Source organism: Vigna radiata, chromosome 1 (assembly GCF_000741045.1).
Source record: "Vigna radiata var. radiata cultivar VC1973A chromosome 1, Vradiata_ver6, whole genome shotgun sequence".
NCBI lineage: Eukaryota > Viridiplantae > Streptophyta > Magnoliopsida > Fabales > Fabaceae > Vigna > Vigna radiata.
The window spans coordinates 32,959,525-33,031,613 of NC_028351.1; the positions used below are offsets into that span (position 1 = coordinate 32,959,525).

Sequence of the window (72,089 nt, forward strand, 5' to 3'; positions counted from 1 at the left end):
CATGATGACCTTTGTGATATATATAAAAGTATTGATAATATTTTTAATTCAAAATCTCGAAATATTAAGTTTATAAAGCCTTTTTTCTTATACTATGTTTAATTTTGTCATTTTTATCAAACTTAGATTCAAACTTGGATTATTTTCAACATTTTTAGAATCATTGAGTGGATTTGTCAGAATCATTGATATTGCAAAAAAATTGTGAAAAAGTGCTGAGGATGCGGTGATAATTGTAGTTGTGATCAAACCCCATAATCCTTGATGTTGCGGCTATCTTTACATTTTTATATAATGATATTGTTATTATTGTGGTTGCTTTTGCCTGTAATATATTTAATTGTGAGTGGCTGTGTCTAGTATGTTGTTGTAGATATGGAAATACATGTTGGTGGAATTAATTCATCATCATGGTGCTCAATTTATTTAATGTTTGTCGTTTTCTGCGATTTTTGACGCAAGAGACTTGTTATCATTGTGTGATACATGTTATTTCAGGGGCAACTAGTGGTATTGGAGCTGAAACTGCACGTGTGCTTGCATTACGCGGTGTTCATGTTGTTATGGGGATCAGAAATATGGCAGCTGGTGGGGAGATCAAGGAAACAATACAAAGAGATAACCCATCTGCAAAAATTGACATGATGGAGCTGGACCTTAGCTCACTGGAATCAGTTAGGAAATTTGCAGCACAATTTAAATCTTGTGGTCTTCCTCTGAATATACTTGTGTATGTTACTACTTTCATATGTACTCTTTGAATGGAAGTTTTGGTGTTTTCTCTGACTTTAACCGTTCATCAAAATGCTATTTGCTTGAAGAAAGCTAGTTGGTAAATTTCAACATAAGCTGTTGTATACACTGAAAGTTATTTGTTTCTGTTCAAAGTAATAATGCAGGAATCATGGCAACACCATTCAGGCTCTCCAAAGACAATATAGAACTACAATTTGCAACAAACCATGTTGGTTAGAATTTCATCTTAAACCTTACGAGGACAATACACACACAAATATGGAATTTGATTGATTGTTATACTCGTTGGTCTTGAAACAATAATTGTTTCAAATTGTCATATAAAAAGATGCCGAGTATACTTCCGTATCTCAATTTCATAATTTAGAATTTATGACTTTGTAAATTTTATCAATTCCAATTCCTTTTTTTTCACCTGAAATTATTATTTATATAGTATTGAGTTGTATACAGGAGTATTATTACCTTGTCCCTTTTCTAGGGGAATTTGAGATATGAGGTTCCTTTTGCAGGTCATTTTCTTTTGACAAACTTATTGCTTGAAACAATGAAACAGACGGCTATTGAACAAAGGAAGGAGGGAAGGATCGTGAATGTCTCATCAAGACGTCATAAATTATCATATCCTGAAGGGATTAGATTTGATAAAATTAATGATGAATCAGGGTAACATACGTCTAATTGCATAAAGTTTAGTACTGTTGACACTTTTTAGCTTTACGTGTTCCTCTCAGCTCACCCCCTTTTCATTGGTAATTACTAACCAATATTTTTCATTTTCTTGTCAATGTACAGGTATAATAGTTTCTCTGCATATGGGCAGTCAAAGCTTGCCAATGTTTTGCATGCCAATGAGCTTGCCAGACGGCTTAAGGTGACCAACTTAATTGATGTTATTGATTGTGTTATGTTATACCTGCAGGGAGGATGCAGCCTTGGTGGCTTGAAATTTATTTATTTACGTTATACGTTTCTGATTTCTATTTGACATGTAAAATGAGCTCATGTGATGTGATATAACATAAGGCTCAATTTGGCTTTACCTTTAGTTGATGATGCATGATCTGACTGCCAGTGTGCCCCTTGAATTGTTTGTTTCACGCACTAAATGATCTATCCAGAAGAATATTATATGAGTGCACCTTTGTGACAAACAACTCAAAAACTCAAATACATATTGATGATTTTGTGGGGAATCTAATATGGTGTAACTGGTAAATGAGAAGTTGGTGCCTTATGTCAAATCCCTGAATAAGAATTAGTCATGTACATGTTAAGATGTCCTATGCTAAATAAGATGTGCTGCATGATCGTTTACTCAGATATCAAATAATTCATGTATATCCGTGAGCATATTTGTTTAGATTCGTATTGAATCATATTCACCTATTGCTACCATTTAGCTCATCTATGAGGTTTTTCCAATCACAAGTTGCACCTATTTCTGTTATTTTGAAAAAGCATTTTCCTATTTCTGGAAATATGATCATTATCAAAAGGTTAGAGCAACATATAACAGAACAGTCACCATGGTACTTGATGTTTACTTCTAGCAGGAAGAGGGCACAGAAATAACTGCAAACTCAGTTAGCCCAGGACCAATTGCCACCAGTCTATTTCGTCATCACAGTTTAATAGATGGTAATTTCTTTCTAGTTTGGTGTTTTATTTTAATTTTGTATGTGAAAAACTACATCTGTCATTGATTATGCATGTTATATCACATTCTGGTCCATATATTTTTACTTTCCATCATTACTCTTTCTCAACCATCCATTAACCCAGTTCTTAGGTGACAAACTGTGTGGCGATATGTCAGCTGTTTATATGAATCTAGCATGACAGTATGGAACAAATAAAGAGAAGAAATGTTTATTATATTCTACCCTCTTCTTGAAACAGCGGGTTCCTAAGGATGTAAGTGAATTGCAGTTGTTTAGCTTGTTATATTGACAGTTTGCTCCTACTTTTATGCAGTGTTTGTTGGTCTACTTGGTAAATATGTGATGAAAAATATCCAGCAGGTAAACTTATCGCGTATTTGAAACACAACAACAATAAAACCTTATCACACTGTGAGATAAACTATCATTACTTACATGAAATAATAAATAAAGGTGGTGGAAATTTGAATGTTTTATATCTTATCAATAGGAAAAATCTTTGTTGAGACAGGTTTGTCAAGTTCTTCCTTATTAGATTACAATTTCATCTAGCACAATTTCCTTGTAGACAAGTACAAGGAAATTTGGCTAGAGCTTATAGACTATTTGTGAAAATGGTTACAAAGCTTTTTTTAATTAATTATTTTGCTCCACTTGAACCATGTAAGAAAATAAAGAATTAGTTTACTGATTACAACAACACCAATTACATTTTCATCATATCTGTGTATTTGTAATGATCAAACTCATCAAGTTGGTAAATGAATTATGACAATCTCGTATACGACTTAGTTATCATAGTAAATTGCTTAAGGATGTTTTCCTTTATCATAAAGTTATCTAGTATGATTTTCATCCTTTATCACCTAATATATACATATTTGCTTTGAACATAGGGAGCAGCAACTACATGTTACGTTGCATTGCATCCACAGATAAAAGGGTTGAGTGGTCGTTACTTTGTGGATAGTAACTTAGCTGAAGCAAGTTCACAAGCAGTTGATCCAGAGCTGGCAAGGAAACTGTGGGAACATACCTCAAATTTGGTCAAATCCTGATATAATGTTACCAATTAAAAATTGAACATGTTTGATAAATAAGTGAGTTCATATCTTATCATAGCTAGACTCTGACCATAAATTCCAATTAATGTGAGATGTATCTGATTATGCTCCAATTTCATTTAGCTAATGGTTTGTGTCACGCTCAAGATGAAGTAGCTGGTGGTATCAGATGGCTTAAAAGTAACGCAACTTTATCTCTGGTGCGCTCGTTTGAGGATTAATCATGTAACTGCTGAACATATTCTTCTGCACTTATAAGGTTCCTATCATCCCTTTTGGCAACTCTTATATCTTGGAATCTATATTCTTTTTTCAAATTTTATACCAATTAATTTTAGTTAATTAATTTTAGGATTAATTATGTTTTCGATCTTTAAAACATAACATATTTTATAGTTTGATGTTAGGTTTCATATTTAAGAAATATATGAATGTTGTCCTTTTTGTCTAACGATTTTATTCTTCATATATAACATATTCTATTCTTCATATTGAAATATATATATATATATATATATATATATATATATATATATATATATATATATATATTTAATCTCTAATAAAAACTAAACACATAAATTTTATTAATTCGAGGAATTAAACAAATTAAAATTCCCTTTTCGCCATTAGCTTAGTGGCTCAAACAACATAGAAATTATGGAGGTCAGACCGCAAAAAGTAAATTTTGGAATGTAGAATTCAAAATATAAATTTTATATTCTAAATTGTGTATTTTGAAATACAAATTTAATATTTCAAATTGTCTATTATATAATATCTCTATGTTCCGAAACTCAAAACTCAAAATAAGAATATTAAACTAGATAGTAAATTTGAAATTTTCAAATGAGTGTAGGATGAAATTATAGAGATGAAGAAAGAAGATGCCCAAAAGTACCTAAATCAAAAGTTGCCATAGGCCTGTGTTTTGAAGGACAATTCTTGAATAAGCATGACTCCGTACATCAGTATAAATACAATATAATTGTTTTTAATTGAATCCCTGTGATCTTTAAAATTCACATCATTTTAGTGGTTCACCAGTGAACTTACTTTTCTGATTTAGGAATCCGATTAAAAGTTTTAATAATTTATTTGAAAATTTTCAAAGACCAACTTGGTAATTTAAACATTATTTTAATATATGATTCACTACAGGAAAATGATACTAGAAAGAATATAACCACATCAGATATAAACTGCATAAACCAGTTGAGAGAATCTCAAATCATATATATCTTCAGTTTTAAAAAGAAAATAATGTACCGAATAAATCCAGTAGAAGGATTCAGTGACAGTAATACTTATGCGCATGCAATCAAGAGATATATCAGTTTCACAAATCCTTGGCTTCTCATCAATAAATGCAGAATCACAATACAGTCTCCCATATTCTGTACAGCAATGTCACCTCTCAAAAAATAGTCTGGATGCTAAATTTTGCACCAATTTCACTTTTTTTGCATCTATATGATGTTCAAAAAGATACAGTTGTCATTGCATGAATTCTTTAACTGAAGGAACTGCATAAATATGATTAGAAAAACTCATTCCTTGAGTTAATATTAACATTAAATCTATCATTTCTCATATTTCAGACACCAGAGAGAAATCCACGCACTGATGCTGTATCTTGAAAATTCTACATACAAACATAAGCTTCTCTTTTTGCAACAAGTGAGCATTTGCTTCAGTTGATATAGACAAATCAAATGTCAGGAATTTTCATCGTATGGCTTAGTTTGTCACCTCACCCCAAGGGTTCTGAACTCCATAAGCCTGAGAGGGAAACCATGCAAAATGGAATAGTCTGACTCAGCTCCCTCTATTCTCCGATCAAAATTTATTACATTGATTCTCGTATGCTTTGGCTCCTTATTTTACAATTACTTCCTCAGCAAATAGAACAATGAATGGATCATTCTGACAAACTTCAAAGATTTGCTCACAAAGGTGGACCAAGGAACATGCCCCATGTCATAAACCATTAGCCCGGCTGAGCAAAGAATTGGGATTTAGATCAAGGGATGGGTTGACTTTCCCATTATCCCCCAGCAGCTGCCGACAAACACGATCAGCCAAGACTGATTGAACATCGTATGCCTCGTTCCTAGGAGACCGTGCAAACTGCTTCCCCAGAACATCACTTTCACCTGGAACCAGTTCTGATGAAATGTGAGGCGTCTGTTGCATTCCTCGAAAAATGTCAACATTCAAGTCATGATGAGTAGGGCCACTAATGTAGACACCATTTGAGGACTTAGGCAAGTTTCCAAGACCCTCTTGAATGTAAACTAAGTGATTACTAAATGGAATGGCACCACTACCACCGTTGAGAGGTGTGGATGCACCAGAAGCAGTCCGAGGACTGGATATAGGAGAGGGAGACATTCTCCCATTCATATGTTGTGGCGATCTTGGCCTCAAAAGTGGGCTTCCAATGGGTGAGACAGGGCAGGATATATTCCTCGGAATATGGATTTCACTGTAGATTGTAAAGCAATTTCAGATCACAATAGGAAGTGTCAGCAACCTTGCATTGCAGTGTTTGTGTGTGTGAGGGTGGGAGACAGGTGTGTGTGTGTGTGTTTGTGTAGAGAGAGAGAGAGAGAGAGAGACCTTGCATGAGGATTACTTTTCAAAAACCTGGAAGAGTGACGGGAAAGTCTATCTAAATCCAATGTAGAAGGACTCCTTCCTTGTCCAATACCCTGAAAATGTATCACAACCACAATATTTACAAGGATAGACAAGAAACTATAAAAGAAAACAACTTCAAAGATCATTCCATTTTGACAGCAAAAAACTTTCCAGTATTACACAATTGAGATATAGTTCAAATGAACACCAAGATAAGAAAATTTATTTTGCTTAATCATCACCACAATTCTCCTGACGGCAACAGTCTTCATCAGCAGTTTTCTCCTCCAACCTTCATGTGTATACTTTCCTCCGTGTTAATGGAGCGATTCTATCTCATAATTTGTAGAAAGCAAATGGTTTCCTAAACTTTCTCTAGTTTTCTATGCCTAACCCTGTCATTTTTATTCTCTACTTCCAAGGGAATCAGTGACAGGATGAAGCATTGATGGGAATCACACATTTAAACAAGAATACGAATCCTTTTCTCCAAACAATAACACCAAAAAGTTTAAGTTATTACTATGTCACGATTCCAAAATAGAAAAATACCAGCTGAATATTCAAAGGAAGGGGAATTATAGTTAAGTTTGATTTTGAATATTTCAGCAATTTTTCAAGGATTTGTATTTTCAATTTTATGAGAACCTATTTAAATAATTTAAAGGTGATACTGATTGTAAACTATGACACAAATTTATCAGGAAGCCCTAGAAGAGCAGAACAAGTATAGTATGTCAATGGAACTGTTTAAATAAATGTTTCAGCAAACAGTTACATGGAAAAAATAAGAAAAAAAATGAAATAAATCTCTTGCTAAGCTAAAATTAACTTTTACATAAATTGGTTTTGGGGATGCTATGCAAAAACAAAAGCTGGTAGAGAGGTTTATTCCATTTTTCCTAATACTTTTCTACCAGAAGTTAAGGAAAAATTTATCCAAGCAAATCCAAATAAAGGCTTGTTAAGGGTTTGGAAACTATATTTTTCATTCATAATATTTCGATTTTGTACGTAACCCCCCCTCCAAAATATTATTAAAGTCTGATAGATTCAATTATTCAAATTTATGTTTCCAAGAGAACAAAGTGTCTATACAACATAATACCAAGAAAAATGATTCATAAACCGAGGAATTTGAATGGATGAAGCACACAAAAATGTCTACACAAAAATAGGATGGCTTCCTATTTTATTCCTATCATGTGCATGGGGAATAAGGGGCCACAAATATTTAACACATGGAATGCAAGATAAACAGGCAATCCCCCACTTCACACTAATATGAAAATAGACAATTTTTTTTATGTGATTAATGTTGCCAGTAGCTTCCTTACCAGAGCTGTAGCTCCCTGTGTGATCCCAGATACGGCTGGGTCTGAAGAAGCATCAGGACCCAGAATAGGTCTCTCTAAAGGTGCAGCGTATTTTACAAAAGGGTGGTCCAATAATTCACTTGCCGAAGGGCGATTGTGTGGATTCCGTTGTAGGCATTTCCTAACAAAATCCTTTCCTTCACTAGATAGGTGATCCGGGATTGTTGGGAGTTCCTTGCTATTACCAATCTTGAACATTGCAGCAACCTTTTTTGTTAACATGCAAAGCCAATAATACATCAAGTCAACACATAAATTAAAACAAGAAATATCATCAGTGCTTTATAAATGAAAATAACAAACTACATAAAATAATAGTGGGGAAATAGAATATAAAAAAGCTAGCTAAAACTTCCAATATATTGACATAAATTACTGACCCCTTCATACTGACTCCAAGGAGGTTTAGTTGTAGCCATTTCCAAAACTGTGCATCCTAGGCTCCATATATCAACGGCAAGGTTGCAACCATTGGAGTTTTTTATAACCTAAAATATCAGAACGACAAGCTATCATGTCATCAAAAGCAAGATGTAATTGAAACTATAAATAACTGAAACTAACAGAAAAGATTACTACCTCAGGAGCCATCCAATAGGGGCTTCCCTTGAATGATAATGGACATGATTGCCCTGTTATCTGCAAAAATATGCAGGTTAATAGTTGAGGGAACAGGATAGATCATGCAACCTTGCGATTATTTATACCAGATGTGATATCAAATGGCAATTATGAAGGAAAACAATGTCTTTTGGATTCATAGAGATCTTTTTCCAAGTTGAAGTCAAGCATGATAAACTGGTTGGAGGTGGGACAGGAAAGATATCTTCCAAAAAAAGGTAAAAAAATACAAGAAAGAAACCTGAAAAGAAACCCACTGAATTAGCAACTTTCTTGAATTGGTGGATTAGGAAGTTTTAAACCTTGATTCATAATTTCACAAGCAACAGAAACCAAATTTCATATCCTACCAATTGGCTTAGATGCAAATAAAAAGGATAATTTTTATCCCCAAGCTTACATGTTTTGCCATGCCAAAGTCTGCCAACTTAACCCGACCATTAGTATCTACCAGTATATTAGCTCCTTTGATGTCCCTTTACAAGAAATGCAATTTAAGAGATAGATATCAGAACTCATAAGCATAGAAAAGCAGTCACATTATAAGGAATTAGTAAAATTTTAAGTTTGAAAAATAAATGTGACTTAGTTCACCTGTGGACAGTATTTTTAGCATGTAAATAAGCAAGTCCTGACAAAATTTGTTGAGTAAAACTACGAATAGCTAGTTCACCAAATTGTCCATACTCTTGAAGAAGTTTATATATGGAGCCTCCAGCAACATACTCCAGATATATGTAAAGCTTGTCACCGACCTGTTTAAGGGATGATTCATTAGCATGTATAAGTAGACTAAAATGACAAACTGTGGACAAGTTTATAATATTATGGTGTCAGGTAAATATATAAACCAACTAATAATCTTGTAACCAGAAGATAATACAAACATTACAAATTGGGATAAAATGCCCAAAATAAATATGATCACTTAAAAGTAGACTAATAAGAAAATGGGCAACTTACTGTTTCAGAACCAAGGTACTGCACAATATTTGAATGCCGCAATCGACTTAATAAGGCAATTTCCTGCCACAATATGGGAGTTAGCTTTTCAAAGCTACACTAAATTTGAAACAGAAATAGAAACAAATGTATTTCCAATTTGAAACAGAAATAACGGTTGCACATCAACAAAAAATTTCCAGGGTTAAAAAAGGAAATATATTTACCTGCATTAATTGCTTAGCACTTTCTTTAGATTTGGCATCATCTGAAAACAGAGTCACCTCTTTCATAGCACACATTTCACCACTTTCCCTAAACATGAAATTATTTTAGCCAAACAATTTATAAGATGCATAAGATAGCGGATTTAAAAGTAGAAAAAAAAAATCTTTGTAATAGAATAAAAGAAAAAATTGGTCTAGAACTCGTACTTATTAAAGCCAACAAAGACATGTCCAAATGTGCCTCTGCCAAGCAGTTTTCCTTTTTTCCAACGTGATCCAGGGCTTATTGGATTATCTGCCCTTCCCGGACTTCTTGGCATGGATGGAGAAGTTGCTGCCGAATTTGAATGAGAGAAAGGTAAAATATTGGTAACTGCTAAAGGAGGAAGGGGCAAACGATGACTCTGTTGTTTTCCATCATCAACCCGTCCTGTCTGTGATTCATTGGGTGTTCCCCCAGCTCTAGGATGAATAGGTGTAACTGCACCACTCTGAATTCTAGAGCTAGGTCCAGGGCTAGTCATTCGGGGACTAGGTACAGGAGAATATTCAGGGCTACCCCTGCTAGGTTGCCAAAATAACTGTCCAGACATGTCCCCTCCCATTGAATTATGTCCTGAATTGTGACCAGAACCTGGACTTGAGCAGTGCCCAGATCCACCTAAATTGACCTCCGAATATGGCTTTCCAGCCCAAAAGGCAGAGTTCAACACCTGTTCAGTGCCAAATACTCTCAATGGACTTCTAGAAGGACTTGATTTGGAACTATCAGGTGCACTGCAGAAGGCACCATGAGGAGGAATCTGCAAATTTGAAACATGGTTGCTTAAAGGCCTCCGTTTTGGTGAAGTAGAAGACATGTGATTACCCAGAATGTTTGCCGGTTTTTTGGTTTCTCTTGAATTTATTTGGGAAACAGTAGATGATAGATCCTTGGGCATCGAGCTTCATAAAAAGGCCAACATCCAAAATGAGTAAAATAAAAAATTATTTGCTAGTAATCATAAATTTCATGAACTAGCCATCCCAAAAGCTTAAGCTTAAGATGATGACTCAAGAATGGTTTTAGGTTATATCTCCAACACACCCATATACCATTGATTTTCATGCATGGATAATTCCTTGGTCCCTGCCTTGTGCCGATATTAAACTTTTTTATAGAATGGGGCAGCAAGGATTGAACTGAGGCTTTGATAACATGCCATGAACCAACTATCCCTAAAGCTTAAGCTTTTAAGTGAAGACACATCTCTGTTCCCTATGTCTAAAAATACACAACCTAGGCATTCTTATGCAACAAAATATGCAAGCTTGAAGCATATTATAGTGAATGCTTATAGAGTATACCTGGAAGGACAGCCTGCAGCAGTTCTAGCCCCGTTTTCACAGTCAGTTGCCAAAGGACTAAGATTGCGAGAGTCCACTGGCTCATCACTGTCAGCAGAGCTCTCACTAGAGACTGAAGCAGTGACCAAGTCTCCATCCAAATCTGCAGGGTTCAGCCTACCACGCATGCATGCTGGTTTTGGTAGTGGAAACAATGATGGTTTGGAGCCTTTTTCAAGTCTTGATTTAGCTGATATGCTAATTTCAGAGTCTGCCCGGCTTATATTTGATGGGTGCAGGACAGGAAGTGGTAGCGGCTGAGCATGAGGCCTTTCAGCAAAACTTTGACACCTTGCCACTTTGGAAGGTGACGGAGATCTTGATTCAGGAGGAGACTGAGCCCCTTTCTCAGAAATTGAATCATTGCAATGTCTACGAGATCCTCCAGATCTACTGCTTGATTTACTTTCAGATGGGATTTTAAATCTGCGGTGAAATGTATTGATAAAACTTTCCTTATTTGCTTTCTTCTTGGTTTCTTTTGACGATGATTTCCCCCACCATGTAGGCATATTTGTAATTTGTATAGGCAGTAAACAAGTTTCTTAAATTAGTACCATTGATAGTTTGGAATATCTATCACTTCAAATCACTATCTGGAGTTACACGCAATCCGGCCAAAACCCTCACCAAATGAAGAATCCAATAATTCCAAAAGCACTATTAGAGTTAGAGACAGAAATTAGGGACTGAATGGTTACTAAAACCCTGCAACAAAGAATAACACATATACTCAATCACTATAAAATCAATATTTTCACAACTTTGTGTACATAATGTATCCAAACTCTTCTACATATGTAAAATTATGATAATACTGTCCTAAATGATATATTTCCAAACGGTGATAGCATAAACTAACAATCAAACGAATCTCTAGTTTATGCTCTGTAACTAATTATCTACTTTTTCCAATAAGCTGGTCAAACAGTGTACGGAAAGAGAAACCTCTTAAACTGGATCCAACACAACAACAAATTAACTATAAAATAGTCAACTCTAAAAACCTCTAACCCTTGGGCCCTAGAATCCCAAGCCCAAAACCCAATACTGTATTAATCAAATATAGTCAACTCTAAACACCTCTAACCTTGCTAATCCTAATCAGCACAGACTAATGCAACGCCACATCATTTGCAGTACAAATCTTGTATACAGATTCTACAACTCCCCGAAACTTTAAAGCCTTATTTAGACAACAACATTCATTACTTCACATCAGCTCAAACTCCTTATTTAGCAACTTAAAAATACACAGTTTAACATGCCCCAACTGCAAAGTTATAACCTAGAAATACAAAATAAGTAAATAATGCATATGAAAATATCAACACCATAAAAATTTGTATACAGATAGTCGAAACAGAAGAAATTCATCTCCAAATCAAACTAGTATTCAAATATAGATAACCATTTTAGTGTTCTCCAATACCCAGCTCCCTAAACCCTGCCCCCAAAAAAAAAAACTCAACCTTTCAACTTCACACAGTTCAACTAAACCAAATTACTCATAACCCCAAGTGAAACCATACCCCCATTACTAAAAGAAATCACATCAAACCCCAGATCCACTCATCACCCAGACATAACACTGGACACAGAAAACAGTTAAATCAACCAACTCGATCATGGTTCACTGAAATTAGAACAAGCCCAAAATGCAACAAAGCTGGAAACTTACTTCGAATTGCTCCACGCCAGTGAATCTGAACTCAACCCCACTCTGTGATGCTCAACTCAAATCTGAGTATGCATAAAGGGAAGAAAAAGAAAACATTTTTTTTCTGAACCACTGAGAACCCTAAAAGGAAAACGGACCCAGAAACCAAAAATGCAAGAAAATGAAGGAGGATTGCAGTGGCGTATGTTGAAGAAATTGGGAATTGGAAGATAGTGAAAGAGATCGTGTACGGATGAAGGAAAAGAAGAGAGAGAAAGAGAAAGAGAGGGAGAGAGAGAAGAGAGAGAGTGTGTTTTCTCCTGCTTAAGACATCGATGAAGAGGGACTTTCAGCGTTGATTCTTAATAGTTAATATTAATTAATTAATTACAAATTGCAATAAAATAATTAAAAAAATATGGAACCTAATTATTACATTGTTTTTATTATTACATCTTTTGCTGTTGGAAATTATTACAACCCACAACTACATATTATTTATATATTTTTTTGTATAATGTATTCGAGATTGTTTGGGTAGAGATTCTTAGGTTACACTTTTTTATTATTATTATTATTATTACTATTATGAACATTGATACATAGTTATTTGTAATCTGAGTCACTAAGGCATATCAACATTCAATGATGAAACCTTACCTTAAAGGTTATTGGGACAAGTTTAATGGTAAAATAATAAAGATGGTATTTTAATTAAATTATTTGAATTAATCAGATGTTGAAAATAAAATGAGAAAAAGAAATAAAATAATCCTCAGAACTGCATAGTGTAATATTACAATCCAATTGGTTCTTTTTGTGATATTTTCACTTAGTTGAAACCATGAGATATTAAATTTGAACACAGATCTTAACTATTTTTCAAATAAATATTAAATATATTATCTTCTAAAAAGAGTATAAATATTAAAATAAATAAAATACAATAGTGTGATTAGATTTGAAATATATGTATAAAGAAAGAGCTAAGAGTACAATTACTTTTTACCCTATCAATAAGTTAATACTTTCTAATGTCAGAATTTGAGAAAAATGAACTATAATAAAACAATATAAGTATATTCATGTTTTTGTATTTTATAGAAATATGTCATGTTAATTTTAATGCATATGAATACAATATTAAATAATTTAAAATTAATATAAAATTTGTAGACATAATTAATGTGAAATGAATTTCCAATTCAATTATAGATTTGAAGATAAATTATCCAATTAAGAATTATTGAATATTTTTAGTAGATAGATTTTTTATAATTTAATTTATTTATACACTTTCTTTATAGAAAATTATTCAAAAGACTTTGTGAATTTTTTTATTTTCATTTTCTTAATGTAAAAAAAATGAATATGAAGTACACTTTATATTTTATGAAAAACAAAAGTAATACAGTGCTTACATAAATTATTAAAATATCAATAACTTATATATTACACGTTTTCATCAATATGATTATTTATAATTATATATTATTGAAATGAAATCTTAAAATTAAGTTTGAGTTTGGGTTGGATTAGATTCGTGGTTAACTTAGCATAACTTAAATTTAATATTTTAAAATTCATATCATATAAATTATTTGGGTTGTGGATTAATCTGAAGTTATTCTAGCATAGTTTTATGTTATACCGAGTCAATTTTTTTTTTAAATAAGTACTTTTATTTTAGTTTTAAATAAATGAAATAAATATTATTCTTTCAACTTTATTTATTAAATACTATTCAATTACTAAGTTTGACCGATAATAGTCCTAACATTCTTTCAAATATCTTTTGAATAGGTTGGATGATTTTTATTTTGTTAAAGATACTTGAAACAAATATAGAGTATGAAGATTTTATGGAATTGTATATGTAGATTATAATTTATATATTAAAAATGTGGTAGATGATAAGAACTTAGAAAGTAGAATATTAGAGTTGATAGGTATTTCAAAACTCATTATTTAAAATCGTTGTTACTTCTTTAAAATTCATTTTCTGAGTTTTTCTCTTTTTTCTCTAATATTTCTAACTCTTGAGACATATATTTGATGATTATGAAGTGCCTAAGAGATCACAATTATGAGTTCTCTATTCTCTATCAATCAATTTTTTTTCTATAAAGTAAGTTAGTTTCTGCTCGTTTGCTTTAATCCTTAATTTAAAATATATGCATATAAAATTCTTCGCATGTGTCACTTAATATTTTCATCTAGTTCCTTATCGATCAGTTGTCCTAAGGGCCTATCCCGATCATAATTTTATGGTTTGTAGGCATTTCTAAAGTTTTCTGAGGTGAGTCAGGGGTAATGTGCTTCATAGAGATGTTTCCAAACAGGTAAGAGAAGCTAATTAGTTGTTTCTAAAGTTATATTGAATTTGAGTTTGTTTGGTATGTTTAAATTTAAATGAAATTGATATTTTGTGTGTTGAATGAATAACATGGTGAATTTAAGTATGTGATAGCATAAATGAGTTTATTGTGAGTTGAATTATATACATTGATGATTGGTTATATGTGTTGCCAAAGATGTTGATGTGTGGTTGGTTTTATAGTTAGTTGATATTGAGTTTTGAAGTTATATTGAGTAGAAAATTAAGGTAACATTGTGAAGTGCAAAATATGTTGACTTGTAGGTTGGTTTTGGTCTAAAAAGGGGGTTTTAATAGGAGAAAAGTTGAGATAATGGTTAATTTAAGGAAATTGTGTTTTAAGGTTAGTCTTATAGTCATTTGAAACTTGTCTAGGCTTTGAGTTAAGAGAAATTTGATGTAGAACTGAGTAGTAGTTGATAAGTTGAGTTTTATATTTATTTATTTATTGTTCATTTTAGGGGTTTTAATAAGTGAAATTCTAAAATAGGGGGTATGTGTTGAACTAGAGGGTTTGGGGTATGTGGTTGGGTCAAATCTGACTTGTTTAAACCCCCTAGATTGTCAAGTTTTATGTTAGAAATTGTGGAAGTGAATTGAGGCATTTTTTTAGTGGTTAAGTTGGTTTTGTGCACCTAGTTTCTAGTCTTATGAGCAAATTTGTTGTTAGGTGTTTATTAGGAGGCAATTTAGGACTTAGTTGGCTACTTAGAGTATTAAGAACCTAGTTTAATGCAAGAGAAATGAAATACATGAGTTTTAGTTGTAGGTTGATTGGTTGAACCTTGATTCTTGACCAAATCATCAAATTGGTATCTAATTTAAGTCATAAACTTGTTTTTTTTTTAAATCATTCCCATTGTATAGGATGTTATTTAGATCATTTGGATAGGTAAGAGGGCAGCCAAGGCTACTTTAAAGGTTTTTACACAATCGGTGTGGCGCTCGACGACAGTCAATGGTGTCTCGTGCCAGAAATCTAAAAGCTTTGGCTCTCAACTGTAGTAGGGTAATGCTCAGGTACCAGTTTTGCGCGAAGAATGACGCTTAACGACAAGGATGTATGGTTGTTGCAAAACCAATGGCAAGTGCACCAGTTGCAGCGTAGCAAGTGATAAATATCGTTCTCACCCAAGGGACTTGTGCAACACATAACAATTCTTCCTTCTAAAACTTAATTAGACATCAAAGTGCATAAAACAACACAAGAAACTCTTTTTGGTATTTTATCAAACAATTGGTGTGCAAGAAATTTAACATAGTGTATTTACAATTTGTTAAGACTAGAATTCATCCATTTCATTCTCATGCATTCACAAGCATCTCAATTTCATGCAATAGGTATTCAATTTCAATTCTAGGTTCAATCATATTTCTCAATACATCAAGAACCAAAATTCATGCATGGGTGATCAATCCAAAGCAAGCATTAAGCATAGAAATTGAATACTAACATAAATTGGAAAAGCATATAAAATTAACATCACAAAATACATAAGAATTCCATGTTTTATAACTAATCTCAACAAATAGTAAAAGTCCTCCATGGTGGAGAACTTAAGGTTATACAAAATTGAAGAGATAGGGAAGAAATTTGAACCAAAGAAAAGATGCACAGCCTTTTCCAAGGTTCTTGGCAGCTGCTCCATGCTCCATTTGTGCCTCCCCTTCGCAATTCCATCTCTAATTTGTGACCCATCTTCTTCCTCAACCTAAAAGGGGCAAAATCGCCATTGATGAAGCTTGAAGACCCAAGGAGGAGTGGGAGAGCTTCCCAACACCCCAAAAAGCCTCCAAGGGCCTCTCTCAATCTCTCTAGGTGAAGAATGAAGTGTAGGAGGACAAGAATGCTCAAAAAATCGTGAGACTCATGTTTAAATAACTCATTTTGACACATCAGCGCCGTCTGCGCTCAAGCCCCTCTGGGGTGCCCAGCCCCCTTCTTCTGGGTGAAACAGCGAATTGAAGGGCGCCCAGCCCCCTTCTGGGGCACCTAGCCCCCCTGGGGGGTCCGGGCCTAATTTTTCTGCATTACATCTTTTTCTCTTTTTCTACAGATCTACTTGCTCCAAAGGCGTCCAACATGGATATTTGCTTCAAATTGATCTTTTATTGTCCCAAAACATGTTCTCTTGAGTCCTTGCTTGTTTTCCTCCACTTGAATTGCTTCCTAATCATTTATTTCACACACTTAAATAAAGATATTGGAGGTAAAAACAAGCATATACTAAATAAAACACAAGAAAACTAGAAAACACACTAAACTTGAGGATAGAACAAAGTAAAAGCTATGGAGAAGTTGATTTATTCACCAAAATATATACATTAAAACACGTGAAATCAATTGTTACCAATGTACCACTCAGTGCCAGGGTCTTTTTCACACTCTCTTTATTATGGCATCCTTTTGATTATGTGATTTTTCTTAAGGTTGGTTGGTACGTAAATCTTACTATAAATGATCTTATTATATAGTTATGTATGAAAATTTTGTGTTAATATGATGTCTGTTGTGAAAGGGAGATTACATGGGAAATTCTTTATGATGGTTTCAAGTATTTGTGTGTATGAATATAGGAAGCTTGGTCTTGGGAGTTATCCTAACACTCTAATGATCACTCATTCTCAAATAGAGAATGGTGATGCATGTGGTGAGAATAGTAGAAGATCTTATTCTAAGTGTTAACACTTTATTGATCACTAATTCTCAAATAGAGAATGATGATGCGGGTCCTAGTCTAAGTGTTCCATGATGGCCTAAGACGCGAAACGGACTAACCTTGTGTGTGGTAGGGTAAAACCCATTGGCAATGACTATGCAGAGGAATAGAGGTCACCACAAGTGCATGACCTGTCATAGCTCGACATTCATACTTTACTCAGATGGTCTGATCTAGGTTCATGGTATGCTTAGGATGTTTGTTTAATTTTGTATGAAATGTGATGTATGATGAATCTTGATATCTTGTGTTTATTTCTTTCAACATTACCTTAACCTTTGTGTGTTCTTTGTTTGGTTGTTTTTGTATGTTTGGTTTCTTTTGTAATTATCACCTAGTTGGTGTGAGTAGATGGTGATGACATCTTAGTTGAACAAACTTTGGAGGTGATGACACAAAGGTATAATGGAGTAGAGTAGTTAGTTGTATTAGTTTTATTTTGAAAGACCTTGTGTAAATAATTCTTTTAATTCTTTTGGATAACTGTATGAATATCTATTATATATTCCTTAAGTTAAATTGTTCTATTTTATTGATTTTGTGATAATCCTTAACAATGTTTATATTATTTTAATGGAATGTTACATAATGTTTATTTAACATAGGTAAAGAAAACAATTTATTTGAAATTTTTTTAGGTTTGTTTGAAATCTTTATTTTTATTTTAATAGATTAAAATATATTTAATATAGTAAAGTGTTATTTTAAGTTTTTTGGATTTGAAATGAAAAGTACTTTAATAATTTATATTTATTATTTTAATTAAACATTTAAGCATTTGAATTTCATATTGCTTTATTGGATTAAGTCACTTAAATTTCACTAGATGATTTTAATGAACTGAAAATATGTTTAAATAGATTAAAAATATTTAGACAAGACATTCCATTAAACTTCCAACTACATACGTAAGTTATTTCAAAAGTAATCTTTATATAAGCAATTGAAAAGGTTAGAAGTGGGATTTATCTCTAGTCGATGTGGGACTTCCAACACACCCCCCTCACGTTGAGGTATATACATCTCGAGCGTGAGACTAGATATTAATGGGTGGTCCAATAACGGCCCAATAGCGGGTGGAACAATATGCCCAACAAATATCATTAGGATAGGCTCAAACCATAGCTCTGATACCATGTTAGAAGTGGGTTTTAGGCCTAACTCACCCCCAACAAAACCGGCTTGTAAGGTGAGGTCTGCATCCCACTTATATATTATAAATTGGTCTTATCTCTAGTCGATGTGGGACTTCCAATAAAAAAATATGTAAGTTATTTCAAAAGTAATCTTTATATAAACAATTTGAAAAAGTTTTATAATTTTTTCAAAACATTGAGATAAGTTTTGTAAGTAAAAACTCAATTGTTGTAACATTCCAAACAAGAACAACATAATATTATTATATTGATTTTCCTTAACATTTTGGACTATTGAATCTAACTTCTCTAAAGAATTCTTGAAGGATTCAAGGATCAACCACTGATTATAAATAAAATGAATAAGATATTCTTGACAACACTAATATTAAGAATGATAATGAGTCGAGTCAGACACGAATAATATCTACTCGTTACTTGACCCACAACAAAAAATTCAACCCGTTATCATTACCTATTAGATACCTACTTAAAAAATAAACGCGAGTTTAAGAAATCTATGAATATTCGTACATACTCATGAACATCTAAACAAATATATTTGATAAAAAAACTAAATATAATTATAAAAAAATAAAATATAAATTAAATTAAATTTTAATTTTAATCCAATTTAACCTAATAAAATATAAATTGAATTTTAATTCTAATTAAATTTAACTTAATAAAATATAGCTTAAATTTTAATTTTAATCTTTTGGAAATAATGGATCTTGCAGGTACGGGTAGCACGATACCCATACCCGATCCATTTATACATGAGTATATTAAAATACCTGCTATCCGTAAATAAAATATACTATTGAGTACCAACTATTTGCAACAGTTTTATTCATATATATATGAGGGCATAAATATTTTTGTCATCCTTAACAAGTATATAGGTCATTACTATATTCCTTTTCGATATTCTCATGAGTAGGGATGACAACGGATCAGGTCGGATACGGATAATGTCTATCTACTACCCGACGTGCAAAAAAACAAATCGTACACGCAATCCATCCTGCTACCCGTTGGATACCCTCATAATAAAAACCCATAAATTTTTTCAACCCATAAGTATTTATTGGATACCCGTCTATCGCAAATATGTTAAAAAAAATGAGTTTTTAACTAAAATTCAAAATAAATTGTAAAAATAACACTAAATAATATTTAAAACATACATCCAATAGAAGTTAATAACAAGTAAATAAAAATTAAAATATAAATTGAAATTAATAGTAGAAATGTTAGTTCTCTTGAATTTTTGTCTATCTATACCTGTTTGATTCTAATTTTGGATAGCTTTGGAAATTTTTTACATAATGCACCATAAAATGGTACCTTTGTAGAGGTTTGGATTTGGAGAACAAACCTAATTTCTTTAAAAACTAAAAACTTCTGCTTTTTGAAAGTTGATATAACTTAATACAAACATGCACTACTTATCTCAAACTACAATTAAGATCTATTTCATGGTATAAGGAATTAAAACACTAGAGAATAGCAATTTCAATACGAACCTTCGAATCTTAAAAACTCAACATGGTTCAAACACCCTAAAACATTCATAACCTTATTCAAAGGCTTGGAAGGTAAAACATAATAAACATGAAATTGTAATATAAACAAATTTTAAAGTAAGAAAGAACATAAACCCATTTGGCCCACCATTGAATACCTAACATATTACAATAATAGAACACTTAAAATTATACATTACAAAAAAAAAAGAGGAATTGAAAGGGTAACAAAAATCACACCCCTTGAATCCTTTTGCTAATGATGGGGCACTTGTGTTCTTTAGCCTTTTTCTTGGTGCTCTACAAACAAACTTCCCACCTACATCGAGTTGAAGTTAGAAATAAAAAGCTTTTAAATAATTTTTGTCACTTCATTAAAGATTAGCTAACCCATAATGAATTTTAATGTAGTTTGTAACTTCATTACTTACCTGTTGGTGGCTTACCTAGGGTTTTCTATTGAATCTTCAAAGAGAACCTGACGACAAACAGATACATAAAAGCCAAAAAAAGAAGTGTAGAGTAACACAACAACTTAAAATAAGATAATTTAATAGGGTAAAAGTGTAATTTCATTTTTTAAATAGGTAGCGGATACGCGCAGGAACGGGTAGTACGATACCCAAACCTGACCTATTAATGAGCAGGTATTAAATTACTTACTATCCACGGATACCAACTATCCACAATGGACTTTACCCGTAGATACCCGTGGGCGTGAGTTTTTTTTCCTTCCCTACCCATAAGACTAAGAACTTTATATATTTTGTAGAAAGAATTTACAACATGGCTTTCTTATAAGGGTGTTACTTCATAAGAAGAAAGATACAATAAGTTACATTTGCTCTCGATGTTTCTTTTACTATGGTGCTTTCATCCTTTATAGCTCTTTTCTCTCACTAACAAAAACTTAAGATTAAAACACATTACTTGTATATAACATATTACATCATCGACAACATAAATTTCATCCATACATGACTATTTATGGTGTCATTATATCGTTAGTAAAGCAAATTATGTCACCGATTTTAGAAGAAAATGAAAAGAATGTTATCTCATAAGTTTATCATTATTATTTTTCTTCGTATGTTATTTCAAGCATAACCTCAGATTCATCTGATTGAGTAACATAAGTATGTTCAAATACAAAAGAGAATAAGAAAATAATAAAACTAAAGCTAAACTAAGTTATAAACTAAGTTGAATAAGGATGCATAACTACTTGTATGTGTCAAATAAAAAGAAAAAAATTTTGTGGAAAAGGAAAAAAAATTGCAAATATATATCGATGTATAATGAGAAAAATTTGAAAGAAAAACTAGATTTTAAAAAAGGTTTAATTACCTTTTTAGTCCCTAAGTTGAGGGCTGAATTTTCGTTTGATACCCGCTTTTAAAAGTGATTTAATTAGGTTCCCAGGTTATTGATTTTGCTTTCAATAAGTCCCTTCCGTTAAGTAGCTTGTAACGACGTTAAATGTTAAGTGATCTGTCAACTGATATATGAGTTGTGGCAATGAGGTGGGCCATTTTATTGAACGTGGCAGCCAATGAATAAGCCAATTAATGACGTGTTTTTAAACAATTAAGCCACAAAACATTTTCTACACATTTCTTTGATCGTCCATCATCTTTCACCTGCAAAATTGAACCAAAAAGAAAGAGTTCTAGAAAAGACCAACTCAATTTCAATTTCACCTTTCAGAGACCATTCATCATCACTAGTAACCTGGATTGGGTTCACCCTAACCATTTTTCTGGAATTTTAATCACCTAGAAAACCCCAAATTAAGAATCCTAATTAGAACCAAAAACCTAAATTGGGAAAAATCCCCAATTTCAAACCCTGATCACGAACCACCATAATCCCAATTTGTGTTTTGCATTTTTGCCTCCACCTCTAGCTTTCTTCTTCTGGTTCGCTGCTTCTCCTCTTTACCTTTGTTTTCAGCTTGCAATAGCACAACGTCTGGTAGCAAGGAGGTACGCCTTCTCGTGGTGGGGTTTCGCGAACAGTAGCTGTGGTTTCCTAAGTTCCAGGTGTGTCTTGATGCAACAATGGCAACCTTGTTTTTCTACAGGTGGAGGAGGCTTCACGATGGCGATTCTGGTTTCGGCTATCGCGCTTGTCACTAACAAAGGAGCACGGTCGTTTTCTCTAAAGCCGGATGCGAGAATCAGTTCTGCGACGCTATTTCGAGATTCACAGGTGTGCCCATGATTCTATGTCGCGATTATGAGCAAATCTGAAGAAAATATGTCGCAGTGGATCTATGGGTTGGCATGATCGCGAGAAGAGAAAAAAACATCAATAATTGGCTTATTCATCGGCTGCCACGTTCAATAAAATGGCCCACCTCATTGCCATGACACATATATCAGTTCATAGATCACTTAACATTTAACTCCGTTACAAGCTACTTAACGGAAGGGACTTATTGAAAGCAAAATCAATAACCTGAGAACCTAATTAAATCACTTTTAAAAACGGGTATCAAACGGAAATTCAACCCCCAACTTGGGGACTAAAAAGGTAATTAAACCTTTTAAAAAATAATGAAAACTAGTATTCTGAGTTAAGAAATATAAGCAAAATTAAAATTAATAATGATACCAAAACAAAACTAAACTAAAATTAAATACAGAATAACTATATGATATTGAAAAAAAAATAATCACATCTGCTAAAAAGTAAATTTTAAGTCTAATTCAATCTTACAAAATTGGTTTATCAAGTAGGATTTGCAACTATTTATATACTATAAATTGATATACATCAAGTTGAGAAAACATTTTCTTGTAAATCCTTGTGCTTTGTTAGAACCTTCATACTTATTTTCTTTTCAAACAACAAACTCAAACGTGCCTTTGTTAGCATCCTTCTCGTCAAAGATTATTTTCACAAATCATTCCTCCATATCCATATTGTTGAACAACTAACATAGACAAGCGTGAGCCAAAATTGTTTGACAGCAAAATATCCCCAATAACTCCAAGTTTTAAGCACTCACACCACTCCAACAAATTTGAGAAGACCTTAGAGTTCCTACAATTCCCTTGTCCAACTATGTAAATATCACAACCAATTTTTTTTATCTCTTTGAGGATTGTTGGAATATCTTCATCACTATGAACATCAATCTTTGAGTAGGATATTGAATCACTATTGTTAATTGTTGTAAGTCTGAATGTGCTTATATACTCTTCATCTAACTCTTTTGCTTGTCTGTATCTATTACCGCAAATAACATCCCTTGTGATTCATCATGAACTGAAGCATATTCTTAGTTTTTGTATTGTCTTTAGCTTCTTTTGTTCAAATCTTTGTCTTGATTTGTAGTGATGACGAGAGACACAACTATGGTCATCAAAAGAACAACAAAAATTATAATGGCATAGGTAAATACAAAAAATATCTAAAAAAACACATTCCATGAAAAATGGATTAAACTACAAATGTATATCTAAGAAACTAAAATAATTGAATACTGAAATTTAATATTTAAGAAACTAAAGTAATTGAATACAACATCGTAAATAAATTAATATTGTTTTATCCTAAACAATATTCAACATTATTAATATCACGACGTATTTGTTATTCACAAATAAGCCTAAGAACAAATCATTTCAAATAAACGTACCTGAGAAAAATAAATAACAAATAAAATGCTTATTAAAATCTTTAGAGCACACAAAAAAAGTATAATCACAAATGTAAATAAAAATCTAAATATAATATTTTAATGATTATATTCATTATTCAAAGATTAATTTCGTTCTTTATATATTTAGTCAATGAACTTTTATATAAGGTTATAATAAATCTATTATTTATTATGGAAAATAAAAAGGTAGCTTATAATTTTATAAAATTTAGTTATTTCCAAATTAGTCGCTAAATTTAGATAATAGTGATTAAAAGTTCAAGTTTTTATTGATATATAATTGGAAATTATTAGATAATATTGCTTAGATAAATGACAATGACTTAGATCAATATGTGGAAGTGCTTAAATTTACACATTATAGTGTTTGAATGAAGGAAAATATTTAAGTTTACAAGTTAAAGTGTCTACATTTAGACATTAACGTCCTTAGATGAAAGATAAATAAAAAAAAAAAAAATTATCCAAATTTCTTGCAAATACACAACATTATTGTATTAGTCAGTCATGCAATAAAATAAAAATAAAAATATGTGAGTCAAAAATTGAAGAAAAATAAACGGATGCATATAAGTGGTGTGTGAGATTGAAAGAAATATAACATATGGTTTTCAAATTTAGAGTCTAATCGATCTTTCAATCAAATGTTGAAAATAGGAACTAATTATTTAATATAAATTGTAATTATTTAAATAATTATAATTTATATTTAAATAATTATAATTTATATTAAATACTGATATAAATTTATCACGGATTAATTTAATCCAATTAAATATTATATTAAATAAAAAAAGCAGTTACAAATTGTAAAACTAAATAACTTAGTTAATTAAAATTTATATTAAATATTAATCTAAAGTTCATTGTCTTATTAATTTAATCAAATTAAATATTAATTTTTATTTTCTAAATAAAAAGTTATTAAATTTGCTACAAATTAATAACATTTAAATAAAGCATCAACTATAATATATTTATGAAAGAAAAAATTGTGGATTTAACAATCAAATATTTTCGTTTGCTAATTGGATTGTCAAGATTATATTTAGCGACCAAATATTTTCGGCACTAATTACCATAGTAAACATATTTTAGTGATCAACATTTTTTTTATGGTTAATACATTATTTAATTTGGTGACTAAAATATTACATTTAGCTATTACAAATTTCTAATGGTTAATTATCGTATTAAACATATTTTAGTGATTAATAAATTTTTGGTGACTAATACTATATTATTTCCATCGCTAATTTGGTAGTTAAGAACTTACATTTAGTTACCACAGATTTTTCATCGCGATTTTGATCATTATACAATGTTATTATACTAATTCAGTCACTAATTTATTACTATTATTATTTGGTAACTATTTCAGTCGCAAATTGCGACTAATTTTTATAGATTACTAATTTCAGTTACTAATTATATATTTTTTTTTCTAATTTCAGTCACTAAATTACAAGTTTTTTAGTGTTAGAGCTTTAAAATCAAGTTCAAGCGTTATAATAATACGTTGTTTATACAAATATCCTTCATTTAAATTGTAATGTAAGAAAAAAATGAGTTCTCAAAAGGTTGTGACTTGTAAATACAAATATATACAGTAGTTGATATTTTTTTTACTTATAATAACAATACCATTATTGACTTATAAAGATTAGAGATAAAATATTTTTTTTTCTCAATTGTGGTTGGTAATATTCGAAATGGTCTTCATTTTATTTTTCTTTTTAATGTAGCCTAAAGAACGTAATTTGTATTCAATTTAGTCATTTTTTCTGTTCAATATAGTTCTAAAGAACGTAATTTATGTTCAATTTAGTTCTTGTTTTGTGATCACGGAGTTTGTAAAAAAGACTAAATTGAACACAAATTACGTTCTTTAAGACTACATTGAATAGAAAAATAAAATCGGGACCATTTCAAATATTCTTAACCAACATTAAGACAAAAAAAAAAAAGGTATTATACCAAGATTAGAACAATATAGTGGCTATTATAAATGAGTACATCAATGCTAAATTTTATTAACTATTTATATCCTTTTATATGTTCTTATTCTCAAACATATAAATCTTCTGTGTTACTAAGAGTAAGTTTACTAAATCTATTTATGATACGAGAAATGGAAAATAATCCAAGACTTTTGGTTACTAGTATTCTTTAAGTTTAAATTTAATTTATCATCTTATGAATGATCAAATACGTTTAATTATAGTTATTTTTATATTAATTTTATTTCATAAGAATGATCAAATATGGAAGGAAATTAGCAACATGTTTTTTTTTTTCCTTTCATTTCGCTTTCATGCAATTAAATTTATTTATTATTACTCTCTTTTTTGAATTAATATTGTCCTTCATTCATTTTAATATTCGCGTTGTTCTAATTTGAACATGAAATCAATTTTATGATTTTTCAATTTCAATTGTAAGAAGTAAATTATTTTGAGCAGCAAAGGAGAATCAATTATTTGATTCTTAAGGATAAGTTAAATATAATTGATCATTACTAAAACATTTCTCTTAAAGTAAATATTTTAGTTTCATTAGTTCTAAAGAGATTGATAGTAAACAAAGAGACCTAAGTTCTTTTAATGGATTGAGATTACCATAATTTAGTAGGTTAATGATAAAATAATCAAGATTAACTAAAAACTATAAGAATTAATTGTCTTTTGAAAAGTATAATGAAGTTGCATCTTATTTATCTTCTAGGGTGTTATGCAAGCAATGTTCCATGCTCACTACATCATCATATAATCTCTTACATTATGTTTGCTTCCAATTCAATTGAGCCGTCAAATGTGCCTATAATTTGTGTCAATGTGTTCCTTAGATTTCTCACACAATCATGTTAAGTCATTCCATTCATTATAAATGCAAAACTCTCCAAAAAAATTGTTACTTTCCATTACAAAACCAATTATGATGTTTCTTTTCATAAGTTTTATAATTGAAATCAAATACTTCATATATATATATATATATATATATATATATATATATATATATATATATATATATATATATATATATATATATATATATATGATTATGGTATTAGGAGTTTGATTGCAAAAAGAGACACAAAATGATATGAAGAATTGAAGATATGCAATTGACATAAAGAATAAAGCAATGAGAGAAGGCACAATAACATTAAACTTGAGAATAAGGCAAAGGGAAATGTATGTGACTTTCCATGGGAGGCACCCTCCCACGTGCCATGCTCCCACATTACATAACCATGCACGTGTCTTCTTCATATTATCATATCTTTATTTATATAATCTTGTTTTTCATGTTTTACAAATAGTTATAGTAGTAATCTTTAAAGGACAGAATCCAAGGATAAAAGTTAACTAATATGTTAGCATTTCAAAGATAGAATAATGAAACACATTCATTATACATATTTTCAATCCAACGTATAGTTTAATGGAAAAAAAATTTTTAACAATATTTTTTAACAACTTTTTGACAAAACATACATGATAACTTGATCTGTTTTAAATAGACTAATAAAATAATAACATGTGTCCCATTATAAAAAAAATTGTAAAAAGTATCGTGAAAATATCATCATCGTTCCATTTCTGATTCATTTATGAGGGTTTAAATGAACTTTATATATCACAACTTAAGTCAATACACTTTTTTTTATTGGACAATTATAAAATTTTGTAGATTTTATATCTTATTTCATGAGTTATACTTTAATAAAAAAATTGTTAAAAAGATTGTGATAGAAAATAGGCTGTTAATGTTTCTTTACTTTTGTCTTTTTGGTTGCTTTTTCCATTCAATAATTCCCATGTTGTTTCTTTCACTCTTATAATCTTTTTTTGGACAAATTCATTAATTACATAAACTTTTATTCTGTTCATTGTATTTGGCAAAGTCATCAAACATTTGACAATCCACAGATAGAGAATTGACATGTTTATCCAATAGATCCACACACGTCTATTTCCTTTGATCTCTCAAAATATGTAGAAAAACAGCCACCAAACCTTTGATAAACAAGCTTTCAGATCATGGCAACACAAGGGACATAAAGTTGCAAAAGGGTAGCATGTGATATGAGTGTACTAACTTAGAGAAAGTTAAGCAACTAAAGAAATATAACACTTGACATTTTATTATTCAGAGAATTCCTCACAAACTTTTTTGCTAGGATCATCGTGATCATGCATTTATTTGATGATATAAATGATAAAAAAATAGAGAAATCCTTTGTTTATGTACATGTACACAACCTTAAAATGTCCTACTACAATGAACATATCTTGTTTGTGTAAATGTCTGATTCAGTAATTCTTTTATCATCTTATGAGGGTTAATCCAATAGCAGTGACTATGAGAGTTGAAGGAAGACCAAATTTGAGATGAGTCCAAAAAGTTAATGTGTATCCAATGTTTGGAGCTCTACGAGCTTGTTCACACACAACCAAGTTTGCAGCAGATCCTAATAGCGAAAAGTTTCCTGCTATAGTGCTCACCCAAGCTAGGATTAGCCATGCCTTCTTCTCATCTTCTTTGGAAATTGCAGCAGCTGAGGCTGCAACTCTTGCTCCAAGCAACAGAACTGTAAAACACAGGTAGAATGTTTTGGTTCATCAGATGAAAATGGCTCTTAGCAGAGATGAATGTAAATCTAGTTTTGGTCATTTTTGGTGTTCTAAAGACAAGAAGAATAATTATTTTGGCAAGTGATTATGTGCTTACCAGTTGGTACATTTGAAGCCAAATTTGATAGGACAAGTATAACTACAGCAAGTATAGCTATTCCAGTAGCATGATCTATTCTGGAATAAGGCTCCATTAAGTCCCATAGAGCACTTGGAATTCCAGTTTTTTTGAAGCCATCTACTGTTATAAACATTCCACAGAAGAATATCAAAAGGGAATAAGAGACCTGTATGTTCCAAGAAGAAAAATCACTGTAAGAGATTGTTCAAAGTTCAACTGGCACAAAAATAACAATAGCTAGAGTTTCAAAAGGAAGAGAGATACATGAGATTATGTACAAGAGGTTGTATGATATAAGTTTTACCTTGTCTATGCTAGGCCCTGCATCTTTGAAATCAAGCACCACCAAAATTATTGCAGCTGCAATTGCAGCCCATGCCATATTTACACCAAGAAGCATTGCAGTCAACATCATCAATGTGATTGCATAAACACAAGATTTCCACAGTATCCTTTTCCATTTTATGCTCAAATAGTCCTCCTTTCCTTGTGAAGAGTGCATAATACGTGCTTCTATAGGTCTATCCACTACTATTGAAACATCTTTTGAAGGATTGGTGTCACTGGTCCCCTCCTTCGATGCATTTGTGGTTGTTGTGGAATCCTTTGAGTTTGTGCTACTAACAACCATCTGAACTTTACTTAAACTTGACACTGTTTGGTTTGTCATAGCGTGAACTTGAGAAGAGTTCTGAAGATTATTAGTTGGTTCTGAACTGTCACTGCATTCTTCAGAATTAAATGATGCACAATGAGCCATTATGGCTGGAGAAAACTGATGAGACATAATCTCCTCTTCTGCCACTTGTGAAATTGGATCCTCTTCATCCGTGTGAATAGTTAACGCCCTCCAATATATGACTATAAGCATTACAACATTCACCACAAGTCCTACAAGCATAGCTGGAAGAATGCCAGTTAGAAAACTCCCAAATGATATTTTGCCTTGAATAGCTATAACCAGATTCTGGGGGTTCCCAATTGGGGTTGCTGAGGAGCCAATATTTGCACTTGAAGCAAGTGCAAGAAGGAAAGGGTAAGGAGGGAGGTTATGCTGCCTTGCAATTTTCAACACAAATTCAGTCAGCACAACACAAGAGGTGTCATTGGTGAAAAAAGCACTTGAAATAGCAGAAATCACACAGATTCTACAAAGTAAGTCTTTTGGTCCTCTACTTTTCCATGAGAGAAGCTTCCCCAAGTACTTGAACAGGTCTGCTCTTTCAAGAAAAACAGTAACAACCATTGTGCCAAAAAGAAGACCAAGAATTGGAATATCAATTGCAGCAAAAGCTTGATCTGGAGTCAGAACATGGAATATGACCATAAGCATTGCACCCAGTAGGGACCCTGCAGTTCTCCCAATAGGTAGAAAAGGCACACATGGGAAAACGGCTAGAACCCAGAAGACTGCAAAGGCTACTGAACCAAGGACAACTGTTGGAGGAGGAGCCAGTGCCATTCTTGTGCTTAAACAAGCAACACTTCCAAGATTTCCAGACAAATATTCAAACTTCCACCTCCAGGTCAACACAATACAATGTTGTCTGGTAGAATTTCCTGAACATCGAAAGCCAATTGGTTAGTAACTTACTGAGACTACATGAAAATCCAACCCTTAAGACTCCATTACCCATTCAATCTAACACTTCAAGACATGAATTAAGTAAATGTTATTATTGAAGATTAAGGATCAAGCAGGTAGAGTGCATATATTTTTACGAAAACTGCAGTACTATGCTTTAAATAAAATTGAATTAGATCAGACATTGGAATTTAATGTATTAAAACATGACAACAGTGATATAAGATAAAATTGCATGAATTACAAAGCCTTGAATAAAAGTTAAAAGGAGTAGTTATGTAAAAAACAACTTAGGACAAAAATCATAATAAGCTGTAAGCCAACCAACAATCCAAACAAATAAAAGAGGAATCACAAATAATATTAATATGAGCCAGCCACGTGTCAGTCTTAGTGGAAAAAAAAATGGTGTTTTTTTCTTTGTCAACAAAAATGGGCTAAGTGGTACCATATTTGTACTGTCAAAACCTCATCCAAGATACACTTGACTTGATAACCATACCCACTTTTTCCTTTATTTAAGGGCTAGCTGTCCAAAGTCAAGGCCTCAAATACTAGTATTTACTTGCATCATGTTATGAAATACTGACACAGTAAACATGGAGGAAAAAGTACATATGTACATGCTAGAAAAATCGAACAACAGTGAGAGTTTCATAGAACCCTCAAACTGCACCAAATCTGTAGGTACACAATGAACATGTAAATGGACTGTTCAACCACTTCTAAAAACAAAGTTTTTATCTTCTTTTGACTTAAAACCACCCCTGAAAGTCAGAATTTGAAACCGCTCAATGCATGTTTTTGGTTTAAAGTTACAAAGGTTCATTCCTATGTGTATTAAAAGATTGTAACTCTTTCATCTTTAAGCCATAACCATATTGATCCAATGAACAGGAAAGACATATAACACAGAAGTTAAATCAAGAGAACTGGAAAAGCAAAACAGCATAAACATTCATCATCACACACTTTACATCATATTGTTACCTTATTGATAACTTGAAGGCTCCTTGTAAAAGCTATGAACTCTGAGTATCTTTTCTGAATTGGATTGAGATAAAAGATATTATGTCAGGAAAATTGCAACAGAGCTGAAAAGTAGCTAAGAGACTTCACAGTACTTGGTGAGAAAGATGAGTGTCTTGCTAGTCATATATACGTGAACACTCAAAAGGATGAGTCATAAGCGGCAACAGAGTCCAGTTGGCTAAAAGTGACACTTTGTTTACATGCAAAGTCTGGAGTATAGAAGTCGTAAGAGGCAACTTTATGTTCCATCACGTGTGCTTCATTTACAGTGATACTATCTTCTGCTCTTTAAACAAATCATATATAACTGAAATAAAAACTAAGTTGCTGTGATATTTGAACTGTTATATTCTTTAATAAAAATTTAAACTTTGATTACCCATTATAATTTTTAACCTAATAGAAAAACCTGTTATAAAAAAGCTTTACCATGATGCTTAATTTGTTACATTTTCCAACCGGATAGTAGGAAGAAGAGAGACAACTTCGTAAGACAACTTGATGAAGGGACCATCTAACACTGTGATGTGTGTTTGTGTGCAAAAAAGTCATATGAGGCAACTTCAAACATAGCTTCAAATCATTGTTATGGGCCACAATGTCATTGGAGGATTGATTTTTCAAAACGCTTTTTCAATAAATTTTACTGTAGAGAGTGAAATTATGAGGGATACTTAGGATGTTAAAAAAGTGGATAAAATTTGTGATGAGTATTAAATAAATATGTTTAATAAATATCAGTAAGTAGTGAGTATTTATAATATTATAATTTTATAATATTGATTATATAGATACTGTTATCCATTCATGTATAATATATATAATAGCCCTTAGGTATAAAAAGAAAATTCATGAGTAGTTTTTGATATATATCTCAAGCACCGAATGAGACCAAGATATTATATAAACTAAATTTCCAAAATTCTATGATTTTTAATAGGGTTAAGTATTTTTTTCTTTTATATATTTTCAACTTTGATGTGAAATAAAAATTTTAATATATTTTTCATAAATTTTAAAAATAAATTATATAATTATTTTAATATAATTATATTAATTTGTTTGTGTTAAATAGTGTAAATAAATCAAAATGTTAAATAATACACGTTTAAAACTTAAAAAATAAGTTAAAATCATATATTTTTAAAGTTTAAAAATTAAATGTATCGAAGTTTTATAAATAAATAAATTTAAATTTTGTACTAAAACTTTATTTATTTTTATTTTTAATAGAAAAGAACATTTTTATGAGAAGTTGTTTGTAAGAGGTGGTTCCAAAATGTGTTAATTGAATTAAAGATATGGAAAACAATTTTAGTTGAAAGTAAAATGCCTCTGTTCTGTTGTCTTCTTCTTCTGTTTCTGTCTCAGACGATAAGGCTTCTGTCACATTCATTGGAGATTTCTGGGCACATAGCATATAGATTTTTCTTCTTCTTTGATTAAGCTATTTTTATAGGAGAATTAAAAGTTCATATTTTGAAGTATTAAGATTTTTTGAAACACCCACGTAAGGGACACGTATGAGCAGCGTATGCATACCTGTATTGATATGGACGTAGGTGGACATGTTAAATATATTTGAATACTCAGAAAGATGTATTTGTAGAAATGTATTTGATATAATAAAACATCAGTTGTATATAAAATATAATTATATAAATTTCGAACATAGTACAATGTTTGAATACTCCTGAGTTTGAGTTAAGTAGAAGATTGCCAAAATATAGTATATAATAGGTTTAATACCTATTTTTGTTCCTCTTTTGGAGGGGGTTGTTCAAAATGGTCCTCCCTTTTTTAAAAAGTTCACTAAAGTCCTACTTTTTGCAAAAACTGTTCACGTTAATCTTTTTTGGTAACGTCGTTAATTTTGCTAACGGCAGACCTGTCCAGCTGTCTAATATTTGATGACGTGTAACGTTGGCACTGTTATGTGTTTAAAAAAAAATAAAAAATGGTGACATGTAATGTAATAAAATTAGGTTTTAATTAAAAATTGAAATTGGAGTTAATTAGGTAAACCCAAAGTCTTGGTCAGATGCGAAAATTTCCCAAATTTCCCTTTGTGATTGGGAATTTTCGTGCTTGCTGTTAGGGTTCATCAACCTTCAATCCACCTTCATCAGCAAGGTTTGCATTTTCTTGGCTTACGATTGCGATTAGGATTAGGGTTCATCAACCTTCAATCCACCTTCATCAGCGGGGTTTTCACATTCCTCACATTGTTGTAACGAAAGTTGCCATAACTACAAGGAATGTTTTGAGAATTTTGAAAATTTTATGTGTTCTTCATGTAGAGGATGATTATCAGTTTCTACTGTAATTAAAATGAACAATCTGGATTCGTGTAAAAAAGTTCGTTTTAGTCCCCCAATGGTTTAAAAATGTTAAATGTGGTCCCCCTTTTCTTTAAAAATTGTGCAATGTGCTCCCTGACGTATATGGCTATCATACATATTAAGGATACCTAACANAATANATTATTAGATATATGTTTATGTTGAACAAGAAGATGATAGTTTATGCCATTGAAGAAGTTGTCACAGACCTAAAAGCTTTATTAAAGTTTTCATGACTAGCTGAAGACTGGTTTCGTACTTCAATTTTCCTTGGTTGCTGATACTCTAGATGATACATGTGAGACTTCTTTGTTTAATGGATGTCTTTATTCTTAAATAGTGAAAGCCTCTTAGGATGTTTGCAACAGCATAAAAAAGAGGAGAATTCCTTTTTCCTTGCAATCTCCAAGTACGAGAAAAACCTTCATTCCATCTCAATTTCCTTTTTCCTCAACCTCAATCACACAAACTGTACAAAAAACCCTAAAATCCCAAATCAAAAAAATCACACAAACTGTACAGAAAACCCTAAAATCCCAAATCAAAAAACCCCTAATCTGCAAAAACCCAAATCGCAACATCACTCCACCATATTCTTTTTCTACACCTCGATACAACCTAGTCATTCATCACGAGAAGCACATAGGGGTTATCCCAACACCCCTCGAAACACCACCCTGTGATGAATGCGAAGCTCCTTTGCCCGTTGTCTTCAAACAAGAACAACCACTTTGTGAAGAAGCCATTCCAAACCCTAGCCTTTTAACTTTCGAAAACTCTGGAGAAAATAACCAGAAACCCTAACCATTGCTTTTAAAATTTGGAACAATAACCATGAATCAGTATTGTAACAGGATGATTTACTTAATTACACACCAAAAATTACCCCTAATTCATTTTTTAATTACACGTCACAATTATATATTCTTTTAAAAGACAAAACAATGTTACATCATCACATATTACACACCTGGCAGCTCTGCTGTTAGTCAAGTTAACGTCGTAACCAAAAAGGGTCACTTTGAACAGTTTTTGCGAAATCTAGGACTATAATGAACTTTTTAAAAAAGGGAGGACCACTTTGAACAAACCTTCCCAAAGGAGGGACCAAAATAGGTATTAAACCTATAGAATACTATAAAATTGTCATTATCATTTTAATACTGAGTCGATAAACTGCTGAAATATAAAACTATTATAGTCGTAAAAAAAACATAAAGAAACTTTATATATATATATATATATATATATATATATATATATATATATATATATATATATATATATAAACTATTTATAACCAAAACTATAGACAAAGTCTAAAAGAGAAATTAAACATCTACAATCCTTCCACCAAGAGCTTACTCCAAAGAAACCTATCACTCTTTACTCATATTCACCATCTGATCATAACTAAGAATAATGTACCAAAACATACAAGCAAATCACAAACAAAAGGATAAGCTAGTAAAATACAAACAATTCATAATACATAAAAAGCATGTTAAACATTTTACGCAAGATACATATATCACACCAAATCAACCAAATACTTTATGCATGACAATCTTTTGACTAAGTATCCGGATTAGGATGAATGTCGAGCTATAACAGTTCATGCACTTGTTGTGGTGAAACAACTGGCCCACCCCAAACTATCACAAAATGTTAGTCCGTTATTACTCGTCTTAGGCCTAGGTAAATCCCCTAAGCTAGGACCTCATTCTATTCTCACGACATGTCTCACCTCTCTACTTGAGAATAGACTTCAAGTTGATTGAGTTGAAATCTTCCGTTCATTGGTCGAAGGAAGGGGTTGTCTGTTCTTTAATTTAATTATCTGATTGCAGTCTGTAAACCACTTTTTAGTGAAATAATTAATCACTCTTTATAGTAATTAACAATTGGACGTAGAATCTTTTGATTCGAATCAGTATAAAAATCATTTGTGTTGATTTTCTCTGACCTTACACTCTTAGCATTTTAACTATTTGATAAAAGTCCCAAAAGAAAATTACGATTTTTAAAAGAACCAATTCATTCCTTCCCTCTTAGTTATCGACTGATACACACTCGTTTTAACTTTAAACCCCTTTCCGTTGCGAGATACAAAAACTTGTTGAGACTTTGGCAAGTATACCAAGTCGTGCAAGTAGTAAAACCGGTAAGACCGGATATCGTTTCCCAAGAGACTTTGTTATTACTTTACTATCGTATAATTACTAACTAATTTAAACTAAAGAATGATTCCATTTTTTTGTTTGAGATTGTGAATGAAAGTAAAAGTTATGCTTAAGTAAAAGTTTGAACAACTTGGGGCCAAAACACGTGAAAATGAGATGATTGATAAATATGTGGAATGAATATGTTGGAGAATGATTTCAACTAATTCCTTCCTATGCAAATGCACTACACCACTCTTCTTCAATTACTTGTTCTTGTCAACTAGCTAAATCACTAAAACCCAATCCCTTGGTGAGATAGCCTAGGTTCATTTGTTACATCCCAATCCCTTGGTAATCCAACAAACTCACCCGCATTAAGAAAAGAAGTTTATGACAACTAACGGTCCTAGCTCTATCCCTAGACACTATTTCCCTTAGGTGTTTGGTCTAGTTCAAGGTTCACCCAATGTTTCCCAACCTTAAGTAAACCCCATAATCAAGCTATGGTTGATCAAGTCATAACTAGCATTAAGTAAAAGACGAAAACACCAACAAGCAATGAATGAAGCATTTTTCATTTAAAAACAAGTGCATTTACAAGAAGTTCTTAGTTTACATCACTCTCCAACAAAATGAACTTAGCTCTCTATTAATGGAGAGCTTGAGCTTACAATGGAATGATAATGGTGAAGAAGAGACTCAAGGAGAAGGAAAGGAGAGCTCCCACTGTCCAGAACTAGCTCCAAGAGGTGCAAGAACGCTTTCCCAAGTCTCAGCCGCCAAGAAGTTTCAAACCCTCGAAAACTGTGTGCCTTTTATAGGGTAGGGTGCCACATTAGACAACTCGCGCCCAACGCCATTAAATTGGCGCCCAACGTAAAATACTCCTGGAAACAGTGAGATTTCACGCCTAGTGTGATATGTATGGCGCCCAGCGTGAAATACTCCTGGAAACAGTGAGTTTTCACGCCCAGCGTGAAATTGGTGGCGCCCAGCGCCAGTTGTCCTGGTGAGCTTCTTGTGGACTTCTTCTTTGTGGTTCTCCCTTGGTTCTCCACTCTTTATAACTTGAACGTCTTTCCAAAGTACTCAAAGTTCCTACAAAATTTGAGGAAAAGAGATGAAAACTAAAGTGTGTAACCTAAGCTAAGTTTATTCACAAAGTTAGATTAAGAAGAAGATCAAGCGTGTTTCAAGCTTCAGGAGTGTTGATTTGGCAAGAAAAATGCACCATAGATAATGGTAAAAATTACCGTTATCAGATACCGGTTGTTCCAACACTATTTTCTCAGGTTTTAAAAGAATATGATTACATTGGGGTGATTAAAAAAATTATTTGTCAAATATAGTTAATGAATATCATATTTAGGTAATCACACGATTAATGCTAATGCACTACCTGTGTCCTTTTGCAGCAGATTAACTAATAAATGTGAATAAATTAATATAAAATATCTAACATAATTTCTTTTACCAAAAATTAAATTTATGATTAAACAATAAAATAAATTAAAAGACAACAAATATGGAGGTGCCATAAAATAGTTTGTTAAAAAACTGGACAAAATATCTAGAATCTCTCCAACAAAAAATAATAATTTAAAGCTATGTAAAAAATATTAATAACCCACATAGTCTCTAAGAATAATTACTTTTAATATATACTTAAATAAAATTGTTTTTCAGTTTACTAAGTTATTTCTTAAAATGTATTAATTAAAAACTTATTTATTATTACTATACTTAATTGTCTGGGTGATATGCACTTTCAGGACAATGTGTTTACTTGATTCCTAAAAGAGTAGTTAATTTTGTCCTTAAATGCGTTAATATGCATCAACTATTGTTATTCTGTCAATTTGTTAGAAACTGTGTGTGGTGATGTGTCAAACAGAGTCATGATGTGACAAAACACATGTACAATGAGTAAGAATGTGCAAATGTACTGTGCAATGATGTTCTTCATGTTTCCTTTTAATGGAGAAGTTTGTAGCTTGCTCTCTAACTGAAGTTTGAACCCTAAGTGAACGTTTGCCCTAGTCTCTTGTCGTTACAAGTTGCTTCATGAAGTCTGTTCCCGAGTAGGTGCAATGTCATGCAATCAGTATTGTTCGTCTTGCTCATGGGGACACACATAATCATATATATTCAACACATAAACATCTTCAATCTTCAATAGAACCCATTTTGCTGTCAAAGAAAACTTGATTTTCCGTTTTCACTTCGCCATCAATAAAATCTCCAATATCACTTCTCTTCTTCGCTATTGGAATCCCCAATTTGTACATTCATTGAATATTTCTTTTTTAGACCCTAATCCCAAATTTCCACATAAAAAAGTCCAAAATAGACACACAAAATCATATATATTCAACACATATGCACCTTCAACCTTCAATGGAATTCACTTCACTGTCAAAGAAAGTTTTCCACTTTCACTTTACGGATAGTATGATACCCACAACCGTTTATAAGCAGGTACTAAAAAATCTGCTACCCGTGGGTATCAACTATCCGTTGCGGATTTTATTTGTAGATATCCGTGAGTGCGAATTTTTTTGTCATCCTTAATCACAACTTATAGGTTGTCAACTTTGTTAGATGATCAAACATGAAAAACTTCTAAAGGAGTTATTTCTAAATATTTATTTAATTTTTTTTTGTCTAGAAAGTACTTAACTTTAATTGTTTTATAAATCATTCCCAATGGATTCTAGACACAGGCGCTACTGATCATATATCCAGTTCTTTGTCTCATTTTATTTATTATCATAAAATTTCACCAATTGCAATTTCTCTACCCAACAAGAACTCTTCATTTGCTCATTTTTCTGGCACAGTTTCTCTTGGCCCACACCTTACCTTACATAATGTCTTGTTTGTTCCTTATTTTTCAGTCAATCTTATTTCGGTCACAAAGTTAACTAAATCTCTATCTTGTAAAATTATCATTTCTGAATTTTCATGTGAAATACAGGACAAGTCAATCTTTATCTTGTAAAATTATCATTTCTGAATTTTCATGTGAAATACAGGACAAGTCAACCCTACAGATGATTGGGAAAGCTGAAGAAAGAGATGACTTGTATGTCATCATAGTTCCTGCATCCCCACCCCATGCTTCACCAACTGTTATTTCTCCTGAGAATTCTGTTACTTGTTCTACAATAAGACCTGACTCTACAGATATTTGACACTCTAGACTAGGGTATCCTTCTTCTTCTTGTTATATCAAATTACGCACAATGTATGACACTTTACCTGATACAAAATCCACTCCTTGTGATACTTGTCACTATTCTAAGCAAAGAAAATTGCCTTTTCAATTAAGTATTATTGTTTCAAAAGTTCCTTTTGATTTAATTCATGTTGATATTTGGGGGCCATATTGTACTTCTTCTGTTGATGGTTTCAAATATTTCTTAACTATAGTGGATGATATGTCTAGATTCACATGGATTAAATTGATGACAAGTAAGTCTGATACAAGATCACATCTTATTGGTTTTGTTTCTTATATCAAAACTCAATTTGGCATTGATGTAAAAGCTGTTAGATCAAATAATGGTAATGAGTTTGCAATGACAGATTATTATAGACAAAAAGGGATACAAAATCAATTATCTTGTGTTGAAACACCTCAACAAAATGGAGTTGTTGAGAGAAAACATCAACACATTCTCAATGTTGCTAGATCTTTAATGTTTCAATCTCATTTGCCAATAGTTTTCTAGTCTTTTGTTGTTCGTTATGTTGTGCAACTCATTAATATTTTACCTTCCATAGTTTTGACATATTTTTCTCCTTCTTAGCTGTTACAAAATGTTAAACTTGACATTACTTACTTGCGAGTTTTTGGCTCACTTTGCTATGCTTCAACTCTTCAAGCACATAGAACAAAATTTCAACCTCGTGCAAGAAAATGTGTTTTACTTGGTTTTAAAACAGGAGTGAAAGACTACCTTTTGTTAGATTTCAACTTAAGAGAAATTTTTCTATCAAGGAATGTAGTATTTTATGAAAACATATTTTCTTTTCTTACTAGTGACAAGCACTCACCTATTGATACACAAAATTGAAATTCATTGGATTTGGTCACCAAAATCAATTCATCTCCATCACCTCTTTTCTCAGAAGTTACTGATCAACCCTTTTTACCACCTACATCTCCTCCTTCTATTGTTCCAGACCCTGATAGTTTTTCTTCTCAACCTGTTTCTGTTGAACCTCCCATTGCTACTCCACAAAGGAAATCAACCAGGCCAACACATAAACCATCTTATTTGTAGCACTATCATTGCAACATGTTATCTACTTCTTCTGCCACTCATTCATCCACAGGTACCTTATATCCTATCTCTTCATATCTCTCATATGATGCATTATCATCTCTTCATAAATCATATGTCTTTAATCTTTCCCAAGTTAGTGAACCTAAAACCTATAACCAAGCCATCAAACATGATTGTTGGAGAAATGCCATGGATCAAGAAATTGCATCTTTAGAAAATACCAAAACTTGGGTTTTGACTGATCTACCTTATGGAAAGCAACCTATCGGATGTAAATGGGTATACAAAATTAAGAGACATGCTGATGGGAGTACTGAACGATATAAGGCAAGGTTAGTAGCCAAAGGCTACACACAACAGGAAGGCTTAGATTACTTTGAGACTTTTTCACCTATTATCAAACTCGCAACAATAAGATTGNTTATGGCTTTAGCAGCTTCCAAACATTGGTATTTACATCAACTAAATGTAAATAATGCCTTTTTACATGGGGATCTAGATGAAGAGGTACGCATGTCTCTTCCTCTTGGCTACAAAACAGAAAAACCAGACCAAGTCTGCAAGTTGTTAAAGTCTTTATATGAACTCAAGCAGGCCTCTATACAATGAAATTACAAGTTGACAACTACTTTACTTTCTTTGGGCTACATACAATCAAAATCAGATTATTCACTTTTTGTCAAAAGTGATTCTGCTCATATCACCATCTTACTTGTTTATGTAGATGATATAGTTTTGGCAGGTGATGACATCCAAGAAATCCAAACTGTGAAGGCTCTATTGAATGCAAAGTTCAAAATTAAAGACCTAGGCCAAGTCAAGTATTTTCTGGGCTTAGAAATTGCAAGATCTCAACAGGGAATTAATTTGTCACAAAGGAAGTATGCTCTAGAGTTACTAGAAGATGCAGGATTGTTGGGATGTCAACCTGTTTCTACTCCCATACAACCAGACACAAAATTCTCCAAGACAGAAGGAAAACCCTATTCAGATGTGCAAGCCTATAGAAGACTTCTTGGCAGGTTATTATATCTAACCAACAAAAGATCGAATTTATATTTTGTTGTTAGTACTCTCAGTCAATTTCTTTCCAATCCTTTGGAAGATCACTATGCAGCAGCAATAAGGATCCTGAGATATATCAAGAAAAATCCAGGACAAGGATTATTCTTTCCCTCCAACACAGAACATTCTCTCAAGGCTTTTAGTGATTCTGATTGGGCTGCTTGTCCTGATACTAGAAGGTCTGTTACTAGTTTTAATGTGTTCTATGGTGCATCCTTAATCAGCTGGAAATCCAAGAAGCAAGATACTATATCTAGATCATCAACTAAAGCAGAATATAGAGCCTTAGCTTCCACAACATGTGAAATTCAATGGCTTTTGTATCTGCTCCATGATTTGAAACAGCCTCTGCCACAACCAGTTCCTCTGTTTTGTGACAATCAATTTGTTATACGAATTGCACAGAATCCAGCCATGCATGAGAGGACAAAGCACATTGAAATTGATTGTCATCTCATAAGGGATAAAGTTCAAGCTGGTGTAATTAAGCTCCTGCCTATTTCTACTTCATCACAGCTTACAGACATTCATACTAAAGCTTTGCATCCAGCACAATTTCAATCTTTGTTGTCCAAGCTGAGCATTAAGGATATATATGCTGCAGCTTGAGGGGGGATATTGGAATTATTTTATTCTCTGTTCATATCTGTGCATTTATGTTTATATATTTTTATACTTATATTCCTTTTTTATATTGCTTTGAACAATTATATGTATCGATTGTACTCTCTCCTTATCATTCAATAAGAAATACAATATTTCATTCTTTCTTTTTTTGTAACATTATGCTTTCTAGAATTTATTACTAAAGAGTATCTCCTATAATTTTGTGCACAGACTAGAAATAAAATAAATGTATATTTTATAATAACATGGTAATTTATTGAATGAATTATATTCAAGAAGAATTCATATCAATTCACCTTTAACTATAATTCATTAAGGGTGTGTTCGCTTGAACTGATTTTACTGTTCAAGAGAGAATGAGAGCGCGAATTTGCGAGATGAAGCGTGTTCACTTTAAGGTAAATGCGACGATGGAAAGGCAATGATTTGCAGGATGGAGGTATTTTTCGTCACCCACTGAACTGAAGAGATTTGCAAGGATTTCCATACAATTACTGATTTATCCTTTCTACATTTTATAATTCCAACTCCTAGCTGATTCTTGAAGATCGAGACCAGTTTGAAGCATCTAAAGAGGAAGAACTCAAGATGTATTTGGTTACTTTGAATGTGTATTCGGTTACCTTGTAGCAGTATCCGGTTCTAGAAGGTGAAGAATTTATGAAGATGAGCACCCTTCCGACCACTATGGAGTCAGCATCCAGGAGTTCCATGAGTGGGTCGTCCATCATCACCACCCCACCGAACAACGTCGAGGACTTGTCCGTGGTAGGTGCTGTCGCGATCTGCACTGCGGTCTGATTGCGGCCGCCAACAACGTTCTAGAAGAAGAAGTGGAGGTGGCTGAGCTTACGGCTGGTGGAGGCCTAAGGAGGAAGCAGATCTGAAATGTTGAAGGGAGAGCACAACAAATCTCAAAAGTTGAAGAGAGAGTACGTTGAAATGATGTGTCTGTTTCTCCAAATGACCTGTGGAAGAAAGAAAAAGCTTTTTTTTTTCTTTTTAATCTTTTCTTTTATTTTTCAATATCAATGGTGATTATTATTCTTATATTGTAATAGATTATTATAACTTACTAATTGTATTTTATGTATTAAATTGTCTCTAATTTTTTTTTAATATATAAATATCTAACCGCATTTAATATTATCTTAAAAACTAATTAAGACTGTTTGATAATATTAAATGGACTCTTAAATTTAAATTTTTATAATTAATTAGTTAATGATAATAATAATAATAATAATAATAAATAATAATAATTTAGTGTCTTAGTGTCTTAGTTTTAAGAGTAATTAAATGAAAAAGAGTAGTTAAATGAGAAGATTANCTTCNAAAGGCNANCGACCATTAACACCAAACATAGACTGACATATAAATTAATTTTATTTTAATAATTATTTTAAAAATTTTACTCTTTATAAATATTTTTACAATTAAATATAACATTAACAAATATCATTTTATATTATTTTAATAACTAGAAGCATTTTGGTAATTTTTAATTTCTACCAATTAAACAAATTTTTTAAATTTATCACATCAATCAAATCTTACACTAATTTTCACACACTTTACTTCCAAATCCATTCTCAATTACCCACAAATCTACTCAAAAAAACAACAACAAAATTACCCTCAAATCCATTCAATTACTTTTCCCAAATCATCCCAATTGAACACAGCATAACAGCAAATACCTCAAAAGTAATTTCATATATGATTAATGGCTTGCATTTCAAGAAATGTTAAAGAGTTAGAAATATAACAAAGTAGACACAGAAAAAATATCGTTTTTTGTGAAAAAAAAAAAAAAAAAAAAAAAAAAAAAAAAAAACAAAACAATGATGACGATAAATGGACCTAGACCCATAAGGTCTCACATAAATGATCAGTTAGGGTGCTAGCTACTAGTTGAAATTAGGTTTAACTTACAATTTAATTAAATTGAGTTAAATTGGTTTTATTTATTCATTATTTTTCTCAGCAATTTAAATTAGTGTAAATATAATTAAATCGTCGGGATATATTTTCAATTCAGCAATTTAAAAAGAATTATTTATTACAGAAAATGCCTCAAAATACATTTTCTTTATATATTTTAATAATTATAAAGTAAAAATAATAGTTATTATAAATATAAATAACATTAAAACGATAAAATATAAAATTATCTGTGTTTACATATCAAGAAAACATGAACTTTTTTTCCTAGTGGAATAAAAAATTATAAAAGACAACTACCAAGAGAGAAAAGTGACAAAATATATTAAAAAGTTATATGAGAATTTTGTAAAATATTAAATATATTTTTTGAATAGATGCCATGGGGAAGCAACTTCCTTTGTGTGCTGTCACACTGAATATGACAGTGATGGCATGTCCCATCTTTGGTTGTGCTCACACTTAGATTTTCCACAACAACTAACTCTTCCATTGTACGGACTGACTGCTTGATGTTTTTTTGGGCTCCACTTCCACTGGTTTTGCTTATTCTATTATTCATTTTAAAGTATTACTTTTTTAAGTTCATGTTGCACTTAAATAATATTATTTTTAATTTATTCTTCCACCATATCTCTAGATAAAAGTAAAGATAGATTAGTATAAAGTTCATTGCATTGAAGAGATATACTATAATAGTTGAAAATCCCTATCATATTTTTGTCTAATATTTTATGAATTGAGTCTTTTTCAATCTTTGTATCATATTCTATCCTTAAAAAGGTAGGTATTATGTTTTCTGATTCAATGCCGTGTAACAAAGTAAAAAAGTTTGAGGTATTACTTATTATTTTTTAATCAATGTTAAATATAAGAAATAAAATGTCATGTGTTTAATATTTTAATATTAACATAGATAACATTATTAGAATTAGTAATAAGGTATAAAAGTATTTAAGTAGATAATTGTTTTAAAATAATGAGATCTTAAAATAATTTAATAAAATAAATAAAATTTTTTAAACTTGTTATTTAAAACATATTTTATTTCTCTAAAATTTTTTCTCTTAACTTTCTTTTATTTTTTTTTAAGATATCTAGCTCATCAATCATTTTATCGATGATTAGGAAATTTATATGAGATCACGACAAAATAACCTTCACTTTTATCCGATCAGTTTCTAATATAAAACAAATAAGTTTCGATTCCTTTTTCTCTTTCGCTCTTAGTTTGAAATCATGCGTAGTGATCTTCGTCACACGTGTTTTAAGACTTCTTCTCTTAGTTCTTTGTTAATCGAAGATTCTAAGGACTCTTTTCTATCATAATTCGATGTTTCGTAGGTGTTTTTAGAGTTCTTTGTGTTTCAAGCAATTTGTGAGACATTCTTAGAGTCGTGGTAACTTTCTTTCAATGTAAGGGAAGCTAGATTCCAATTATAAATTATGTTTGTTATCTAAGATTAGTGCTTATATATATATATATATATATATATATATATATATATATATGTATGTATATGTCTAAATGATTGAGTTGAAATTCAAATATTTATGAGATGTTAGTTCATTTGAATAGGTATGTTGATTAATTGATGATTGAATTCTAATATGATGTAACTGGGATTGTATTGCTGTTTTGAATCATATGTTATAAAGATGTTTTAATGTCTGTGTTTGGTTGCAAGGAGTGTGAAGTATTGAGTGATCAAATTTTTGAGTTTATAGTTAAAAAAGGGGGTCTTAATAGGTGAATTTGAGAGTTAAGTGTTGGTTTGAAAGAATTGTTATTTCAGGTTTGTTGTGGTGTCATTTAAGACTTGCAGAAGTGTGAATTAGCAAAATTCTGATCTAGAACTAAGGGGTATTCCATTAGTGATGTTTTGGAGGGTTTTAGGTCCAAATTGGAGATTTGAGTTGTGAAATTTTAAAGTAAGGGGTTATAACTATTTTAGGGAGTTTAAAGTCTGTGTTTGAGTCATTTATGACATGTTTTAAATACTAGTTTGCTAAAAATGTTTTAATGTTTTTCTTTGGCTGTAAGGTGTGTGGAGTATTGACTGACCAAAGTTTTGAGTTTATAGTTAAAAATGGAGGTCTTAATAGGTGAATTTGTGAGTTAAGTGTTAGTATGAGAGAATTATTATTTTAGGTCTATTGTGGTGTCATTTAAGACTTGTAGAAGTCAGAATTGGAAAAATTTTGATCTAGAACTAAGGAGTATTCCATTGGTGATGTTTTGGAGGGTTTTAGGTCCAAATTGGAGGTTTAAGTTGTGAAATTTTGAAGTAAGAGGTTATAATTGTTTTAGGGAGTTTAGAGTTTTTGTTTAAGTAATTTATGACATGTTTTAACTTCTGGTTTGCTAAAGATGTTTTAATGTTTGTGTTTGACTGTAAGGTGTGTGGAGTATTGAGTGATCAAAGTTTTGAGTTTATAGTTAAAAAAGGGGTCTTAATAGGTGAATTTGTGAGTTAAGTGTTGGTTTGAGAGAATTGTTATTTTAGGTTTACTGTGGTGTTGTTTAAGACTTGTAGAAGTGTAAATTAGCAAAATTTTGATCTAGAAGTAAGGGGTATTCCATTGGTGATGTTTTGGAGGGTTTTAGGTCCAAATTGGAGGTATGAGTTGTGAAATTTTGAAGTAAGGGGTTATAATTGTTTTGGGGAGTTTAAAATTTGTGTTCGAGTCATTTAGGACATGTTTTAACTTCTCGTTTGCTGAAATTGGGGTTGTAAGTAGTAGATTTGAGTTTGGATAAGTTTAAAGTAGTCAAGTGGCGTTTAAGGTAGATATTTGGAGTTAGAAATGTGTTTTCATATGGCTCTCAGTGTCTAGAAGGTCTTAGGAGCTAGTTAAACTTGTATAGAGGGTACCAAATGTGAGATTTAAGGTGTATCATTTTCTAGAGTGACATTAAGCGCCTTTAGAGCACTCCCTCAACACCTTTTCTGCGCGAGCTTTGGTGTTGAGCACCCCCGAGCGCCCTTTTTGTGCAAGGATCGGCGTTGAGCACCCCTTTCCAGTGGCTTCTAGCGCCTGGGCATCCTTGGTTAGATTTTTGGGTTTTCCAATTTTAGTGTGTTCTATGATTTTAGATGCATTGTTTTGTACCTCTTTTATGTGTGTTTAATGGTTTTATATGGGTTTTGTTGTGATACATGAAGTTGAATGTGTTATTATATATATTGAATGGAAAAGTACAAAAATGAGTTTCAAGTAGGAACTTCTTGTTGAAGGTTTCAAGTATTGTTAGTATGAATGTAGGAATGTTAGTCTTTGGGTTTATCTTGAGACTCTAATGATCATTCATTCTCAAGTAGAGAGGTTTGATACATGTGGTGAGAGTAGTAGAAGGTCTTAGTCTAGATGCCTCTAGTGTGACCTAAGACATGGTACAGAATAACCTTGTGAGTGTGGTAGGATGAAATCCATTGGCAATGACTTTGCAAAACAGTAGAGCTCACCACAAGTGCATAACCTACCATAGTTCGACATTCATACTAAATCTGGATAGTCCAATCCAGGTCTTGGCATGTTTAAGATGTTTGGATTGTAATATGTGAATTATTTTCATTAGTGAAATGTTAATGAATTATATGTATTTTTTTTATCACTAGCTTACCCTTTTTGCTTGTGTAATGTTTGTATGTTCATGTGCTTTTTTCTTGGCTATATCATCTGGTAGGTGAGAGCAGAAGGCAATAATATGTTTGTAGAACAAGCCTTGAAAGAGGATCAACATACGTGCAATTATCTTATAACTAGTAGATTTATATAGTTTTGCTCTAGTTGTTTGTATATAAAGTTTGTTTTTATGGTTATACTATAAATTAATTTTATAATTTTGTCTGTTAATTGATATATTATATTGATTATGTGATTTTTTTTTATAGTTTAATTGATATATTATATTGATTATGTGATATTTTCTTTATAGTTCAATGCTATATTTTTGGATGTTAGAATTATTTTGGAGTTTAATATTTTTATTTTATTTTTAAAAGTTGTTATTAAAATAATATATATATATATATATATATATATATATATATATATTTACATTATTTTTTATCTTAATTCTTAAGTGCCATGAGATTGATAAATAAAAGTGTTAGAAAAGAAAAGTAATTGGAGAAACATAAACTGTTGCAGCAAAGATTTTAGATATCTCCCAAACTAACATTTATTACAACTTGAAATTCCAAAGCATTCGTAACAAACTTTCACCAAAGACATCACAGTTACTTTGACGACATTAACAACAGAAACAGAGAAAATTAATTCCTTGTTCATCTATCTATATATTTTGTGACAACCTTAAAATATACTACAGTGAACTGACTTTACTTGTGTAAACTTCTTCTACAACAATGTTCTTTGAAGATTAGTATATTCATTTCATCTTATGAGTGTCAACCCTATTGCACTGACTATAAGAGTAGAAGGAAGTCCAAATTTTAGGTGAGTCCAAAAGGTTAGAGTGTATCCAAGGTTTGGAGCACGACGAGCTTGCTCACACACTATCAAGTTAGCAGCTGATCCTAACAATGAAAAGTTCCCTGCTATGGTGCTAACCCAAGCTAAGATTAGCCATGCCTTCTGTTCATCTGCTTTCGAAATTGCAGCAGCTGATGCTGCAACTCTTGCTCCAAGCAATAGAACTACAAAGTATAAACACATGATTATCATACATCAAATGAAAATGGATCTCATAAATTTTCAGACTTTCTCATAAACGTGAATGTGAACAAGTTGTGCAGAAAAAAAAAGTATTGCTTTAGCAGATGATCATGTGCTTGCTTACCAGTAGGAACATTGGAAGCCAAATTTGATAGGACAAGTATAACTACAGCAAGAATAGCTGTTCCACTAGCATGATCTATGCGAGAATAGGGTTCCATTGCATCCCACATAGCACTTGGAATATCAGTTTTCTTAAACCCTTCTATTGTGATAAACATTCCACAGAAGAATATCAAAAGTGAATATGATACCTGTTCCAAGAAATAAAGCCACACTAAGAATTAGTTTGAAGTTCAATTGATGCAAGAAAAACAATAGCTAGCATGTAAAATATAGAAAGAGATTTTTACCTTGTCTAAGCTTGGCCCTGCATCTTTGAAATCAAGAACCACCAAAGTTATTGCTGCTGCAATCGCAGTCCATGCCATATTCAAACCAAGAAGCATGGCAATCAGCATTACCAATGTGATTGCATAAACACAAGATTTCCACAGTATCCTTTTCCATTTTACATTCATATAGTCCTTTCCATCTGAAGATGGCACAACATGTGCCACAACAGGTTTATCTACTACTATTGCAACATTTTTTGAAGGATTGGTTTCCTCCTTTGTGCCACTATGAACCATCTGAACTTCACTTACACTTGTTGCTGATTGGTCTTTAATAACATGAACTTGAGAAGAAACCAATGCATGAGAAGAGTTTTGAACAGTATTTCCAAGTTCTAGACTTCCATTGCATTCTTGAGGATTCAAAGGTGTCAAATGAGACATTCTGGCTGGAGAAAACTGATGAGAAACAGCTTCCTCTTCTACTACAACTTCTGAAATTGGATTCTCTTCATCCTTAGGACTACATAGTACCTTCCAATACATGACTATGAGAAAAAGAATATTCACTATAACTCCTACAATCATAGCTGGAAGAATACCCATCAGAAACCTCCCAAATGATATTTTACCCTGAATTGCTATAACCAGATTTTGGGGGTTCCCTATAGGGGTTGCTGAAGATCCAATATTAGCACTTGAAGCAAGTGCAAGAAGAAAAGGGTAGGGTGGGAGGTCATGCTGCCTTGCAATTTTCAGCACAAACTCAGTTAGCACAATGCAAGAGGTGTCATTTGTGAAGAAAGCACTTGATATAGCAGAAATCAAACAGATTCTGCAGAGTAAGTCCTTTGGTCCTCTACTTTTCCAAGAGAGCAATTTCCCCAAGTACTTGAACATGTTTGCTCTTTCAAGAAAAATAGTAACAAGCATTGTCCCAAAAAGAAGACCAAGAATTGGAAGATCAATTGAACCATAAGCTTCTTCTGGACTAAGAACTTTGAATATCACCATTAGCATTGCACCCAACAAAGACCCTGCAGTTCTCCCAATGGGTAAGAAAGGCACAGCTGGGAAAACTGCTAGTACCCAGAAGATTAAAAAGGCTACTGAACCAAGAACAACTTTTGAAGTAGCTGCTAGTGCCATTATTGTGATTGAACAAGCAACAGTCCTCAAAATTTCAAACAATTCTCAAGAACTTCACCTTTAGGCCAACACAATAGAACTTTGTTTGGTTGAATTTTCTGACATGGGAAAACAGTTGGTCAGTAACTTAGTAAAACTTCATGGAAATCCATCTTGAGACACCATTTCTTATTAATATACTACTTTTAGACTTGAATTAAGTGAATCATCGTTATCACTGAAGATTAATAATGATCAAACAGATTAGATATAGATATTTTCATGGTGTATGCAGTTAAACTACGTTGCATCATGAATATGACTACACCTATAAGTTTTTAAATGATTAAATTTGAATCAGATACTTGAACTTAAAATTATAAAGCATAATAACTTTTGAACAAAATAAAACTGAGTTTCAAAGCATAGCATAAAATATTATAACTCAACAAGCTCATAAATAAACTCAAAGAAAAAAAGAAGGGTAGACCACCTTCAAACCAAGCAATAGCTATAACCAAGGAGCAAAACAACACCAATAATCTCTTCTTACAAAAATTGTTTGTTTTGTATTTTAAAATTATCAAAACAGTATACTTTTGAAAAAATTACTTACAAGATGCAACTAAACTCTCTGATATAGAAAACCATAGAAATATATCTGAGATATCTACAACAGAAGTTGCATATCAGTACCTATAAACCATACAAATGTACAATATGCTAGTTTTCTTTTCTCTTCTTTTGTAACTGCTACTTAATGAAGTAACCATAACAAGTTTTTTTTCTTTTCCTTTTTTAGATTCTCGAAATGCACGAAACCTGGTACGTCCAGCAACTTCTTTCAGACAAAAAAGCAAAGTTTGTATTCTGTTTTTGGTTAATTGAAATGAAAGCCAGAATTGGAAAACACCATAAGTAACATACCCTTTCAGTTAAATGTGTATTAATTTAGCCTGTTAGCAACATCATCATCATCATCATCATGATCATATAATAAACCATTCAATTCAAAAGAACTTGAAAAGAAAAACAACACAAGCATCTATTACACATTGCACAACCTATTCTTACCTCAAAGAGAAAAAGAAAAAAAAAAAACAGTGGAAGAGGTCGAATTGCAGCAACCTCAGAGCTGAAAACTATTCAAGACACTTCACACCAATGGGTGAAAGGTGACCCTCCTTTTATAAATATGCAGAGAGTAGTAAAAAATCTATAAACACCAACTTTAATTAATGGCTTCCAATCAGAATAATGGCATACAGTTAATTAAGAATTTACCCTTTTTTTCTTCTTTGATTAAAGGCACAAGATATTTTGCATACTGACAAATATTTTTGTTTAATCTAGGATGTACCAGTAGCATTGCCTTTTGATTGAAAAACATGCTTCTCACACATACTTGCACTTGCGTCACTTCACACCACTTTATTATTTAATAATAGCAACTAATTTTGAAATAACTAGCATGTCATACCAATTCATACTTTCCACAGCACCTTAACACAATGATAATTGGGATTCTCATACATAAATTAATATTTAATGATACTTTCTATATTTACATAATCTTATACCTCCATTTGCTTCAGATATTTTTCAACTTTCATGTAAGGATAATTCATGGATGATATACACGTATACATACATATATACATATGCATATGCATATATATATATATATATATATATATATATATAAAAGAAATGAGTATTAATTGTTTTAGATCACCATGACGTTAAATGACATGATAAATTATGAAAAATTGTATAAAAACTAACAATACCTAAAAAATTTCAAGCATACGTATTGTATAAAAGTGATATTTGAATTGCCTTCTATTACTATCGAATAATAGGATATATTATATTAGACATACCAAAAAAGTTATTTTTTCATCCAATTAGTATTACCTTTTTCTATTTTCTTTTATATATATATATATATATATATATATATATATATATATATATATATATATATATATATATATATATATATCCCATGATAAGAAAGGATTTAAATTTAAAACATAAATGAGTTAAATTTTTAAAAATTATTAGGAAAACCAACCGGGGTATAAAAAAAATGAACAAATTAACTCATAATAATCAAGTTCAAGATATTGAAGCAAAAAAAATCGTAACATGATTTGTATATCTTAACGATAAATTGTTACTACATATATACAATAGTTATTTTTTTTTTCTGTATGGTGATAATTAATGTTTGTGTATATATAATTATAATATTATTGATAACTTACTCGTGCTTGAATATATATATATATATATATATATATATATATATATATATATATATATATATATATATATATAGGTATATACCATACTTCAAACTTAATTACTAAAACTTCGAAACCTTACAACGCTAGTTTGATGTGTACGGACACTATGTAATTTTTGAAATAAAAAATATTGAATGTGTACGGAAATTATGTAATTTGCGAAATAAAAAATTGTGAATGTGTAGGAAAGTATATTTAATTGATGTCATAACAATGATTAGACTATGTTTAAAAGTAGATTACAAATATTTTTGGAACTTGAGTTCAAGTGCATCCTCCATAATTACTAGATCCATCAAAGAAGTGTTCAAGGAATGCATTATTTTTCGTTATCTTTTTCTCTTTTAAAAAAGAAAATAGTGCATTCGGATCACTAATTTAATTTTTTAAATAGCTACGTATCCATAATTGGTTGCTTTATACACTCACAAAATAGAGTAGCGATAGGGTTAATTAAAATTAACTAAACTAGGGTAGGTTCTTTTCTTCTAGAACAACATGGCACTATACAATAATAAAATTATTAAAATCTCAACATGCTCATTCATAAGTCTAAGTAAATATAAAAACTACCATAGATGTAAAATGAGAGCTACTACATGTTATGATGTGTGATAACATTTGAATAAGTATTAGAAAAATAATCCCATAGAAATATAACATCATAGTTTAATAGTATTAAAAACCATAATGATAAGTTTTCAGCGTTTAGAATATACATAAAAATAAATAAATGATAACATAATAATATTTTTCAACAGCAAATTTAATTTATAATTGAAAAGAAATAATGAATACTTTAAATGTCTTTTCGCTATAAAAATTTCGTTGACTCGTTGTGAACCAAGTTTTATTTTCTTTTGACGAGTTTTTTGTTAATTTTTCTTTTTCAATTTTGATGAGTTTATCAAACTGATTTATTTTAAGGTAAATTATTTGATTTAAGTGGACTGAACACAGACCAGTTCATGAGGTATTTGGCTGAAATTTTAAAATATATAGAAACGTAACAAAATATTTCCAATAAAATCAATATTAATATTTTTATTCACATGATTTTGCATGGTAAACTATCAAATAATGAAACAATTTGTTAGAAGTCCCACATCGATTAGAGATAAGGTCAATTAATTTATAATATATAAGTGAGGTACAAACTTTACAAGCCGGTTTTGTCGAGTTGAGTTAGGCTTAAACTCGTACTCGAATACAACTTTTAATTAAATAAAAATAGAAAATGAGAATAACATATATTTACCTGTATAACTTGGAAGCTCGGAGGTTGTTTGTTAGCTTCGATTTGTCATGAAAAGCTGTTAACTTTTTCTCTGAGATATAGAAATAATTTTAGTGTTATGGAAAACTAAAGGAAGAGAAATGAAAGGAAACTTAGAGCTAAAAACATAACACCAAAAATTCATACCACATATTGAAAGGTTGGGTTCTATTATATAAGAGAAGCTATGATAAAAGTTATAAAGTGCAATAACTTTAGTGGAACCATAATAGTGATATACATTATTAGAGGTGTTAATGCGTTAGATAATAAGCTAAACTAATTTAATCTGAGTTTAATTTTTTTTATTCGACTATTCAACTTAACCTAAATGAAATTGACTTAATCTCATTATTTAACTTCTATAACAAAAATGCATATCATATATGAATATAAATTTTTTATTTTCTATTACATATTCAAGGTACTAGATATAAACATGTTTACAATTTACTTCACGTGGATTTAAACATTTCACATTTATTACTTTAAAATATAATAAAATATATTTATTATCAGAGAAATAAAAGATTATTAAAAAAAATTATAAGATTATGCGATTTACATAATAGTGTATTAACTTTGGAGTTAGAGATAAATATATCTAGTCATTTATATTTTATATAACCCTCATATTTTACATATTTACAAAGTTATGACTCTCCACTCCAATTAGATAGTAACAAAATTCTATCGATTTTTTTCATTTGATACTTTGATCGATATGACTAAATTTATCATAAAATATATCATTATACTATAAGAAATTAATATTTACGGATGAAATAAAAATGATGGATACAACAGATTTATTGACAAAATATATTATAGATTTTAAAAATTTATTGTCTATGGATGTTTATATTGATAACCATAATTCTAAAATAGATGTTAATGATTTGCGGTTTCAATATATGTGTGACTTTATGTAATAGGTAATAGATATGTTGGTAACATCCATTGGTAAAAATTCTCCAAAATTCAAATTTTGTAATAATCTATTAAAATTTTTATTACTAAAATGTCAAATTTCGCACCTTAAATTTTGGATTTTGACTATTTTATAGTAAAATTTGTTGGTAATTGAGCTTTTGTAGTAATTTGTTGGTAAGAATCATTGAAAAAATCTATTGACAACAATCATTGATAAAAGTCATCAGAAACCTGTTAGTGAAATTAATTAGTAAAATTTGTTGGTAATTAAATTTTTGTAGTAATTTGTTGGTAATTTTCGTTAATAAAATGGATGTATGAATACCAAATTTATCAACAATTGTTACTTGTTAGTGGGGAAGTTGGACTTATAACCTCTCCTATCCTCCCTTTCAAACTTTTGGAAGTAATTTTATATCTTTCAAATATTAGTGGAGATAGTTGAATCCACCATCTTTCTTTCCAACTTCTACCATTAAGTCAATCTTATAACTCTTAGTAACGAATATATGATAATTAATAATTATCAATGGATAATTACTGTTTCGGGTATATGGTTGGGGTTTCTTACTCAAAGCATCACAAGCATCACAAGTGTGTCCTGAAGATCGAATGGGTTCCTTAGTGGTTATTCATATGTTGTTTCCTCTTCCTCCTGCTTGTCAAAAGGTATATGATTGGGGTCCCTTACTCAAAGCATTACAAGTTTGTCCTGAAGACCGAATGGATTCCTTAGTGGTTATCCATATGTTGTTCCCTCTCCCTCCTACTTGTCAAAGTTGTGTGGGTGGGTACCTGTCAAAGGCACTCCGACGCTTAAGTCAGTAATATAACCGATCGGTTATCACAACAGGTGATGCATATAATGCACATAATGCCCTAAAGTCATACCTGAGATAATTTTACCATATTGGTAAGGTCATATTGGACACAACCTAGGCCTGGGTGGACTCGGGAGGACGGTCTGGGTAGACTGCTCGGATGGACGACCTGTGTGGACGGCTTGAGAGGACGACTTGGGTGGACAACCTGTGGATGGCCTACGAGGACAACCTAGATGAACGATCTAAGAAAACAACCTGGATAGACGACCTAAAAGAACAACTTGGATGAACGATTTGGAAAAACAGCTTAAAGAGACGGTCTGACTGGTAAATAATGTTAGTTAGATTTTGATATTTCATATGCATATTGGTTATTTATTTATATTACCCATCAATAATTCTAATTTTTTTTTTCTTGTAGCGTTCGATCATGGAATTCCTCACATTGTATATCATCAATACATTAATGCACCCAGATAAATATTAACCTTTCACATAACATTTTTAAAGATACTCATAAATAATTTAAAATATCACACACACATATCTACATTTCTAGCAAGATTGTAACTTTATTACATATTCCCCGAAAAGGCTAATTAAAAGGCATCTGTAAAATGAGTTAACACGAGTAAATATTATCAAAATTATATTATTATCCTAAATATCTATACTCCACTGCAAATCGAGAAATGTAGCTTGTATGACGACAAAGAATTATTTGATATATGAAAAAGAAATCTATATACATGTGATAAAACATATACACATTTATTTTTATCAATTTTATGAAGAAATAATAATATAAAACATAAATTATGTGAGAATAAATATCATAAATAATCAAATGATATTAATAAAATAATACATTTATATTTATTACCTTTAAAATTTTTATTATTTTATTTTATTTTTTATATTTATGTTAAATTTAAATTAATTTTGCAATGACTAGTCAAAATAAATGAAATTTGATCATATTTCCTAAATATCACAAGATCTTATCCCAATAATATGTATTTATATAAATACTCAAAAATGAAATCTTTATTTGCATAAAATTAAGAAAAGCTAAAAGTACAAATAGTTATTTACAAAAAAGAGAAATAATATTATTAACATTAAAAAATAAATAAAAATATATTTTTTGTATATTAAATAGTGATAAAATCTTGGAGGAAAAAGTTAGAAACACTTGATAACTATTAAATAAAATTTAATAAAATTAAGAAGAAGTATATATAATTATAATCTAATTACAAAAAATAAACCAAATAAGATTAAAATATCTTAATAAATAAATATGATTTTAAATTTAAAGAATAAGTAAATAAGATGAAGTTATAAATTCTAAATGAGTAAATGTAATTTTAATACTAGCAAATAAATAACTAAGTTAAAATTAGAAACATTCTAATAAATAAATATAAATTATAAAATAAATAAGTAAATAGATATAATAATAGATATCTCACTTCCTCACTTTACTTTAGTTATCGTAATCATGTGCTGAAATTTTAATAATAGTTTTCTTTTCAATTCGTACAATTTATTTACCTTTTTATTCTCCCTATTACCTCTTTTTTTTTTTTCCTTTTTTTTTTTTGTTAACTTTAAGTTTTCATTTTCTTAGATTTGGATATTGTCAACGCCACTATTTACAGGGAACTTGAAATATAAGGTGTTTCGTAGAGATAAGAGCGTGCAGTCCTCAGGATAGACCATCTAATTTTTTTATTAGTTTAAAATAGTTGATGATATAATATCTCAAGAAAATGATAAAATACTTAAATTATCAAGAAATAATTTAATGTAATATATTCTATTTAGAAAAAATTGTCATAAACTTTTGGTTGCTACAAATTTTAAAGAAAAATAATTTTGTTGAGAGAAATTTAATTCGTTTTATATTGTTTATATTTTGTTCAGAAAATTCATATAACTGGTTTTTATTACAATTTAACTTACCTATTTCTTTTTCTACTCTCATTGCCTAATTTAAATAAATGTTACTCTTGCTTAGTCAACGATAAATTGATTATTTAAAAAGTCTACTCTTTAGTAAGAAAATAAGATGATGATACTCATAGATCTCTTAGATTAATTTTAAAAAAGTCAAACCTAACAAATAAACATACAATCATAAATTTAAACTTACAAAAATTCATTTTTTTTTCTTAACTGATTATACATGACAACTACTACACGAGGTTATTTAAGCATTTATCTGATAAAATCAACTTTAGTCAAAATTTTATTTAATTGTTTAGGACTTCAATATAAAAAGATAGTTGAAAATTTTGAAAGAATTTATATTTTAAAAGATAATGATTTAAAAAAAAAGAATAAAATTATTTTAGTTATATATTTACATATAACCTTTTTGACTTAAAACACAATAATTACTACCATCTACTTTAGACCTAACACATAGCACTAATAAAATTATGTTTGTATAGATTGAATAAGAGATTATGTATTCTTAATATATGAGAAATTCAACCCTACTCAACTAAATTTATTAAAAGAAAATAGTTATTTTATAAAGATTTAGTTTATGTTTTAATTTCAATTTAGTTTTAATTGCAAAATTATATTAGTCTATTTTTAAAAACATTGTTTTAAAAGATTTAACAATTTTTTTCTTAAAATTACAAATTAAAAGATATTTGTCAACATCATAACCCAATTCTATAATGATAAAATGGATTGAATTGGATTATGTATTAAAAAAAAGTGCAGAAAACTATTTTTTTTATACAACTCGTGAACATTTCTATACATTATTTGTTTTTGTAAGAAAAAACTAACATTAGGGAAAGTCTTGAGTATAAATAATGTAATTATTTCTCTCATTATTGTTTATCCAATGTCAAACCTAAACTACTTACTTTGGGGTCCAATTTCCAACCAATTAAATTAAAGTCTAATGAAAATAAATAAAAATGTATTCCTTTTCAAAAAGTAATTGAATTTGAGGCACATGATCATTTTTGGAGCCAGTCAAATTCTTTTTAATTAAATTTAGACATATAAATAGTCCACTAACTTATAATTGAAAATGCTACTAGCTCACACGTACGTATGCATTACCGCACGTGACACCACTTTATCATTTAATTTACTACCTTTTATAATTAAATGATTGTGATATTAAGGTATTTATAATCAAAATATTGTTAGGTAGCTTAAATTATTCAACTGGTCATATATCTATTTGGAATTCATCAAATAATTTCGTCAACTAAAATTTCTTTTAATTTGATCTTCAATCATACATATTTTAAATTGATTATATAGGATTTTTTTTTTAAAAAAAATAATCATGTATTTTCATATTTGTGTAGTTAAAGTTATTACAAATTCAGGATTATATTAAGTAATAATTAAGATATTAATTAAGGATGTCTCAATCGTTATAAAATAAGCGAGATTTTATATAAGTTTTGATAGATATTTTATTAGATATGTGTTGATGATTTTCACGTTAAATTGATACACATCACTTGACTTAATTTTTACATTTTAATATTCAATTATGATTATTTTATAAATTTTCACCATTCATGTTTTTATTTCTTGTTTTTCATTCAAAATTTATCATACTTTACTCAATACTCCGTTAGTGTTAATTGGCAGTTAAATATAGTTAGTTGTTAATAATATAATATCATCTATTAGAAAGGTGAAGGAAGTGTGTTGGAAGTTCTACATCGATTAGAGATAAGACTAAATTATAATATATAAGTGAGACGCAAATCTCACCTTACAAATTGATTTTGTAGGGTTGAATTAGACTTAAAGTTCATTTCTAATATCATCGACATGACATGTGAAACTCTATAATACTAGGATTTATGTAAATTAATTTTATATTACCTTTTTAACATGATTTAAATATATTGTAAATTTACTAATTATACCATCATAAATATAAGAATAATATATATAAAAGGATTTTTACCTATTTTATTTCTTGAAAAGATTGAAAATTGTTAAAGCAATGACAAGACCACACTTGTGAGTACACATAATTTGAGCCCCATAAGCTGTTCTATATATTTTGGAATTACTTTTAGCTAAATTCCAATGAAGATTTAGCTTTAACTTCTAATTTGGCACTTCCTCTTCACCTTCTTTAATGGACATTCCCCATGGAAAGACATCCACCAAGAGTACAATAATCATGAAAAAAACATAAAAGTTACATCAATTTTACTAAAAAGAAAATTGCATGTGAACTATTAGCTGTCAATTTGCTCATACCTTAAAAACTTTTTTTTTAATTTTAAATTTTCTAATATTATAAAATGATGAATATTTTGAAAAATTTTATTCTTAAGATAAAATACTAATGAGATTTAAGTCTAATTCACATAAATTATTGATATTATATTCAATTTAAAACAATAATTTTATATGTATTATTTTATAATGTAATTTTTTTATCTTTATCTAATATTATGAAAATTAAATTAACACTTAAATTTTTAATGTATTTTATTATATTTTGCTTCCTTACATTTATTAGGGTCTTATTTAAGAGATTGAATATTTTACTATATAATGGCTATCATTATTCCAATCTTAAGTCCGTCAAGTGATATTTTTAGATTAATTATTATACATTTGAAGTATTGTCTGTTCTCTGGAGTCTTGTTCGTCATAATTTTATTTTTAAAAAATATTTCAGAAAATAAAAGGAGAAGAAATATTTAAATTACACTTGATCTTGACTTTTAAGTAATATGATGATAAAATTTTCTACCTCGAAATAAAGACATAAAATGTCAGTTTCATGGACCAACCAATGAAATAGAAAAACCGAAAGCAAATGGTAATTTGAAACATGTAATGTACTTTATCTGTGAACTTATGAACCACAAGATTTATTTTATTTCATATCACCTCATAGATCATGATAGAGACTCATCAATGATTCTATATTTTCACATTTTAAAGGCAAGAACTATATATACATTATTCTCCAACATTACGTACAACTTGTACTCACTTTAAAACATAAAGAAAGGTTTAAGCTTGAATAATGCAAAAAAGAAAAAGGAAATTAAAACTTGAAAATTTGAATAAAAGTGATCAAATATTATTCATCAGAAATTGTTTATCGACATAATTCATAACAACTACTTTAAGTAATCTATCGTTGATGTAGAGTATCAGTCAATATTATCCATGATTAACCTTTTATTAGAATATTAACCTAGTGATTTGCAAACTTGGTTTGAAACAATGTAGGAAAAAAATGGGAATGAAATTGTATTTGTTCATGAAAACAAAAGAAGAGCTTAAAAAGACTCCTCTGAATTTTTTACGTTATTTTTTTATTGTCTTTTTAAAATATATTGATTTTTATATATTGAAAAAAAGTCTTTAATATATTTTAAAATATTAAAATGAGTGTATTTAAAAATACAATAGAGACAAAACAAAAAACTGAAGAGAAAATTTAAATTCAAAAAGATAAAATTAATGTGTAGAAATACAAACAGTTATCCATAATAAATAATATAATTGAGTATGACAAATAGGCAACTGATTATATTATTAAAATGAGAGAGAAATAAGTATTTTTGATGGACTTAATCAGATGAACAAAATATAATATTAAAAATACACTAAAAAAATATGTATGTGGTGAAGTTTTTAATATGGCGATTTTTTTGGATAATGATATTTAGACAACATTTTTTTCATAACATTTGAACATTGATTATGTGTCAATCTGTGATTGGTCAAAAATTACTTTACAATAATGTTTATGATTATTATTATTGATTGTGGAGTAATTTTTGACCAATCATAGATTGACACGTAATCAATGTTCAAATGTTGTGAAAAAAATGTTGTTTAAATATCATTATCCTTTTTAAAATATATAGTATAATATAGTAAAACGATAACGGTTATAATTTACATGTGTAGTATAGGATTTTTAACCGTTATTATTTTAACTAGTAATAAAAAATATGACATTTTATATGATATTTAAATTTATTAGTAACAAATCAAGTAAGTTATTGTCTATAATCTTTTTATCAGCAAATAAATTATTGTCTATATAGAACTTGAAACCTTTTTTTTTTTTGTAAATCATACTTTTTTTCATCACAAAATTTAAACTTTTGATAATTGAAACTAATCCTATTTGGACAAACAACTTATTGATAAAGTGAATAAATATTATATACATAATATAAAAAGTTAAATGAAAAATTGGGAAAACAATTGAATCCATTATTAATAAATGAGTGGTACAAAAGAACTCCAAATTAATTATATGAGAAACTCTTTGTACTTTAATTGTACTTTTTTTTTGTGTTTTTCTAACTATTTTACAATTTCAAATTTATATTAAATTTAAAGGAATTAAAACTACAAATAAATATAAATATTCCAAATTTTGAGCATTTGAATGAGTCAAATGCATCCTATAACACTTGTTGCAGAAATGAAACAGAAATAGAAAGAAACAATAGAATCCATTATTGATAAATGATTATTATAAAAAAATTCCCAATTAATTACATATTACCTTTCTACTGCATAACACACTCAACAAAACTCTTTGTTTTTGTGTGTGTTTATTCTGACTATTTTACAATTCCAACATACAGTGCATTTGTATTAGATTACAAAGAAATAAAACCACAAAGAAATTATAATTTTTTTTCTAATTTTGAGCATTTGAATAAATCAAATGTATTTTATCTTTTAACTTCCTCCTTGTGATTGAATATATATAGCTAGACTAACACATTATTCTGAAGTCTGTCTTCGAGACTTGAATAAAAGATTCTTACGTTAAATTATAATATATGAAAGGTTCATATCTTGAATTCTCTTTAGTGGGTTGGAAAGTATAGACATTATAGGGCAGATGATTATTTTAACGAATAAATGTGAACTTTATAAGATGCAAGTAGAATGAAAAGATGAAACTCTAGCATGATAATTTGTATATTAGTTAAAATTAGGTAGTAAATATAGATATAATATAATATGGGAAGATAGTACGTGCATGCATTATCTGAAAACCGTCCCATGAGTAAAATATATATATATGCAGTAATTGATTTGGCAATCTGAGTAGGTAGGTTTCACAAAAGCAGTAAATATGTTAATGCAAATATGCAGTCGAGTGGTAGCTATATTAATACCAAGTGCTGCTGACAAATGGTGAAGCTCTTAAATGCATGCCTGCACATTCTATATTACCACTAAATTTATCCAAACATGGAAACAAGAATGAAACTTAACACACAATAAATATGTTTACTGTAAACATCACTTTTGGGGTCATGCTTAATTAATATAATATAGTTCTTTATATTTCATGAAGGTGTTTAGTCAGTGATGAGTTCTTTTATAAAGGATTTTATTAGGAAGTATTATTCACATCATCGATATGTTGTGTTATAAAGAGTTTATTAAGAAGAAGTTATATATTTGACATGAGTCTCAACACACACGACATAAGACATGATCACTTTTAATTTTAAATTTTAAAATCTTTTATGTGAAACTTTAATTCACACTTGAATTATTCATATATATATATATGGGTAGGTATTTTATATAGTAAACGCATGTATCTTTCAACCTAAAATTTACACTTAAACACACGAATCATATTGTATTAGTTTGAGTCTAGCACTAAAACTTAATATTATTGGTAGATTTTTTTGAGGGAATTATTCATAAATATTCAACATAACAATATAAAATCTTAAAATAATGATTTTATATTTTCTTTCTTTATATATTATTCAACTTTTTTATTTTTATTCAGTTAAACTCATATTTAAATTCTTAATATATGGATCCTTTGAGCTTTGAGTAGATAAAGAGTCTAAAAAAAATGGTTATAAAGGAAATAATTTTGCCAACTTGGGATAGGATGTATAATATATAATTAACCTAATGAAAGAAAAAGTGATAAGTACTTTAATATTAATTAAGCAGTAAATATCTTAGAAGAAAGAAGAAGCTATGGGATTATTATAAAGTGAATAATTTGGGTGGATGCGAGTGGTAAGTGAGGCATGTGTACAAGCACTTATCTTTGTCTATACAAAAAAGAAACATTGACACTTGTATTGCATTACTTCACTTTCACCCTATCACTTGTTTCCAGTTTTTTGTATGCATTTGGTTTTTGCTATCTAGGTTAGTTTCATGTTGTCTGTTTCATGACATTATCTGTTGGGTGGAAATCATGACAATGAATGTGATAAGTTTCATTTTCAATGTTTTAGAAATGTTTTTGCCTCTCTTTATAAGGTGTTTGACAAAAAAAGAGCTACTTTTCTTGATTCATTTTTCCATTTTTGTCTCCATCTGGTTACATAGATAGATATATGAATAAAATTATAATGACATGATTAATACTAATTATTAGACCGTTTATAACCTAATAGATTATATTAATGCAATTTACTTTATAAAGCATAGGAATATAGAGAGAAAATAGACATTATCAAACTTCATCCACTCTTAACACAAGTTGAGCAAAGATAATGACAATAAATTGGCAATAATATCTTATTATGACAATGGGAATCTGGGTATGAATATTCGACATGCAAAATTCACCAAAATTAGTAGGACACTTTAAGTATATGCTAGTTTAATATATTATATTTTTTCTCGTTTAATCCACCAACTTCATGGAATATTATTGGTTGATAGATATAACCTAGGCAAACATCACCAATTAACCCAGAAAGTTAGTGTTAATATTTTCCTAAAATGTAATTATTACTTTTACTACTTAGAAGGGTGTCTAATAAGAAAACTGTTTAATCAATATAATTAACGACAATTCATTTATTAAGTTTTTCAGTGTTTTTCAAAGTAAATGTTTCTTAACTTTTGTTTATTTTATAAAATCAATTTCTTTAATAAGAAAATTTATAAGATATCTTTAAATTATTGTTTATAAATGTCTTTAAAGTATTGTTGACGGTTTATGCCTCCAACATATTAATGTTACAAGTTTGTATTTGTTCTTCAATAATTATTTATGTTTTCACTTTAAACACTAATTGATAAATTTGTATATAATAATAAAAGATAAACTCATTCTTTCTATAAGTTAAAATCAACTTTTTATAAGCTAATTTATAGAAGTTATTTTATATTAGTTTCTCTAAAATATAGTTTTCAACTCATGCCAAAACTAATTTAAATTATAAAAGTTAATTTAATTTATATTTTAAAAATGTTTATGAAGAAATGTTGTAATTGGGATAGGCTAATTCCCCTATCATAATATTCCCCGAAAGAAAACCTAGGTGGTGCACTTTGGTTGTTTGATGAAGTGTGAAGTGGTGTCTATTCCAAACAAAACTTGTTTGTACATCATTTGTGTAATAGACTTACTAAAAAATGAGGTTAGACATGGTTTGGAAAAAGTGAGACAACTACATTTTAACACAAAAAGAATATGAGGAATTAGAAGCTCATTATTACTTCCATGAATGCCCAATATATGTCATTGTTGCCATTTTTATCTGTTGGCCATTTTGTGAAAACTAGCTTATTTTATTAGAGGAAGAGTGTGTCAACAAATATCTCTAAATGTAATATTTGTTAACACAAAAACTTAGGATAACATCCATTGGTTTGATACATTATTTTATTAAATTAAAAAATAGTATTTTTTCTGTTATGCTCAATAATCTTCAATAGTTTTATATCAGTTAAGATTTAAGATTTAAAGTAGTTTAAATATTTTTTTTTTTATTCTTTGAGTTGCTTTTTAAAGATAAAATCAAAACTCAAAAGCACACAATACTTATTAAATATAATTAATTTTAAAAGAAGATTTATTTTAAATATTTTAGTATCTTTTTTTTTTCTTATGCATGGCCATGCATGGTGAGAACCTTGTAATAAACCCTTTGGAATTTTAAAGACTTGTTTTGTAAGTTATTGAAACGTTTGATACAATTTTGTTTAAGTTAACGACTGGAGTTTGGGTGGAAGATTTTGGGTTCATCGGATTAACCTTCTTTTATTTTGCTTTTCTTTTACTTTTCCTTATCATTATTTTCGTGGCACACCATAGATCTTTCAACTATGATAAAAAAAATGCAACTTACTCATATTGAAAAACAAATGATATAAGTCAGAATCAATGGATAGTTTTCGTTTTCTCTATTGTAATCTTAGTATAAAGTCCACCGAATAATTTTTCAAATACTCATAGTTACATTATGATTTTTAAATCCCATTTTTTAGATTTAATTACATTTTTAGTATTATAATTTGTTTGAAAAAATATAAAAATATTCATAACTTTGATATAATTAAGTCCTTTAGTTTTTAAAAATAGTCACTTAAATCATTTTGTTAGATTGTTGTTACTGTTATGTTCGTACATACTATTTATTAGTTCATAATATTTCCATTTTTTTCATGTTTAAATAAAATTTCTATGTTTTAGATTATTATCATGTCTCGTAACAATGTCATACGATGTGAATGTCAGTGTCACATAATAAATATTTATTCATAGAAATTTTTTATTAAAATAAAATATGTATAAAATAACATAAATTTTAATCGTAAGGTGAAATGATTTAATGCATAAATTATAAAAAATTATTTTGACAATGTATATATAAGTTGTAATTAAGTTAAATTATTAATTTGATCAGTGAGAAAAAATATTGTTTTTTTTTTAAAAAAAAATTAAACTAAAATGAGTCAAAATTAAAATATAAAAACTAAATTGAGTCACAATTACTTATATTATTAGAAAGTGGGTTTCAATGTCTAACTCAATCCCACAAAACTAGTTTGTAAAGTGAGATTTGCACATCACTTATATATTTATACTATTGTTGAAAGATTTAACATTTCTGTTGAAAGATTTAACATTCCTATGGGATTAAATCCCGAATTTTTTTTTAGAAATTTAAGAGAAATAGAACATAATAAAGATTATGGAAGTAAATATTCTCGCATTTATTACTACTGCACTATTTATTCTAGTTCCTACTGCTTTTTTACTTATAATTTATGTAAAAATGGTAAGTAAAAGTAACTAATTTCATTGAAATATGATTGCTTCATTTTTATNAATGATTTAAAAAAATGATCGTACAATTAGCATGGACTTCCAACACACTTTCTTTACACCGAGGTATAGACATCTCGTGCGTGATAGTAGAAATTGGGTGGTCCAATAGCGGTCCGATAACAGGTGGAATAGAAATTTCCAAAAAACAAGGAATATCGCTAGGATAGGCTCTAACCATGGCTCTGATACCATATTATAAATTGGGTTTTAATGCCTAATTCAATTTCACAAAACCGACTTGTAAGATAAGGTTTGCACCTTACTTATATATTATAAATTGGCGTTATCTCTAGTCGACGTGGAACTTCCAACATATATAAAAACTAAATTGAATCAAAATTACAAATATAGATTAAATTGAATACAAAACATTCACACATAATACACTATAAACAAGTGATATTCCTATTGGCATACGATTTAAATGACTATTTCTTTTATAAAAAAGTTGAAAAAAAAATAGTTAAAAATAGGCTTAATACATCCATTGGTCCTCATATTTGTATGCCAATCTCAGTTTGGTCCTCAAGTTTTGAACTGACTCAATTGGGTCATAATTTTTGTAAAAATGCACACATTTTATCCTAATCGTTAAGTTGTCTCAAACGACGTTAATTGATGCTGAGATGAATTTTTTTGTTTTAGGCTTAATTCCTCCCTTGGTCCTTATGTTTGTGTGAAAATCTCAGTTCGGTCCTCAAGTTTTTCCTCAAGTCCTTATGAAATGCAAACATTTTATAACATTTTACCCTATCCATTAAGTGTATTGAGACGACATTAACTTTGAATTGATTTTTTTTTTGTTTTAAAATCATTAAATCCATGTAGCTATAGTCTTTCTTTTTCCTTCCAATCACTTATCACACTTTTTCCTCAAGTCCTTATGAAATGCAAACATTTTACAACATTTTACCCCAACCGTTAAGTGTATTGAGATGACGTTAACTTTGAACTGAGCTGTAATTTTTTTTTTTATGTTTTAAAATCATTAAATCCACGTGGCTATGGTCTTTCTTTTTCCTTCCAATCACTGATCACATTTCACTCATTTCTCCACCCTCAAACCCTCAAACCCCCCGACTCACACCTTTTCTCCCTCTTAAACTAAAAAATGTCGCCGTTGTCGACAGTTCAAAAATTATGACCCAATTGAGACAGTTCAAAACTTGAGGACCGAACTGAGATTTTCACACAAACATAAGGACCAAGAGAAAAATTAAGCCTAAAATAAAAAATCATCTCAGCATCAATTAACGCCGTTTGAGACAACTTAACGGTTAGGGTAAAATGTGTGCATTTTTACAAAAATTATGACCTAAATGAGACAGTTCAAAACTTGAGGAACAAACTGAGATTGACATACAAATATGAGGACCAATGAAAGTATTAAGCCTTAAAAATATTATGAAGAGACATGTACAGATTAAAAAGAAAAAAACTTAATTAAATTATTTTTAAAAACTAAAAAAACATAATTCCATCAAAGAATAACGAGCTTTTTCTTAAATTTTTGAAACAAATTAGAAAACAAAAATATAATTAAGCCTTTCTTTTACATTGCTTCTTTTATATAGTTCATTATTGTTTAAAATAAAAAATAAAAAACTGGAAAACTGTGTGAATGAACATAAAGGTATAAGTGGTGCACACTAGAATGTAGGCAGCTAGTAATCCTATGACATTATAATAATGTTGAAATTTGTGTATGATGGAATATTTGAGGGCATGCACCTTTTTCTCAGGTGGTCACGATACCATGGACTCTCCATGAATCAATCATAATTTATCTTAAAATGTAGTGTGACAAGCTAGCTAGGTAGTCTTTTCAAAGACTTTTCTAACTTTTCACTACATTATCTTCATTCCTCTACATATATTATCTTCAATTTTTCCGTCTATAAACTTTTGGAATTAAACATTACACAAGGGTGAGATATACAATCTAACTATAAAATTATATTTAGTATGGTTTTGTTTTGATCTTAAATATGTCAAAAATATTGTTAAAGTCAATTATCATATATTTAACGGATTATCTATTTTTATAAAATATACTGAAGAATGAAAAAAAAATATTTAAACTCTTTCAATTTTAATTCATGTTAGACTATTAAATATGATAAGAATACATGTGTTCGATACAATCCATCTTGTATCTTATAAATCATATTTCCATTATAATTTTCTTTTCTAAAAGGTAAATAAAACTGAAAAATATACCAAATGTAGAATTCTACATGATAAAGTTTGTTGCATAGACCACTTAAAAAATGGACTGAGACAATGGTGTACTTAGCACAACATTATGTGATTTTTGGGTATGATTGTACTGCTCGTGTACTTTGAATTTAAGGTAGTGCTGATTCAAGAGAGACATGCTATTGTTTTAGAAAGGTTCTGTTGATATTTTGTCCTTTTCTCTTTAAATATTTTATAAACGGGGATATTTTCACATTAAACAAAAACAAAGAGTTATACTCATTAAATTAAAATAAAAATTCACTAAAATATAGAAAAAAACACTTCTAAACCCACAAAAATGGTCGCTTATCATTAAACAATTGATAACTTTTATTTTTGAAGATTTCTGAAATTACTTAATTGTTAAATTACTACATAAAAAATTGATATTATGGACGGATAAAATTTGTCGAAAATGTCAAAAGTCTTTTGTAATAATTTTTTTTGACAAATTATCAACAAATCCAAATTCGTTGATAATAACGTAAACAATAATATTTATCGACAAAATTTTATATCCTAATAGAGCAAAAGGAAAAAAGTAAATTGAAGGTAGAAAGAAGAAAAAAAAAGTTATAGAAGTATGGAGTCTCGAATGGATGGATTGAATTGCACCATGCATGTGGTGGTTCTCCTTCATCAAAGTGAAGTGCAACATACTTACCCCTTTTTTCTGTTTGTTTCCCTGTGTTCCTTATTGTTTACGATTATCACCTTAATAGTGTGAGCAGATGAAGATGTTTCAGTTGATCAAATGCAAGATGAAAGTGATGTTGAAGCTTAAAAGTAGACAATTTTCACTTTTTGTTCTATCAGTCTTGGAAATCAATATTACAATTTTATTCTCAGTGTAATAGAGCTCTTAGAAATACAATATCCTGATATATGTGTATATTTGATGTTATAGTTATGTACGAGATAATCGTAATGTATATATTCTTTTAAAATTATCTATTTTAACTTTTTTGTGTATCATGTCTCTTTTAATAGTTATATATTAGTAAAATAAAATATTACTTACAATCTTTTGGAAATAATTTTGTTAAAGACAAGTGTACATTTTAAAACTAATGAAATTACATTTTTGGAAAATTCAACTTTAATTTGTCACGAGGGAAAATTCATATTTTTGTTAGATCTAAAAGCATGCGGGATAGTTTTGATTGAAAAATTAAGTTTTATTATTATAAATTTTGTAATTTAGTAAGAAAATATATATATTTTTCTTCAAAATCTTGCATGATCATCTTATTAAAACATTTAAATATATGTAATCTCGTGAAATAAAATAGCGAAACTCGTCCAAGTTTTAATATTTTAACGAATTTATCAGTTGTTCAATATGTATATTAAAGATTTTATTGACTACAACATTTGATAAACTAAAATGTACAGCAAACTTCACTTTTCAATATTTTTTAGATGGTAAACCGAATTGATAAAGTTTTGTTTTTTATTCAAAAACTTTTTGTCTTAAACTAGCCACTCCTAATGTTGTACCTAGAAAATTTTCATGGAATATCTTGTAAGGCTTCCAAAACAATCGTGTACAAAGTAAAAAGATAATGATTATAGCTTTCATTGGTGAATTGTCGTTAATATTTTACTTACCTAGTTAATGATAACCTAAGTCTATTATCTATGTAAATGTCTATAGTTGATATCACGTCTCATCATCACTTTCATAGCAGACACTCGTATCTTGCTACAGCTATCATGGATTCCTGTGTTGGCCATGTTCACAGAGAGACAAATTACTTTGGAGCATGTGTTTGGAAAAAAATGGATGTTCATGGTGAGAATTAAATTAACGTTACCATGTTGGAAACTCCACCTTATGTGCTTTAGGTTGATATGATAGGGTGTGCGCATTTGGTCACATACCCTTTTGATTGATATGATAGGGTGTGTACCATTTGCTTTCCTACTCTTCTTTTCATTTCTTTTACTTTCATGGCTACCAACATGTTACATAAAACACAGCTTTTTTGTACTTTGTCAAATTCCTCATGTTTCACTAGGAATGAAGAAATAGATAAAAAGGATATTCAAAATTTGGTTTGATTTGGTTCATTTGTAAACCAATGTAAAGTTATAGAGATACACCACACGAAATCATTTGTTTGAAGATATATATTAATAACGGCTGAAAATACCGTTATTTGATACTTAATTTTGATACTAAATACTTTTTTTGACTTAGAAACTGATTTAAAATCATGTTTTTTCTTTAGTTTTGTGAATAAGAGAGTTGAAGTTATACTTAATGATTTTATCACTAAATTCTCTTGATTTTGTAAGCTATTAGAATGATTTGAAAGAAAAGTTAAAGTATCAAATAGTTGGAATGCAGAAAAGTCAACCAGAATATGCAGAAAAGTTGCGCTGAGCGCTATTTTTAGTGCTGCAAATCACGCCTGGGACGCTGGCTTGGATGTAACGCCCCGACAACTTACAGGGAGAAGCTTGTCAGGAGCCGCTCTTTGAGAAGATTCTATTTTCTCGGACGATTCTGAATTGGACCCATAGAATTCTGTCTGTTCTAAAAAAAAAAAAATTAAATGAAGACCCACTTATTTAAAAAATCAAAACATTTGAACATTTATTGAATTTCTTTAGATAAATAAAAAATATAAAAGGTACTTTTGAATTGATGTCATCCTTTAAAAAATTCAAAATTAAATTTGTTGAGTAATAACTTAATTTCATTTTTGTATGTCCGTCAGCTTTCGCTTGGTTCGTCCTCGAACCACACTGTACTGGAAAAGTGCTTAACTATGGAGTTCTTATGGGTTAGGCTACCGAAAAACAAATGCATTTTGTTGATATGAGTAGCTAAATCAATTCTCTTAAGCTATCTTTCAACTGTATAGTCCCATACCTATACAGTCTCTAGATCCCTCTCATTTCGGTGTATGTTCGATTCTTCCATGTGCCCCTTCCACTAGAAGCTTGCCAGGAGCCGCTCTTTGTATGTGCCTCTCGCACTTCGTGCCTCTTGCACCGGTGATCACTCTCCGTCCTCGTCAGTGCCCAAGTGTCACATGGACTTGTTTTATGCTATTATTTTGAACTATTTAATGATTTGGACGACCTAAAGAGGTAACTTTTGACAGAAAGAGCTGTATAAACACTCCTTCTCACCCCTTGGTGGCGTATTTGGATGTGAAAGCTTCGATCTTCAACTTTTAGGGTTTTTTCTTTCATTCTTCTCCATTATTCATCTAGTTTCACCATGTTTATGGTGAACTAAACTTCAATTGTTGTTGGGGAAATGATGTAATCCTTTGAAACTCTCATGTATTCAATTGATTTATATTATAAATGCTTTATTTCATTAATTGTTAGGGTTTTTACTCTATACTCTATGCTTGCTTTGTTTAACTCATTCATAGCATGATAATTGATTTTGTTGATATGAACACATATAGGGAAATCTAGATCTGGGGAATCTCTCCCAAAAGTAGTATTGCCTAGATATAGGGATATGAGGGTTGGTTGCCTTTAAGCTTCTGCGCGTATGTAATGCAGAACTAATTGCTAGGGAGACAATACATTGTAAACTAATAATTAAGGATAGACTTTCTTCACCGAAACATCGGGTTT

At 30.1% G+C, this 72,089-nt stretch overlaps 4 protein-coding genes across 5 annotated transcripts in view; 1 reads left to right on the forward strand and 3 right to left on the reverse strand.

Moving 5' to 3' along the window:
- Positions 1-3,830, forward strand: part of LOC106770094 (short-chain dehydrogenase TIC 32, chloroplastic) — a 4,622-nt gene extending 792 nt beyond the window's left edge. The window contains exons 2-9 of one of the 2 annotated variants that reach the window (XM_022780242.1): positions 499-730; positions 889-968; positions 1,269-1,422; positions 1,552-1,630; positions 2,310-2,397; positions 2,734-2,780; positions 3,317-3,520; positions 3,608-3,830. In XM_022780242.1, the coding sequence (XP_022635963.1) occupies positions 499-730; positions 889-968; positions 1,269-1,422; positions 1,552-1,630; positions 2,310-2,397; positions 2,734-2,780; positions 3,317-3,478 (842 nt within the window). In that variant the 3' untranslated portion in view covers positions 3,479-3,520; positions 3,608-3,830. The remainder of the gene's footprint in view (positions 1-498; positions 731-888; positions 969-1,268; positions 1,423-1,551; positions 1,631-2,309; positions 2,398-2,733; positions 2,781-3,316; positions 3,521-3,607) is intronic. The other variant, XM_022780254.1, reaches the window with a different exon arrangement.
- Positions 3,831-4,821: 991 nt separating this feature from the next.
- Positions 4,822-12,678, reverse strand: LOC106770084 (mitogen-activated protein kinase kinase kinase YODA). Its single transcript, XM_014655914.2, has 12 exons — positions 12,361-12,678; positions 10,641-11,387; positions 9,501-10,238; positions 9,294-9,381; positions 9,088-9,150; positions 8,719-8,879; positions 8,525-8,600; positions 8,083-8,142; positions 7,884-7,991; positions 7,465-7,710; positions 6,107-6,198; positions 4,822-5,972 (listed from the first exon to the last, which is right to left on the reverse strand). The coding sequence occupies exons 2-12, from the start codon at positions 11,189-11,191 to the stop codon at positions 5,465-5,467; spliced, it is 2,691 nt and encodes an 896-aa protein (XP_014511400.1). The 5' UTR covers positions 11,192-11,387; positions 12,361-12,678; the 3' UTR covers positions 4,822-5,464.
- Positions 12,679-27,820: 15,142 nt separating this feature from the next.
- LOC106767626 (silicon efflux transporter LSI2-like) lies at positions 27,821-31,230 on the reverse strand. The gene is made up of 4 exons (XM_014652558.2): positions 31,108-31,230; positions 28,837-30,092; positions 28,509-28,698; positions 27,821-28,368 (listed from the first exon to the last, which is right to left on the reverse strand). Exons 2-4 carry the CDS (start codon positions 29,992-29,994, stop codon positions 28,106-28,108), a joined length of 1,611 nt encoding a protein of 536 aa, XP_014508044.1. The 5' UTR covers positions 29,995-30,092; positions 31,108-31,230; the 3' UTR covers positions 27,821-28,105.
- Positions 31,231-47,760: 16,530 nt separating this feature from the next.
- On the reverse strand, positions 47,761-53,502 carry LOC106766166 (silicon efflux transporter LSI3). The gene is made up of 4 exons (XM_014650920.2): positions 53,361-53,502; positions 48,681-49,909; positions 48,392-48,581; positions 47,761-48,248 (listed from the first exon to the last, which is right to left on the reverse strand). The coding sequence occupies exons 2-4, from the start codon at positions 49,809-49,811 to the stop codon at positions 47,986-47,988; spliced, it is 1,584 nt and encodes a 527-aa protein (XP_014506406.1). The 5' UTR covers positions 49,812-49,909; positions 53,361-53,502; the 3' UTR covers positions 47,761-47,985.
- Between the last annotated feature and the right edge of the window lie 18,587 nt (positions 53,503-72,089).

Coding starts and splice junctions, on each gene's coding strand:
- LOC106770084 (XM_014655914.2), bottom strand. CDS start 11,191: ATGCCTACATGGTGGGGGAAATCATCGTCAAAAGAAACCAAGAAGAAA. Junction 9,382..9,500: donor GTCTTTGTTGGCTTTAATAA/GTACGAGTTCTA, acceptor TTTCATGTTTAG/GGAAAGTGGTGAAATGTGTG. Junction 5,973..6,106: donor AAAAGTAATCCTCATGCAAG/GTCTCTCTCTCT, acceptor TACAATCTACAG/TGAAATCCATATTCCGAGGA.
- LOC106767626 (XM_014652558.2), bottom strand. CDS start 29,994: ATGGCACTGGCTCCTCCTCCAACAGTTGTCCTTGGTTCAGTAGCCTTT. Junction 28,699..28,836: donor CAGGGCCTAGCATAGACAAG/GTAAAACTTATA, acceptor TGGAACATACAG/GTCTCTTATTCCCTTTTGAT. Junction 28,369..28,508: donor GGCTTCAAATGTACCAACTG/GTAAGCACATAA, acceptor TGTGTTTTACAG/TTCTGTTGCTTGGAGCAAGA.
- LOC106766166 (XM_014650920.2), bottom strand. CDS start 49,811: ATGGCACTAGCAGCTACTTCAAAAGTTGTTCTTGGTTCAGTAGCCTTT. Junction 48,582..48,680: donor CAGGGCCAAGCTTAGACAAG/GTAAAAATCTCT, acceptor TTCTTGGAACAG/GTATCATATTCACTTTTGAT. Junction 48,249..48,391: donor GGCTTCCAATGTTCCTACTG/GTAAGCAAGCAC, acceptor TATACTTTGTAG/TTCTATTGCTTGGAGCAAGA.